Source organism: Melospiza melodia, chromosome 3 (genome assembly GCF_035770615.1).
Source record: "Melospiza melodia melodia isolate bMelMel2 chromosome 3, bMelMel2.pri, whole genome shotgun sequence".
Taxonomy (NCBI): Eukaryota; Metazoa; Chordata; class Aves; order Passeriformes; family Passerellidae; genus Melospiza; species Melospiza melodia.
Window position 1 is genome coordinate 91,162,936 of NC_086196.1, and position 70,697 is coordinate 91,233,632.

The following is a 70,697-nucleotide window of genomic DNA, read 5'->3' on the forward strand; positions in this document are numbered from 1 at the left end:
TGGCACCAGTGCCAAGTCGGGCTGGTTTGATAGTACCAAGTGGCTCCTGCAATCTGCCATCCAGAAGCGGGGTAGCTTACTTTTGTTTGCCAGGGAAACGGGCCGAGGTTTGTGTCTCGGGGCCTATGGCTGGGAGTGACCGGCTGGCTCCTGAAAAGCTACGATAGGCAGGATGGTGACCAGACCCATGGTGGCACCAGTGCCAAGTTGGGCTGGTTTGATAGTACCAAGTGGCTCCTGCAATCTACCATCAAAAACTTGGCAGGCGAGTTTTGTTTTCCAGGAAATAGCCCTGTGGTTTTGTTTGGGGGCCTGTGGCTGGGAGCGACCGGCTGGCTCCTTAGAATCCACGATACGCAGGATGGTTCCCAGACCCAAGGTGGCACCAGTGCCAAGTTGGGCTGGTTTGATAGTACCAAGTGGTTCCTGCCATCTGCCATCCAGAAGCGGGGCAGCTTACTTTTGTTTTCCAGGGTAACGGGCCGAGGTTTTTGTCTGGGGGCCTATGGCTGGGAGTGACCGGCTGGCTCGTGAAAAGCTACGATAGGCAGGATGGTGACCAGACCCATGACGGCACCAGTGCCAAGTTGGGCTGGTTTGATAGTACCAAGTGGCTCCTGCAATCTGCCATCAAAAACTTGGCAGGCGAGTTTTGTTTTCCAGGGAAAAGCGCCGTTGTTTGTGTTTGGGGGCCTGTGGCTGGGAGTGGCCGGCTGGCTCCTTAGAATCCACGATACTCAGCATGGTTCCCAGATCAGAGGTGGCACCAGTGCCAAGTTGGGCTGGTTTGATAGTACCAAGTGCGTCCGGGAATCTGCCATCCAGAAGCGGGGCAGCTTACTTTTGTTTGCCAGGGAAACGGGCCGAGGTATTTGTCTGGGGGCCTATGGCTGGGAGTGACCGGCTGGCTCCTGAAAAGCTACGATAGGCAGGATGGTGACCAGACCCATGGTGGCACCAGTGCCAAGTTGGGCTGGTTTGATAGTACCAAGTGGCTCCTGCAATCTGCCATCAAAAACTTGGCAGGCGAGTTTTGTTTTCCAGGGAAAAGCGCCGTTGTTTGTGTTTGGGTGCCTGTGGCTGGGATTGGCCGGCTGGCTCCTTAGAATCCACGATACGCAGGATGGTTCCCAGACCAGAGGTGGCAACAGTGACAAGTCGGGCCAGTTTGATGGTGCAAAGTGGCTCCTGCAATCTGCCATCCAGAAGCAGGGCTGCTTACTTTTGTTTGCCAGGGAAAGGAGCCGAGGTTTTTGTCTGGGGGCCTATGGCTGGGAGTGACCAGCTGGCTCCTGAAAAGGTACGATAGGCAGGATGGTTACCAGACCCATGGTGGCACCAGTGCCAAGTTCGGCTGATTTGATAGTACCAAGTGGCTCCTGCAATCTGCCATCAAAATGTTGGTAGGCGAGTTTTGTTTTCCAGGGAAAAGCGCCGTTGTTTGTGTTTGGGGGCCTGTGGCTGGGAGTGGCCGGCTGGCTCCTTAGAATCCACGATACGCAGGATGTTTCCCAGACCCAAGTTGGCACCAGTACCAAGTAGGGCTGGTTTGATACTACCAAGTGGCTCCTGCAATCTGCCATCCAGAAGCGGGGCAGCTTACTTTTGTTTGCCAGGGAAACGGGCCGAGGTTTGGGTCTGAGGGCCTATGGCTGGGAGTGACCGGCTGGCTCCTGAAAAGCTACGATAGGCAGGATGTTGACCAGACCCATGGTGGCACCAGTGCCAAGTTGGGCTGATTTGATAGTACCAAGTGGCTCCTGCAATCTGCCATCAAAAAGTTGGCAGGCGAATTTTGTTTTCCAGGGAAAAGCGCCGTTGTTTGTGTTTGGGGGCCTGTGGCAGGGAGTGGCCGGCTGGCTCCTGAAAAGCTACGATAGGCAGGATGGTGACCAGACCCATGGTGGCACCAGTGCCAAGTTGGGCTGGTTTGATAGTACCAAGTGGCTCCGGCAATCTGCCATCAAAAAGATGGCAGACGAGTTTTGTTTTCCAGGGAAAAGCGCCGTTGTTTGTGTTTGGGGGCCTGTGCCTGGGAGTGGACGGATGGCTAATTAGAATCTACGATACGCAGGATGGTTCCCAGACCAGAGGTGGCACCAGTGCCAAGTCGGGTGGTTTGATAGTAGCAAGTGGCTCCTGCAATCTGCCATCCAGAAGCGGGGCAGCTTACTTTTGTTTGTCAGGGAAACGGGCCGAGTTTTGTGTCTGTGGGCCTACGGCTGGGAGTGACCGGCTGGCTCCTGAAAAGCTACGATAGGCAGGATGGTGACCAGACCCATGGTGGCACCAGTGCCAAATTGGGCTGGTTTGATAGTACCAAGTGGCTCCTGCAATCTGCCATCCAGAAGCGGGGCAGCTGAGTTTTGTTTGCCAGAGAAAAGGCCCGTGGGTTGTGTTTGGGGGCATATGGCTGGGAGTGGCCACCTGGCTCCTTAAAATGCACGATACGCCGCATGGTAACCAGACGCAAGGTGGCACCAGTGCCAAGTCAGGCTGTTTTTGTAGTACCCAGTGGCTCCTGCAATTTGCCATCCAGAAGCGGGGCAGTTGAATTTTGTTTGCTAGAGAAAAGGGCTGTGGTTTGTGTTTGGGGGCCTATGGCTGAGAGTGGCCGGCTGGCCCCTGAAAATCAACGATAGGCAGGATGGTTCCCAGATCCAAGGTGGCACCAGTGCCAAGTAAGGCTGGTTGTAGGGTTCAAAGTGACTCCTGCAATCTGCCATCCAGAAGCGGGACAGCTGAGTTTTTTTTGCCAGAGAAAATGTCCATGGTTTCTTTTTGGGGCATACGGCTGGGAATTGCCGGCTGGCTCCTTAAAATGCTCGATACGCAGGATGGTTCCCAGAGCCAAGGTGGCACCACTGCCAAGTCGGGCTCTTTTTGTAGTACCAAGTGCGTCCTGCAATTTGCCATCCAGAAGAGGGGCAGTTGAGTTTTGTTTGCCAGAGAAAAGGGCCGAGGTTTGTGTTTGGGGGCATATGGCTGGGAATGACCGGCTGGCCCCTGAAAATCCACGATACGCCGGATGGTTCCCAGATCCAAGGTGGTACCATTACCAAGTCGGGCTGGTTTGATAGTCCCAAGTGGCTCCTGCAAACTGCCATCCAGAAGCGGGGCAGCTGAGTTTTGTTTTCCAGGGAAATGGGCCTTTGTTTGTGTTTGGGGGCCTGTGGCTGGGAGTGTTCGGCTGGTTCCTGAATATGTACGATACGTAGGATTGTTCCGAGATCCAAGTTGGCAGCAGTGCCATGTTGTGCTGGTGTGATAGTCCCAAGTGGCTCCTGCAATCTGCCATCCAGAAGTGGGGCAGTTGATTTTTGTTTGCCAGAGAAAAGGTCCGGGGTTTGTTTTTGGGGGCATATGGCTGAGAGTGGCTGGCTGGCCCCTGAAAATCCACGATACACAGGATGGTTCCCAGATCCAAGGTGGCACCTGTGCCAAGTCGGGCTGATTTGATAGTACTAAGTAGCTCCTGCAATCTGCCATCCAGAAGCGGGGCAGCTTACTTTTGTTTGCCAGGGAAACGGGCCGAGTTTTGTGTCTCGGGGCCTATGGCTGAGAGTGACCGGCTGGCTCATGAAAAGCTACAATAGGCAGGATGGTGACCAGACCCATGGTGGCACCAGTGCCAAGTTGGGCTGGTTTGATAGTACCAAGTGGTTCCTGCAATCTGCCATCCAGAAGCAGGGCAGCTGAGTTTTGTTTTCCAGGGAAAAGCGCCGTTGTTTGTGTCTGCGGGCCTGTGGCTGGAGTGGCCGGCTGGCTCCTTTCAACACACGATACGCCGGATGGTTCCCAGACCCAAGGTGGCACCAGTGCCAGGTTGGGCTGGTTTGATAGTACCAAGTGCTTCCTGCAATCTGCCATCAAAATGTTGGCAGGCGAGTTTTGTTTTCCAGGGAAAAGCGCCGTTCTTTGTGTTTGGGGGCCTGTGGCTGGGAGTGGCCGTCTTGCTAATTGGAATCCACGATACGCAGGATGGTTCCCAGACCTGAGGTGGCACCAGTGACAAGTCGGGCCAGTTTGATGGTGCAAAGTGGCTCCTGCAATCTGCCATCCAGAAGCGGGGCAGCTTACTTTTGTTTTCCAGGGAAACGGGCCGAGGTTTGTGTCTGGGGGCCTATGGCTGGGAGTGACCGGCTGGCTCCTGAAAAGCTACGATAGGCAGGATGGTGACCAGACCCATGGTGGCACCAGTGCCAAGTTGGGCTGATTTGATATTACCAAGTGGCTCCTGCAATCTGCCATCAAAAATTTGGCAGGCGAGTTTTGATTTCCAGGGAAAAGCGCCGTTGTTTGTGTTTGGGGGCCTGTGGCTGAGAGTGGCCGGCTTGCTAATTGGAATCCACGATACGCAGGATGGTTCCCAGACCTGACGTGGCACCAGTGCCAAGTCGGGCTAGTTTGATGCTGCAAAGTGGCTCCTGCAATCTGCCAAGCAGAAGCGGGGTAGCTTACTTTTGTTTGCCAGGGAAAATGGCCGAGGTTTTTGTCTGGGGGCCTATGGCTGGGAGTGACCGGCTGGCTCGTGAAAAGCTACGATAGGCAGGATGGTGACCAGACCCATGGTGGCACCAGTGCCAAGTTGGGCTGATTTGATAGTAGCAAGTTGCTCCTGCAATCTGCCATCAAAAAGTTGGCAGGCGAGTTTTATTTTCCAGGGAAAAGCGCCGTTGTTTGTGTTTGGGGGCCTGTGGCTGGGAGTGGCCGGCTGGCTCCTTAGAATCCACGATACGCAGCATGGTATCCAGACCCAAGGTGGCACCAGTGCCAAGTTGGGCTGGTTTGATAATACCAAGTGGTTCCTGCAATCTGCCATCCAGAAGCGGGGCAGCTTACTTTTGTTTGCCAGGGAAACGGGCCGAGGTTTGTGTCTGGGGGCCTATGGCTGGGAGTGACCGGATGGCTCCTGAAAAGCTACCATAGGCAGGATGGTGACCAGACCCATGGTGGCACCAGTGCCAAGTTGGGCTGGTTTGATAGTACCAAGTGGCTCCTGCAATCTGCCATCAAAATTTGGCAGGCGAGTTTTGTTTTCCAGGGAAAAGCGCCGTGTTTTGGGTTTGAGGGCCTGCGGCTGGGAGTGGCCGGCTGGCTCCTTAGAATCCACGATACGCAGGATGGTTCCCAGACCAGAGGTGGCACCAGTGCCAAGTCGGGCTGGTTTGATTATACCAAGTGGCTCCTGCAATCTGCCATCCAGAAGCGGGGCAGCTTACTTTTGTTTGCCACGGAAACGGGTCGAGCTTTGTGTCTGGGGGCCTATGGCTGGGAATGACCGGCTGGTTCCTGAAGAGCTACGATGTGCAGGATGGTGACCAGACCCATGGTGGCACCAGTGCCAAGTTGGGCTGGTTTGATACCACCAAGTGGCTCCTGCAACCTGTCATCAAAATTTGGCAGGCGAGTTTTGTTTTCCAGGGAAAAGCGTCGTTGTTTGTGTTTGGGGGCCTGTGGCTGGGAGTGGCCGGATGGCTAATTAGAATCCACGATACGCAGGATGGTTCCCAGACCCAAGGTGGCACCAGTGCCACATTGGGCTGGTTTGATAGTACCAAGTGCGTCCGGCAATCTGCCATCCAGAAGCGGGGCAGCTTTCTTTTTTTTGCCAGGGAAACGGGCCGAGCTTTGTGTCTTGGGGCCTATGGCTGGGAGTGACCGGCTGGCTCCTGGAAAGCTACGATAGGCAGGATGGTGACCAGACCCATGGTGGCACCAGTGCCAAGTTGGGCTGGTTTGATAGTACCAAGTGGCTCCTGCAATCTGCCATCAAAATGTTGGCAGGCGAGTTTTGTTTTCCAGGGAAAAGCGTCGTTGTTTGTGTTTGAGGGCCTGTGGCTGGGAGTGGCCGGCTGGCTCCTTAGAATCCACGATACGCAGGATGGTTCCCAGACTTGACGTGGCACCAGTGCCAAGTCGGGCTGGTTTGATAGTACCAAGTGCGTCCTGCAATCTGCCATCCAGAAGTGGAGCAGCTTACTTTTGTTTTCCAGGGAAACGGGCCGAGGTATTTGTCTGGGGGCCTATGGCTGGGAGTGACCGGCTGGCTCCTGAAAAGCTACGATAGGCAGGATGGTGACCAGACCCATGGTGGCACCAGTGCCAAGTTGGGCTGGTTTGATAGTACCAAGTGGCTCCTGCAATCTGCCATCAAAAAGTTGTCAGGCGAGTTTTGTTTTCCAGGGAAAAGCGCCGTTGTTTGTGTTTGAGGGCCTGTGGCTGGGAGTGGCCGGCTGGCTCCTTAGAATCCACGATACGCAGCATGGTATCCAGACCCAAGGTGGCACCAGTGCCAAGTTGGGCTGGTTTGATAATACCAAGTGGTTCCTGCAATCTGCCATCCAGAAGCGGGGCAGCTTACTTTTGTTTGCCAGGGAAACGGGCCGAGGTTTGTGTCTGGGGGCCTATGGCTGGGAGTGACCGGATGGCTCCTGAAAAGCTACCATAGGCAGGATGGTGACCAGACCCATGGTGGCACCAGTGCCAAGTTGGGCTGGTTTGATAGTACCAAGTGGCTCCTGCAATCTGCCATCAAAATTTGGCAGGCGAGTTTTGTTTTCCAGGGAAAAGCGCCGTGTTTTGGGTTTGAGGGCCTGCGGCTGGGAGTGGCCGGCTGGCTCCTTAGAATCCACGATACGCAGGATGGTTCCCAGACCAGAGGTGGCACCAGTGCCAAGTCGGGCTGGTTTGATTATACCAAGTGGCTCCTGCAATCTGCCATCCAGAAGCGGGGCAGCTTACTTTTGTTTGCCACGGAAACGGGTCGAGCTTTGTGTCTGGGGGCCTATGGCTGGGAATGACCGGCTGGTTCCTGAAGAGCTACGATGTGCAGGATGGTGACCAGACCCATGGTGGCACCAGTGCCATGTTGGGCTGGTTTGATAGCACCAAGTGGCTCCTGCAATCTGTCATCAAAATTTGGCAGGCGAGTTTTGTTTTCCAGGGAAAAGCGTCGTTGTTTGTGTTTGGGGGCCTGTGGCTGGGAGTGGCCGGATGGCTAATTAGAATCCACGATACGCAGGATGGTTCCCAGACCAGAGGTGGCACCAGTGCCACATTGGGCTGGTTTGATAGTACCAAGTGCGTCCGGCAATCTGCCATCCAGAAGCGGGGCAGCTTTCTTTTTTTTGCCAGGGAAACGGGCCGAGCTTTGTGTCTTGGGGCCTATGGCTGGGAGTGACCGGCTGGCTCCTGGAAAGCTACGATAGGCAGGATGGTGACCAGACCCATGGTGGCACCAGTGCCAAGTTGGGCTGGTTTGATAGTACCAAGTGGCTCCTGCAATCTGCCATCAAAAAGTTGGCAGGCGAGTTTTGTTTTCCAGGGAAAAGCGTCGTTGTTTGTGTTTGAGGGCCTGTGGCTGGGAGTGGCCGGCTGGCTCCTTAGAATCCACGATACGCAGGATGGTTCCCAGACTTGACGTGGCACCAGTGCCAAGTTGGGCTGGTTTGATAGTACCAAGTGCGTCCTGCAATCTGCCATCCAGAAGTGGGGCAGCTTACTTTTGTTTTCCAGGGAAACGGGCCGAGGTATTTGTCTGGGGGCCTATGGCTGGGAGTGACCGGCTGGCTCCTGAAAAGCTACGATAGGCAGGATGGTGACCAGACCCATGGTGGCACCAGTGCCAAGTTGGGCTGGTTTGATAGTACCAAGTGGCTCCTGCAATCTGCCATCAAAAAGTTGTCAGGCGAGTTTTGTTATCCAGGGAAAAGCGCCGTTGTTTGTGTTTGAGGGCCTGTGGCTGGGAGTGGCCGGCTGGCTCCTTAGAATCCACGATACGCAGGATGGTTCCCAGACCTGAGGTGGCACCAGTGCCAAGTCCGGCTAGTTTGATGGTGCAAAGTGGCTCCTGCAATCTGCCATCCAGAAGCGGGGCAGCTTACTTTTGTTTGCCAGGGAAACGGGCCGAGCTTTGTGTCTGGGGTCTATGGCTGTGAGTGACCGGCTGGCTCCTGAAAAGCTACGATAGGCAGGATGGTGACCAGACCCATGGTGGCACCAGTGCCAAGTTGGGCTGGTTTGATAGTACCAAGTGGCTCCTGTAATCTGCCATCAAAATTTGGCAGGCGAGTTTTGTTTTCTAGGGAAAAGCGCCGTTGTTTGTGTTTGGGGGCCTGTGGCTGGGAGTGGCCGGCTGGCTCCTTAGAATCCACAATACGCAGGATGGTTCCCAGACCTGAGGTGGCACCAGTGCCAAGTTGGGCTGGTTTGATAGTACCAAGTGCGTCCTGCAATCTGCCATCCAGAAGCGGGGCAGCTTACTTTTGTTTGCCAGGGAAACGGGCCGAGCTTTGTGTCTGGGGGCCTATGGCTGGGAGTGACCGGCTGGCTCGTGAAAAGCTACGATAGGCAGGATGGTGACCAGACCCATGGTGGCACCAGAGCCATGTTCGGCTGATTTCAAAGTACAAAGTGGCTCCTGCAATCTTCCATCAAAAAGTCAGCAGGCGAGTTTTGTTTTCCAGGGAAAAGCGCCGTTGTTTTTGTCTGCGGGCCTGTGGCTGGAGTGGCCGGCTGGCTCCTTTCAACACACGATACGCCGGATGGTTCCCAGACCCAAGGTGGCACCAGTGCCAAGTTGGGCTGGTTTGATAGTACCAAGTGGTTCCTGCAATCTGCCATCAAAATGTTGGCAGGCGAGTTTTGTTTTCCAGGGAAAAGCGCCGTTGTTTGTGTTTGGGGGCCTGTGGCTGGGAGTGGCCGGCTGGCTCCTTAGAATCCACGATACGCAGGATGGTTCCCAGACCAGAGGTGGCACCAGTACCAAGTCGGGCTGGTTTGAAAATAACAAGTGGATCCTGCAATCTGCCATCCAGAAGCGGGGCAGCTTAATTTTGTTTGCCAGGGAAACGGGCCGAGCTTTGTGTCTGGGGGCCTATGGCTGGGAGTGACCGGCTGGCTCCTGAAAAGCTACGATAGGCAGGATGGTGACCAGACCCATGGTGGCACCAGTGCCAAGTTGGGCTGGTTTGATAGTACCAAGTGGCTCCTGCAATCTGCCATCAAAAAGTTGGCAGGCGAGTTTTGTTTTCCAGGGAAAAGCGCCGTTCTTTGTGTTTGGGGGCCTGTGGCTGGGAGTGGTCGTCTTGCTAATTGGAATCCACGATACTCAGGATGGTTCCCAGACCTGAGGTGGCACCAGTGACAAGTCGGGCCAGTTTGATGGTGCAAAGTGGCTCCTGCAATCTGCCATCCAGAAGCGGGGCAGCTTACTTTTGTTTGCCAGGGAAACGGGCCGAGGTTTGTGTCTGGGGGCCTATGGCTGGGAGTGACCGGCTGGCTCCTGAAAAGCTACGATAGGCAGGATGGTGACCAGACCCATGGTGGCACCAGTGCCAAGTTGGGCTGATTTGATAGTACCAAGTGGCTCCTGCAATCTGTCATCAAAAAGTTGGCAGGCGAGTTTTGTTTTCCAGGGAAAAGCGCTGTGGTTTGTATTTGGGGGCCTGTGGCTGGGAGTGACCGGCTGGCTCCTTAGAATCCACGATACGCAGGATGGTTCCCAGACCCAAGGTGGCACCATTTCCAAGTTGGGCTGGTTTGATAGTACCAATTGCGTCCTGCAATCTGCCATCCAGAAGCGGGGCAGCTTACTTTTGTTTGCCAGGGAAACGGGCCGAGGTTTTTGTCTGGGGGCCTATGGCTGGGAGTGACCGGCTGGCTCCTGAAAAGCTACGATAGGCAGGATGGTGACCCGACCAGCGGTGGCACCAGTGCCAAGTTGGGCTGGTTTGATAGTACCAAGTAGCTCCTGCAATCTGCCATCAAAAAGTTGGCAGGCGAGTTTTGTTTTCCAGGGAAAAGCGCCGTTGTTTGTGTTTGGGGGCCTGTGGCTGGGAGTGGCCAGCTGGCTCCTTAGAATCCACGATACGCAGGATGGTTCCCAGACCAGTGGTGGCACCAGTGCCAAGTTGGGCTGGTTTGATTATAACAAGTGGATCCTGCAATCTGCCATCCAGAAGCGGGGCAGCTTACTTTTGTTTGCCAGGGAAATGGGCCGAGCTTTTTGTCTGGGGGCCTATGGCTGGGAGTGACCTGCTAGGTCCTGAAAAGCTACGATAGGCAGGATGGTGACCAGACCCATGGTGGCACCAGTGCCAAGTTGGGCTGGTTTGATAGTACCAAGTGGCTCCTGCAATCTGCCATCAAAAAGTTGGCAGGCGAGTTTTGTTTTCCAGGAAAAAGCGCCGTTGTTTGTGTTTGGGGGCCTGTGGCTGGGAGTGGCCGGCTGGCTCCTTAGAATCCACGATACGCAGCATTGTTCCCAGACCAGAGGTGGCACCAGTGCCAAGTCGGGCTAGTTTGATGGTGCAAAGTAGCTCCTGCAATCTGCCATCCAGTAGCGGGGTAGCTTCCTTTTTTTTGCCAGGGAAACGGGCCGAGGTTTTTGTCTAGAGGCCTATGGCTGGGAGTGACCGGCTGGCTCGTGAAAAGCTACGATAGGCAGGATGGTGACCAGACCCATGGTGGCACCAGTGCCAAGTTGGGCTGATTTGATAGTACCAAGTGGCTCCTGCAATCTGCCATCAAAACGTTGGCAGGCGAGTTTTGTTTTCCAGGGAAAAGCGCCGTTGTTTGTGTTTGCGGGCCTGTGGCTGGGAGTGGCCGGCTGGCTCCTTAGAATCCACGATACGCAGGATGGTTCCCAGACCCAAGATGGCACCAGTGCCAAGTCGGGCTGGTTTGATAGTACCAAGTGGTTCCTGCAATCTGCCATCCAGAAGCGGGGTAGCTTACTTTTGTTTTCCAGGGAAACGGGCCGAGGTTTGTGTTTGGGGGCCTGTGGCTGGCAGTGGCCAGTTGGCTCCTGAAAATCCATGATACGCAGCATGGTTCCCAGACCCAAGATGGCACCAGTGCCAAGTGGGGCTGGTTTGACAGTGTCAAGTGCCTCATGCAGTCTCCCATCCAGAAACGGGGCAGCTGAGTTCTTTTGCCTGTGAACCGGCCGTTGTTTTTGATTGGGGTCTGTGGCCGAGAATGGTCGACTGGCTACTGACAATCCACAATACGCAGGATGGTTCCCAGACTCAAGGTGGCACCAGGGCCAAGTCGGGCTCGTTTGATAGTACCAAGTGGCTCCTGCAATCTGCCATCCTGACGGGGGGCAGCGGATCTTTGTTTGCCAGAGTAAAGTTCCGTGGTTTGTTTTTGGGGGCATATGGCTGGGAGTGGCCGGCTGGCTCCTTAAGAAGCTCGATACGCAGGATGGTTCCCAGATCCATGGTGGCACCATTGCCTAGTTTGGCTGTTTTTGTAGTACCAAGTGCGTCCTGCAATTTTCCATCCAGAAGAAGGGCAGTTGAGTTTTGTTTTCCAGGGAAAAGCGCCGTTGTTTTTGATTGGAGGCCTGTGGCTGGGAGTGGCCGGCTGGCTCCTTTCAACACACGATACGCCGGATGGTTCCCAGACCCAAGGTGGCAACAGTGCAAAGTCGGGCTGGTTTGATACTACCAAGTGGTTCCTGCAATCTGCCATCCAGAAGCGGGGCAGCTTACTTTTGTTTGCCAGGGAAACGGGCCGAGGTTTGTGTCTCAGGGCCTATGGCTGGGAGTGACCGGCTGGCTCCTGAAAAGCTACGATAGGCAGGATGGTGACCAGACCCATGGTGGCACCAGTGCCAAGTAGGGCTGGTTTGATAGTACCAAGTGGCTCCTGCAATCTACCATGAAATAGTTGGCAGGCGAGTTTTGTTTTCCAGGGAAAAGTGCCGTTGTTTGTGTTTGGGGGCCTGTGGCTGGGAGTGGCCGGCTGGCTCCTTAGAATCCACGATACGCAGCATGGTATCCAGACCCAAGGTGGCACCAGTGCCAAGTTGGGCTGGTTTGATAATACCAAGTGGTTCCTGCAATCTGCCATCCAGAAGCGGGGCAGCTTACTTTTGTTTGCCAGGGAAACGTGCCGAGGTTTGTGTCTGGGGGCCTAAGGCTGCGAGTGACCGGCTGGCTCCTGAAAAGCTACGATAGGCAGGATGGTGACCAGACCCATGGTGGCACCAGTGCCAAGTTGGGCTGGTTTGATAGTACCAAGTGGCTCCTGCAATCTGCCATCAAAAAGTTGGCAGGCGAGTTTTGTTTTCCAGGGAAAAGCGCCGTTGTTTGTGTTTGGGGGCCTGTGGCTGGGAGTGGCCGGCTGGCTCCTTAGAACCCACGATACGGAGGATGGTTCCCAGACTTGAGGTGGCACCAGTGCCAAGTTGGGCTGGTTTGATGGTGCAAAGTGGCTCCTGCAATCTGCCATCCAGAAGCGGGGTAGCTTACTTGTGTTTGCCAGGGAAACGGGCCGAAATATTTGTCTACGGGCCTCTGGCTGGGGGTGGCTGGCTGGCACCTGCAAAGCTACGATAGGCAGGATGGTGACCAGACCCATGGTGGCACCAGTGCCAAGTTGGGCTGGTTTGATAGTACCAAGTGGCTCCTGCAATCTGCCATCAAATGTTTGGCAGGCGAGTTTTGTTTTCCAGGGAAAAGCACCGTTGTGTGTGTTTTGGGGCCTGTGGCTGGGACTGGCCAGCTGGCTCCTTAGAATCCACGATACGCAGGATGGTTCCCAGACCCAAGGTGGCACCAGTGCCAAGTCGGGCTGGTTTGTTAGTACCAAGTGGTTCCTGCAATCTGCCATCCAGAAGCGGGGCAGCTGAATTTTGTTTGCCAGAGAAAAAGGCTGTTGTTTGTGTTTCGGGGCCTGTGGCTGGCAGTGGCCGACTGGCTCCTGAAAATCCATGATACGCAGCATGGTTCCCAGACCCAAGGTGGCACCAGTGCCAAGTAGGGCTGGTTTCATAGTACCCAGTGGCTCCTGCAATCTGCCATCCAGAAGAGGGGCAGTTGAGTTTTGTTTTCCAGAGAAAAGGGCCGTGGTTTGTGTTTGGGGCCTATGGCTGAGAGTGACCGGCTGGCCCCTGAAAATCCACGATAGGACGGATGGTTCCCAGATCCAAGGTGGCAGCAGTGCCATGTTGTGCTGGTGTGATAGTCCCAAGTGGCTCCTGCAATCTGCCATCCAGAAGCGGGGCAGCTGAATTTTGTTTGCCAGAGAAAAAGGCTGTGGTTTGTGTTTGGGGGCCTGTGGCTGGGAGTGGCCGGCTGGCTCCTGAAAATCCATGATACGCAGCATGGTTCCCAGACCCAAGGTGGCACCAGTGCCAAGTGGGGCTGGTTTCACAGTGTCAAGTGCCTCCTGCAATCTCCCATCCAGAAGCGGGGCAGCTGAGTTTTGTTTGCCTGTGAAACGGGCCGTTGTTTTTGATTGGGGTCTGTGGCCGAGAGTGTTCGGCTGGCTCCTGACAACCCACAATACGCAGGATGGTTCCCAGACCCAAGGTGGCACCAGTGCCAAGTCGGGCTGGTTTGTTAGTACCAAGTGGTTCCTGCAATCTGCCATCCAGAAGCGGGGCAGCTGAATTTTGTTTGCCAGAGAAAAAGGCTGTTGTTTGTGTTTCGGGGCCTGTGGCTGGCAGTGGCCGGCTGGCTCCTGAAAATCCATGATACGCAGCATGGTTCCCAGACCCAAGGTGGCACCAGTGCCAAGTAGGGCTGGTTTCATAGTACCCAGTGGCTCCTGCAATCTGCCATCCAGAAGAGGGGCAGTTGAGTTTTGTTTTCCAGAGAAAAGGGCCGTGGTTTGTGTTTGGGGCCTATGGCTGAGAGTGACCGGCTGGCCCCTGAAAATCCACGATAGGACGGATGGTTCCCAGATCCAAGGTGGCAGCAGTGCCATGTTGTGCTGGTGTGATAGTCCCAAGTGGCTCCTGCAATCTGCCATCCAGAAGCGGGGCAGCTGAATTTTGTTTGCCAGAGAAAAAGGCTGTGGTTTGTGTTTGGGGGCCTGTGGCTGGGAGTGGCCGGCTGGCTCCTGAAAATCCATGATACGCAGCATGGTTCCCAGACCCAAGGTGGCACCAGTGCCAAGTGGGGCTGGTTTCACAGTGTCAAGTGCCTCCTGCAATCTCCCATCCAGAAGCGGGGCAGCTGAGTTTTGTTTGCCTGTGAAACGGGCCGTTGTTTTTGATTGGGGTCTGTGGCCGAGAGTGTTCGGCTGGCTCCTGACAACCCACAATACGCAGGATGGTTCCCAGACCCAAGGTGGCACCAGTGCCAAGTCGGGCTGGTTTGATAGTACCAAGTGGCTCCTGCAATCTGCCATCCAGAAGCGGTGCAGTTGAGTTTTGTTTGCCAGAGAAAAGGGCCGTGGGTTGTGTTTGGGGGCATATGGCTGGGAGTGACCGGCTGTCTCATTAAAAAGATCGGTACGCAGGATGGTTCCCAGACCCAAGGTGGCACCAGTGCCAAGTCGGGTTGTTTTTATAGTACCAAGTGCGTCCTGCAATTTGCCATCCAGAAGAGGGGCAGTGGAGTTTTGTTTGCCAGAGAATAGCGCCGTTGTTTGTGTTTGGGGGCTTGTGGCTGGGAGTGGCCGACTGGCGCCTTAGAATCTGCGTTACGCAGCATGGTTCCCAGACCAGAGGTGGCACCAGTGCCAAGTTTGGCTGGTTTGATAGTACCAAGGGGCTCCTGCAATCTGCCATCCAGAAGCGGGGCAGCTTACTTTTGTTTGCCAGGGAAACGGGCCGAGGTTTGTGACTGGGGACCTATGGCTGGGAGTGACCGGCTGGCTCCTGGAAAGCTACAATAGGCAGGATGGTGACCAGACCCATGGTGGCACCAGTGCCAAGTTGGGCTGGTTTGATAGTACCAAGTGGCTCCTGCAATCTGCCATGAAAAAGTTGGCAGGCGAGTTTTGTTTTCCAGGGAAAAGCGCCGTTGTTTCTATTTGGGGGCCTGTGGCTGGGAGTGGCCGGCTGGCTCCTTTGAACCCACGATACGCATGATGGTTCCCAGACCCAAGGTGGCACCAGTGCCAAGTCGGGCTGGTTTGATAGTACCAAGTGCGTCCTGCAATCTGCCATCCAGAAGCGGGGCAGCTTAATTTTGTTTGCCAGGGAAACGGGCCGTGGGTTTTGTTTGGGGGCCTATGGCTGAGAGTGGCCGGCTGGCTCCTGAAAATCCACGCTAGGCAGCATGGTTCCCAGATGCAAGGTGGCACCAGTGCCAAGTCCGGCTGGTTTGATGGTGCAAAGTTGCTCCTGCAATCTGCCATCCAGAAGCGGGGCAGCTGATTTTGTTTGCCAGAGAAAAATTCCGTGGATTGTTTTTGGGGGCATATTGCTGGGAGTGGCCGGCTGGCTCCTTAAAATGCTCGATACGCATGATGGTTCCCAGGCCCAAGGTGTCACCACTACCAAGTCGGCCTGCGGTTTTAGTATCAAGTTCATCCTGCAATTTGCCATCCAGAAGAGGGGCAGTTGAGTTTTGTTTGCCAGAGAAACGGGCCGAGGTTTCTGTTTGGGGACATATGGCTGAGAGTGGCCGGCTGGCCCCTGAATATCCACGATACAGAGCATGGTTCCCAGATCCAAGGTGGCACCAGTGCCAAGTTGGGCTGGTTTGATAGTACCAAGTGTCTCCTGCAATCTGCCATCCAGAAGCGGGGCAGCTTACTTTTGTTTGCCAGAGAAATAGGCCTAGGTTTTTGTTTGGGGGCCTGTGGCTAGGAGTGGCCGGCTGGCTCCTAAGAATCCACGATACGCAGGATGTTTCCCAGACCCAAGGTGGCACCAGTGCCAAGTCGGGCTGGTTTGATAGTACCAAGTGGCTCCTGCAATCTGCCATCCAGAAGCGGGGTAGCTTACTTTTGCTTGCCAGGGAAACGGGCCGAGGTTTGTGTCTCGGGGCCTATGGCTGGGAGTGACCGGCTGGCTCCTGAAAAGCTACGATAGGCAGGATGGTGACCAGACCCATGGTGGCACCAGTGCCAAGTTGGGCTGGTTTGATAGTACCAAGTGGCTCCTGCAATCTACCATCAAAAACTTGGCAGGCGAGTTTTGTTTTCCAGGAAATAGCCCTGTGGTTTTGTTTGGGGGCCTGTGGCTGGGAGCGACCGGCTGGCTCCTTAGAATCCACGATACGCAGGATGGTTCCCAGACCAGTGGTGGCACCAGTGCCAAGTTGGGCTGGTTTGATAGTACCAAGTGGTTCCTGCCATCTGCCATCCAGAAGCGGGGCAGCTTACTTTTGTTTTCCAGGGAAACGGGCCGAGGTATTTGTCTGGGGGCCTATGGCTGGGAGTGACCGGCTGGCTCGTGAAAAGCTACGATGGGCAGGATGGTGACCAGACCCATGACGGCACCAGTGCCAAGTTGGGCTGGTTTGATAGTACCAAGTGGCTCCTGCAATCTGCCATCAAAAACTTGGCAGGCGAGTTTTGTTTTCCAGGGAAAAGCGCCGTTGTTTGTGTTTGGGGGCCTGTGGCTGGGAGTGGCCGGCTGGCTCCTTAGAATCCACGATACTCAGCATGGTTCCCAGATTAGAGGTGGCACCAGTGCCAAGTTGGGCTGGTTTGATAGTACCAAGTGCGTCCGGGAATCTGCCATCCAGAAGCGGGGCAGCTTACTTTTGTTTGCCAGGGAAACGGGCCGAGGTTTTTGTCTGGGGGCCTATGGCTGGGAGTGACCGGCTGGCTCCTGAAAAGTTACGATAGGCAGGATGGTGACCAGACCCATGGTGGCACCAGTGCCAAGTTGGGCTGGTTTGATAGTACCAAGTGGCTCCTGCAATCTGCCATCAAAAAGTTGGCAGGCGAGTTTGTTTTCCAGGGAAAGGCGCCGTTGTTTGTGTTTGGGGGCCTGTGGCAGGGAGTGGCCGGCTGGCTCCTTAGAATCCACGATACGCAGGATGGTTCCCAGACCCAAGGTGGCACCAGTGCCAAGTTGGGCTGGTTTGATAGTAACAAGTGCGTCCTACTATCTGCCATCCAGAAGCGGGGCAGCTTACTTTTGTTTGCCAGGGAAACGGGCCGAGCTTTGTGTCTGGGGGCCTATGGCTGGGAGTGACCGGCTGGCTCCTGAAAAGCTACGATAGTCAGGATGGTGACCAGACCCATGGTGGCACCAGTGCCAAGTTGGGCTGGTTTGATAGTACCAAGTGGCTCCTGCAATCTGCCATCAAAAAGTTGTCAGGCGAGTTTTGTTTTCCAGGGAAAAGCGCCGTTGTTTTGTTTGGGGGCCTGTGCCTGGGAGTGGACGGATGGCTAATTAGAATCTACGATACGCAGGATGGTTCCCAGACCAGAGGTGGCACCAGTGCCAAGTCGGGTGGTTTGATAGTAGCAAGTGGCTCCTGCAATCTGCCATCCAGAAGCGGGACAGCTTACTTTTGTTTGTCAGGGAAACGGGCCGAGTTTTGTGTCTGTGGGCCTATGGCTGGGAGTGACCGGCTGGCTCCTGGAAAGCTACGATAGGCAGGATGGTGACCAGACCCATGGTGGCACCAGTGCCAAGTTGGGCTGGTTTGATAGTACCAAGTGGCTCCTGCAATCTGCCATCCAGAAGCGGGGCAGCTGAGTTTTGTTTGCCAGAGAAAAGGCCCGTGGGTTGTGTTTGGGGGCATATGGCTGGGAGTGGCCACCTGGCTCCTTAAAATGCACGATACGCCGCATGGTAACCAGACGCAAGGTGGCACCAGTGCCAAGTCAGGCTGTTTTTGTAGTACCCAGTGGCTCCTGCAATTTGCCATCCAGAAGCGGGGCAGTTGAATTTTGTTTGCTAGAGAAAAGGGCTGTGGTTTGTGTTTGGGGGCCTATGGCTGAGAGTGGCCGGCTGGCCCCTGAAAATCAACGATAGGCAGGATGGTTCCCAGATCCAAGGTGGCACCAGTGCCAAGTAAGGCTGGTTGTAGGGTTCAAAGTGACTCCTGCAATCTGCCATCCAGAAGCGGGACAGCTGAGTTTTTTTTGCCAGAGAAAATGTCCATGGTTTCTTTTTGGGGCATACGGCTGGGAATTGCCGGCTGGCTCCTTAAAATGCTCGATACGCAGGATGGTTCCCAGAGCCAAGGTGGCACCACTGCCAAGTCGGGCTCTTTTTGTAGTACCAAGTGCGTCCTGCAATTTGCCATCCAGAAGAGGGGCAGTTGAGTTTTGTTTGCCAGAGAAAAGGGCCGAGGTTTGTGTTTGGGGGCATATGGCTGGGAATGACCGGCTGGCCCCTGAAAATCCACGATACGCCGGATGGTTCCCAGATCCAAGGTGGTACCATTACCAAGTCGGGCTGGTTTGATAGTCCCAAGTGGCTCCTGCAAACTGCCATCCAGAAGCGGGGCAGCTGAGTTTTGTTTGCCAGGGAAATGGGCCTTTGTTTGTGTTTGGGGGCCTGTGGCTGGGAGTGTTCGGCTGGTTCCTGAATATGTACGATACGTAGGATTGTTCCGAGATCCAAGTTGGCAGCAGTGCCATGTTGTGCTGGTGTGATAGTCCCAAGTGGCTCCTGCAATCTGCCATCCAGAAGTGGGGCAGTTGATTTTTGTTTGCCAGAGAAAAGGTCCGTGGTTTGTTTTTGGGGGCATATGGCTGAGAGTGGCTGGCTGGCCCCTGAAAATCCACGATACACAGGATGGTTCCCAGATCCAAGGTGGCACCTGTGCCAAGTCGGGCTGATTTGATAGTACTAAGTAGCTCCTGCAATCTGCCATCCAGAAGCGGGGCAGCTTACTTTTGTTTGCCAGGGAAACGGGCCGAGTTTTGTGTCTCGGGGCCTATGGCTGAGAGTGACCGGCTGGCTCATGAAAAGCTACAATAGGCAGGATGGTGACCAGACCCATGGTGGCACCAGTGCCAAGTTGGGCTGATTTGATATTACCAAGTGGCTCCTGCAATCTGCCATCAAAAATTTGGCAGGCGAGTTTTGATTTCCAGGGAAAAGCGCCGTTGTTTGTGTTTGGGGGCCTGTGGCTGAGAGTGGCCGGCTTGCTAATTGGAATCCACGATACGCAGGATGGTTCCCAGACCTGACGTGGCACCAGTGCCAAGTCGGGCTAGTTTGATGCTGCAAAGTTGCTCCTGCAATCTGCCATCCAGAAGCGGGGCAGCTTACTTTTGTTTGCCAGGGAAAATGGCCGAGGTTTTTGTCTGGGGGCCTATGGCTGGGAGTGACCGGCTGGCTCCTGAAAAGCTACGATAGGCAGGATGGTGACCAGACCCATGGTGGCACCAGTGCCAAGTTGGGCTGATTTGATAGTAGCAAGTTGCTCCTGCAATCTGCCATCAAAAAGTTGACAGGCGAGTTTTATTTTCCAGGGAAAAGCGCCGTTGTTTGTGTTTGGGGGCCTGTGGCTGGGAGTGGCCGGCTGGCTCCTTAGAATCCACGATACGCAGCATGGTATCCAGACCCAAGGTGGCACCAGTGCCAAGTCGGGCTGGTTTGATAATACCAAGTGGTTCCTGCAATCTGCCATCCAGAAGCGGGGCAGCTTACTTTTGTTTGCCAGGGAAACGGGCCGAGGTTTGTGTCTGGGGGCCTATGGCTGGGAGTGACCGGATGGCTCCTGAAAAGCTACCATAGGCAGGATGGTGACCAGACCCATGGTGGCACCAGTGCCAAGTTGGGCTGGTTTGATAGTACCAAGTGGCTCCTGCAATCTGCCATCAAAATTTGGCAGGCGAGTTTTGTTTTCCAGGGAAAAGCGCCGTGTTTTGGGTTTGAGGGCCTGCGGCTGGGAGTGGCCGGCTGGCTCCTTAGAATCCACGATACGCAGGATGGTTCCCAGACCAGAGGTGGCACCAGTGCCAAGTCGGGCTGCTTTGATTATACCAAGTGGCTCCTGCAATCTGCCATCCAGAAGCGGGGCAGCTTACTTTTGTTTGCCACGGAAACGGGTCGAGCTTTGTGTCTCGGGGCCTATGGCTGGGAATGACCGGCTGGTTCCTGAAGAGCTACGATGTGCAGGATGGTGACCAGACCCATGGTGGCACCAGTGCCAAGTTGGGCTGGTTTGATAGCACCAAGTGGCTCCTGCAATCTGTCATCAAAATTTGGCAGGCGAGTTTTGTTTTCCAGGGAAAAGCGTCGTTGTTTGTGTTTGGGGGCCTGTGGCTGGGAGTGGCCGGATGGCTAATTAGAATCCACGATACGCAGGATGGTTCCCAGACCAGAGGTGGCACCAGTGCCACATTGGGCTGGTTTGATAGTACCAAGTGCGTCCGGCAATCTGCCATCCAGAAGCGGGGCAGCTTTCTTTTTTTTGCCAGGGAAACGGGCCGAGCTTTGTGTCTTGGGGCCTATGGCTGGGAGTGACCGGCTGGCTCCTGGAAAGCTACGATAGGCAGGATGGTGACCAGACCCATGGTGGCACCAGTGCCAAGTTGGGCTGGTTTGATAGTACCAAGTGGCTCCTGCAATCTGCCATCAAAAAGTTGGCAGGCGAGTTTTGTTTTCCAGGGAAAAGCGTCGTTGTTTGTGTTTGAGGGCCTGTGGCTGGGAGTGGCCGGCTGGCTCCTTAGAATCCACGATACGCAGGATGGTTCCCAGACTTGACGTGGCACCAGTGCCAAGTCGGGCTGGTTTGATAGTACCAAGTGCGTCCTGCAATCTGCCATCCAGAAGTGGGGCAGCTTACTTTTGTTTTCCAGGGAAACGGGCCGAGGCATTTGTCTGGGGGCCTATGGCTGGGAGTGACCGGCTGGCTCCTGAAAAGCTACGATAGGCAGGATGGTGACCAGACCCATGGTGGCACCAGTGCCAAGTTGGGCTGGTTTGATAGTACCAAGTGGCTCCTGCAATCTGCCATCAAAAAGTTGTCAGGCGAGTTTTGTTTTCCAGGGAAAAGCGCCGTTGTTTGTGTTTGAGGGCCTGTGGCTGGGAGTGGCCGGCTGGCTCCTTAGAATCCACGATACGCAGCATGGTATCCAGACCCAAGGTGGCACCAGTGCCAAGTTGGGCTGGTTTGATAATACCAAGTGGTTCCTGCAATCTGCCATCCAGAAGCGGGGCAGCTTACTTTTGTTTGCCAGGGAAACGGGCCGAGGTTTGTGTCTGGGGGCCTATGGCTGGGAGTGACCGGATGGCTCCTGAAAAGCTACCATAGGCAGGATGGTGACCAGACCCATGGTGGCACCAGTGCCAAGTTGGGCTGGTTTGATAGTACCAAGTGGCTCCTGCAATCTGCCATCAAAATTTGGCAGGCGAGTTTTGTTTTCCAGGGAAAAGCGCCGTGTTTTGGGTTTGAGGGCCTGCGGCTGGGAGTGGCCGGCTGGCTCCTTAGAATCCACGATACGCAGGATGGTTCCCAGACCAGAGGTGGCACCAGTGCCAAGTCGGGCTGGTTTGATTATACCAAGTGGCTCCTGCAATCTGCCATCCAGAAGCGGGGCAGCTTACTTTTGTTTGCCACGGAAACGGGTCGAGCTTTGTGTCTGGGGGCCTATGGCTGGGAATGACCAGCTGGTTCCTGAAGAGCTACGATGTGCAGGATGGTGACCAGACCCATGGTGGCACCAGTGCCAAGTTGGGCTGGTTTGATAGCACCAAGTGGCTCCTGCAATCTGTCATCAAAATTTGGCAGGCGAGTTTTGTTTTCCAGGGAAAAGCGTCGTTGTTTGTGTTTGAGGGCCTGTGGCTGGGAGTGGCCGGATGGCTAATTAGAATCCACGATACGCAGGATGGTTCCCAGACCAGAGGTGGCACCAGTGCCACATTGGGCTGGTTTGATAGTACCAAGTGCGTCCGGCAATCTGCCATCCAGAAGCGGGGCAGCTTTCTTTTTTTTGCCAGGGAAACGGGCCGAGCTTTGTGTCTTGGGGCCTATGGCTGGGAGTGACCGGCTGGCTCCTGGAAAGCTACGATAGGCAGGATGGTGACCAGACCCATGGTGGCACCAGTGCCAAGTTGGGCTGGTTTGATAGTACCAAGTGGCTCCTGCAATCTGCCATCAAAAAGTTGGCAGGCGAGTTTTGTTTTCCAGGGAAAAGCGTCGTTGTTTGTGTTTGAGGGCCTGTGGCTGGGAGTGGCCGGCTGGCTCCTTAGAATCCACGATACGCAGGATGGTTCCCAGACTTGACGTGGCACCAGTGCCAAGTCGGGCTGGTTTGATAGTACCAAGTGCGTCCTGCAATCTGCCATCCAGAAGTGGGGCAGCTTACTTTTGTTTTCCAGGGAAACGGGCCGAGGTATTTGTCTGGGGGCCTATGGCTGGGAGTGACCGGCTGGCTCCTGAAAAGCTACGATAGGCAGGATGGTGACCAGACCCATGGTGGCACCAGTGCCAAGTTGGGCTGGTTTGATAGTACCAAGTGGCTCCTGCAATCTGCCATCAAAAAGTTGTCAGGCGAGTTTTGTTTTCCAGGGAAAAGCGCCGTTGTTTGTGTTTGAGGGCCTGTGGCTGGGAGTGGCCGGCTGGCTCCTTAGAATCCACGATACGCAGGATGGTTCCCAGACCTGAGGTGGCACCAGTGCCAAGTCCGGCTAGTTTGATGGTGCAAAGTGGCTCCTGCAATCTGCCATCCAGAAGCGGGGCAGCTTACTTTTGTTTGCCAGGGAAACGGGCCGAGCTTTGTGTCTGGGGTCTATGGCTGGGAGTGACCGGCTGGCTCCTGAAAAGCTACGATAGGCAGGATGGTGACCAGACCCATGGTGGCACCAGTGCCAAGTTGGGCTGGTTTGATAGTACCAAGTGGCTCCTGTAATCTGCCATCAAAATTTGGCAGGCGAGTTTTGTTTTCTAGGGAAAAGCGCCGTTGTTTGTGTTTGGGGGCCTGTGGCAGGGAGTGGCCGGCTGGCTCCTTAGAATCCACAATACGCAGGATGGTTCCCAGACCTGAGGTGGCACCAGTGCCAAGTTGGGCTGGTTTGATAGTACCAAGTGCGTCCTGCAATCTGCCATCCAGAAGCGGGGCAGCTTACTTTTGTTTGCCAGGGAAACGGGCCGAGGTTTGTGTCTGGGGGCCTATGGCTGGGAGTGACCGGCTGGCTCGTGAAAAGCTACGATAGGCAGGATGGTGACCAGACCCATGGTGGCACCAGAGCCATGTTCGGCTGATTTCAAAGTACAAAGTGGCTCCTGCAATCTTCCATCAAAAAGTCAGCAGGCGAGTTTTGTTTTCCAGGGGAAAGCGCCGTTGTTTTTGTCTGCGGGCCTGTGGCTGGAGTGGCCGGCTGGCTCCTTTCAACACACGATACGCCGGATGGTTCCCAGACCCAAGGTGGCACCAGTGCCAAGTTGGGCTGGTTTGATAGTACCAAGTGGTTCCTGCAATCTGCCATCAAAATGTTGGCAGGCGAGTTTTGTTTTCCAGGGAAAAGCGCCGTTGTTTGTGTTTGGGGGCCTGTGGCTGGGAGTGGCCGGCTGGCTCCTTAGAATCCACGATACGCAGCATTGTTCCCAGACCAGAGGTGGCACCAGTGCCAAGTCGGGCTAGTTTGATGGTGCAAAGTGGCTCCTGCAATCTGCCATCCAGTAGCGGGGTAGCTTACTTTTTTTTGCCAGGGAAACGGGCCGAGGTTTTTGTCTAGAGGCCTATGGCTGGGAGTGACCGGCTGGCTCGTGAAAAGCTACGATAGGCAGGATGGTGACCAGACCCATGGTGGCACCAGTGCCAAGTTGGGCTGATTTGATAGTACCAAGTGGCTCCTGCAATCTGCCATCAAAACGTTGGCAGGCGAGTTTTGTTTTCCAGGGAAAAGCGCCGTTGTTTGTGTTTGCGGTCCTGTGGCTGGGAGTGGCCGGCTGGCTCCTTAGAATCCACGATACGCAGGATGGTTCCCAGACCCAAGATGGCACCAGTGCCAAGTCGGGCTGGTTTGATAGTACCAAGTGGTTCCTGCAATCTGCCATCCAGAAGCGGGGTAGCTTACTTTTGTTTTCCAGGGAAACGGGCCGAGGTTTGTGTTTGGGGGCCTGTGGCTGGCAGTGGCCAGTTGGCTCCTGAAAATCCATGATACGCAGCATGGTTCCCAGACCCAAGATGGCACCAGTGCCAAGTGGGGCTGGTTTGACAGTGTCAAGTGCCTCATGCAGTCTCCCATCCAGAAACGGGGCAGCTGAGTTCTTTTGCCTGTGAACCGGCCGTTGTTTTTGATTGGGGTCTGTGGCCGAGAATGGTCGACTGGCTACTGACAATCCACAATACGCAGGATGGTTCCCAGACTCAAGGTGGCACCAGGGCCAAGTCGGGCTCGTTTGATAGTACCAAGTGGCTCCTGCAATCTGCCATCCTGACGGGGGGCAGCGGATCTTTGTTTGCCAGAGTAAAGTTCCGTGGTTTGTTTTTGGGGGCATATGGCTGGGAGTGGCCGGCTGGCTCCTTAAGAAGCTCGATACGCAGGATGGTTCCCAGATCCATGGTGGCACCATTGCCTAGTTTGGCTGTTTTTGTAGTACCAAGTGCGTCCTGCAATTTTCCATCCAGAAGAAGGGCAGTTGAGTTTTGTTTTCCAGGGAAAAGCGCCGTTGTTTTTGATTGGAGGCCTGTGGCTGGGAGTGGCCGGCTGGCTCCTTTCAACACACGATACGCCGGATGGTTCCCAGACCCAAGGTGGCAACAGTGCAAAGTCGGGCTGGTTTGATACTACCAAGTGGTTCCTGCAATCTGCCATCCAGAAGCGGGGCTGCTTACTTTTGTTTGCCAGGGAAACGGGCCGAGGTTTGTGTCTCAGGGCCTATGGCTGGGAGTGACCGGCTGGCTCCTGAAAAGCTACGATAGGCAGGATGGTGACCAGACCCATGGTGGCACCAGTGCCAAGTAGGGCTGGTTTGATAGTACCAAGTGGCTCCTGCAATCTACCATGAAATAGTTGGCAGGCGAGTTTTGTTTTCCAGGGAAAAGTGCCGTTGTTTGTGTTTGGGGGCCTGTGGCTGGGAGTGGCCGGCTGGCTCCTTAGAATCCACGATACGCAGCATGGTATCCAGACCCAAGGTGGCACCAGTGCCAAGTTGGGCTGGTTTGATAATACCAAGTGGTTCCTGCAATCTGCCATCCAGAAGCGGGGCAGCTTACTTTTGTTTGCCAGGGAAACGGGCCGAGGTTTGTGTCTGGGGGCCTATGGCTGCGAGTGACCGGCTGGCTCCTGAAAAGCTACGATAGGCATGATGGTGACCAGACCCATGACGGCACCAGTGCCAAGTTGGGCTGGTTTGATAGTACCAAGTGGCTCCTGCAATCTGCCATCAAAAACTTGGCAGGCGAGTTTTGTTTTCCAGGGAAAAGCGCCGTTGTTTGTGTTTGGGGGCCTGTGGCTGGGAGTGGCCGGCTGGCTCCTTAGAACCCACGATACGGAGGATGGTTCCCAGACTTGAGGTGGCACCAGTGCCAAGTTGGGCTGGTTTGATGGTGCAAAGTGGCTCCTGCAATCTGCCATCCAGAAGCGGGGTAGCTTACTTGTGTTTGCCAGGGAAACGGGCCGAAATATTTGTCTACGGGCCTCTGGCTGGGGGTGGCTGGCTGGCACCTGCAAAGCTACGATAGGCAGGATGGTGACCAGACCCATGGTGGCACCAGTGCCAAGTTGGGCTGGTTTGATAGTACCAAGTGGCTCCTGCAATCTGCCATCAAATGTTTGGCAGGCGAGTTTTGTTTTCCAGGGAAAAGCACCGTTGTGTGTGTTTTGGGGCCTGTGGCTGGGACTGGCCAGCTGGCTCCTTAGAATCCACGATACGCAGGATGGTTCCCAGACCCAAGGTGGCACCAGTGCCAAGTCGGGCTGGTTTGTTAGTACCAAGTGGTTCCTGCAATCTGCCATCCAGAAGCGGGGCAGCTGAATTTTGTTTGCCAGAGAAAAAGGCTGTTGTTTGTGTTTCGGGGCCTGTGGCTGGCAGTGGCCGACTGGCTCCTGAAAATCCATGATACGCAGCATGGTTCCCAGACCCAAGGTGGCACCAGTGCCAAGTAGGGCTGGTTTCATAGTACCCAGTGGCTCCTGCAATCTGCCATCCAGAAGAGGGGCAGTTGAGTTTTGTTTTCCAGAGAAAAGGGCCGTGGTTTGTGTTTGGGGCCTATGGCTGAGAGTGACCGGCTGGCCCCTGAAAATCCACGATAGGACGGATGGTTCCCAGATCCAAGGTGGCAGCAGTGCCATGTTGTGCTGGTGTGATAGTCCCAAGTGGCTCCTGCAATCTGCCATCCAGAAGCGGGGCAGCTGAATTTTGTTTGCCAGAGAAAAAGGCTGTGGTTTGTGTTTGGGGGCCTGTGGCTGGGAGTGGCCGGCTGGCTCCTGAAAATCCATGATACGCAGCATGGTTCCCAGACCCAAGGTGGCACCAGTGCCAAGTGGGGCTGGTTTCACAGTGTCAAGTGCCTCCTGCAATCTCCCATCCAGAAGCGGGGCAGCTGAGTTTTGTTTGCCTGTGAAACGGGCCGTTGTTTTTGATTGGGGTCTGTGGCCGAGAGTGTTCGGCTGGCTCCTGACAACCCACAATACGCAGGATGGTTCCCAGACCCAAGGTGGCACCAGTGCCAAGTCGGGCTGGTTTGTTAGTACCAAGTGGTTCCTGCAATCTGCCATCCAGAAGCGGGGCAGCTGAATTTTGTTTGCCAGAGAAAAAGGCTGTTGTTTGTGTTTCGGGGCCTGTGGCTGGCAGTGGCCGGCTGGCTCCTGAAAATCCATGATACGCAGCATGGTTCCCAGACCCAAGGTGGCACCAGTGCCAAGTAGGGCTGGTTTCATAGTACCCAGTGGCTCCTGCAATCTGCCATCCAGAAGAGGGGCAGTTGAGTTTTGTTTTCCAGAGAAAAGGGCCGTGGTTTGTGTTTGGGGCCTATGGCTGAGAGTGACCGGCTGGCCCCTGAAAATCCACGATAGGACGGATGGTTCCCAGATCCAAGGTGGCAGCAGTGCCATGTTGTGCTGGTGTGATAGTCCCAAGTGGCTCCTGCAATCTGCCATCCAGAAGCGGGGCAGCTGAATTTTGTTTGCCAGAGAAAAAGGCTGTGGTTTGTGTTTGGGGGCCTGTGGCTGGGAGTGGCCGGCTGGCTCCTGAAAATCCATGATACGCAGCATGGTTCCCAGACCCAAGGTGGCACCAGTGCCAAGTGGGGCTGGTTTCACAGTGTCAAGTGCCTCCTGCAATCTCCCATCCAGAAGCGGGGCAGCTGAGTTTTGTTTGCCTGTGAAACGGGCCGTTGTTTTTGATTGGGGTCTGTGGCCGAGAGTTTTCGGCTGGCTCCTGACAACCCACAATACGCAGGATGGTTCCCAGACCCAAGGTGGCACCAGTGCCAAGTCGGGCTGGTTTGATAGTACCAAGTGGCTCCTGCAATCTGCCATCCAGAAGCGGTGCAGTTGAGTTTTGTTTGCCAGAGAAAAGGGCCGTGGGTTGTGTTTGGGGGCATATGGCTGGGAGTGACCGGCTGTCTCATTAAAAAGATCGGTACGCAGGATGGTTCCCAGACCCAAGGTGGCACCAGTGCCAAGTCGGGCTGTTTTTATAGTACCAAGTGCGTCCTGCAATTTGCCATCCAGAAGAGGGGCAGTGGAGTTTTGTTTGCCAGAGAATAGCGCCGTTGTTTGTGTTTGGGGGCTTGTGGCTGGGAGTGGCCGACTGGCGCCTTAGAATCTGCGTTACGCAGCATGGTTCCCAGACCAGAGGTGGCACCAGTGCCAAGTTTGGCTGGTTTGATAGTACCAAGGGGCTCCTGCAATCTGCCATCCAGAAGCGGGGCAGCTTACTTTTGTTTGCCAGGGAAACGGGCCGAGGTTTGTGACTGGGGACCTATGGCTGGGAGTGACCGGCTGGCTCCTGGAAAGCTACAATAGGCAGGATGGTGACCAGACCCATGGTGGCACCAGTGCCAAGTTGGGCTGGTTTGATAGTACCAAGTGGCTCCTGCAATCTGCCATGAAAAAGTTGGCAGGCGAGATTTGTTTTCCAGGGAAAAGCGCCGTTGTTTGTATTTGGGGGCCTGTGGCTGGGAGTGGCCGGCTGGCTCCTTTGAACCCACGATACGCATGATGGTTCCCAGACCCAAGGTGGCACCAGTGCCAAGTCGGGCTGGTTTGATACTACCAAGTGCGTCCTGCAATCTGCCATCCAGAAGCGGGGCAGCTTAATTTTGTTTGCCAGGGAAACGGGCCGTGGGTTTTGTTTGGGGGCCTATGGCTGAGAGTGGCCGGCTGGCTCCTGAAAATCCACGCTAGGCAGCATGGTTCCCAGATGCAAGGTGGCACCAGTGCCAAGTCGGGCTGGTTTGATGGTGCAAAGTGGCTCCTGCAATCTGCCATCCAGAAGCGGGGCAGCTGATTTTGTTTGCCAGAGAAAAATTCCGTGGATTGTTTTTGGGGGCATATTGCTGGGAGTGGCTGGCTGGCTCCTTAAAATGCTCGATACGCATGATGGTTCCCAGGCCCAAGGTGTCACCACTACCAAGTCGGCCTGCGGTTTTAGTATCAAGTTCATCCTGCAATTTGCCATCCAGAAGAGGGGCAGTTGAGTTTTGTTTGCCAGAGAAACGGGCCGAGGTTTCTGTTTGGGGACATATGGCTGAGAGTGGCCGGCTGGCCCCTGAATATCCACGATACACAGCATGGTTCCCAGATCCAAGGTGGCACCAGTGCCAAGTTGGGCTGGTTTGATAGTACCAAGTGGCTCCTGCAATCTGCCATCCAGAAGCGGGGTAGCTTACTTTTGTTTGCCAGGGAAACGGGCCGAGGTTTGTGACTGGGGACCTATGGCTGGGAGTGACCGGCTGGCTCCTGGAAAGCTACAATAGGCAGGATGGTTACCAGACCCATGGTGGCACCAGTGCCAAGTTGGGCTGGTTTGATAGTACCAAGTGGCTCCTGCAATCTGCCATCAAAAAGTTGGCAGGCGAGTTTTGTTTTCCAGGGAAAAGCGACATTGTTTGTATTTGGGGGCCTGTGGCTGGGAGTGACCGGCTGGCTCCTTTGAACCCACGATACGCAGGATGGTTCCCAGACCCAAGGTGGCACCAGTGCCAAGTTTTGCTGGTTTGATACTACCAAGTGCGTCCTGCAATCTGCCATCCAGAAGCGGGGCAGCTTAATTTTGTTTGCCAGGGAAACGGGCCGTGGGTTTTGTTTGGGGGTATATAGCTGAGAGTGGCCGGCTGGCTCCTGAAAATCCACGCTAGGCAGCATGGTTCCCAGATGCAATGTGGCACCAGTGCCAAGTCGGGCTGGTTTGATGGTGCAAAGTGGCTCCTGCAATCTGCCATCCAGAAGCGAGGCAGCTGATTTTTGTTTGCCAGAGGAAAATTCTGTGGATTGTTTTTGGGGGCATATTGCTGGGAGTGGCCGGCTGGCTCCTTAAAATGCTCGATACGCATGATGGTTCCCAGGCCCAAGGTGTCACCACTACCAAGTCGGCCTGCGGTTTTAGTATCAAGTTCATCCTGCAATTTGCCATCCAGAAGAGGGGCAGTTGAGTTTTGTTTGCCAGAGAAACGGGCCGAGGTTTCTGTTTGGGGACATATGGCTGAGAGTGGCTGGCTGGCCCCTGAATATCCACGATACAGAGCATGGTTCCCAGATCCAAGGTGGCACCAGTGCCAAGTCGGGCTGGTTTGATAGTACCAAGTGTCTCCTGCAATCTGCCATCCAGAAGCAGGGCAGCTTACTTTTGTTTGCCAGAGAAATAGGCCTAGGTTTTGGTTTGGGGGCCTATGGCTGAGAGTGGCCGGCTGGCCCCTGAAAATCAACGATAGGCAGGATGGTTCCCAGATCCAAGGTGGCACCAGTGCCAAGTAAGGCTGGTTGTATGGTTCAAAGTAACTCCTGCAATCTGCCATCCAGAAGCGGGACAGCTGAGTTTTTTTTGCCAGAGAAAAGGTCCATGGTTTCTTTTTGGGGCATACGGCTGGGAATTGCCGGCTGGCTCCTTAAAATGCTCGATACGCAGGATGGTTCCCAGAGCCAAGGTGGCACCAGTGCCAAGTCGGGCTCTTTTTGTAGTACCAAGTGCGTCCTGCAATTTGCCATCCAGAAGAGGGGCAGTTGAGTTTTGTTTGCCAGAGAAAAGGGCCGTTGTTTGTGTTTGGGGGCCTGTGGCTGGGAGTGTTCGGCTGGTTCCTGAATATGTACAATACGCAGGATTGTTCCCAGATCCAAGGTGGCAGCAGTGCCATGTTGTGCTGGTGTGATAGTCCCAAGTGGCTCCTGCAATCTGCCATCCAGAAGTGGGGCAGCTGATTTTTGTTTGCCAGAGAAAAGGTCCGTGGTTTGTTTTTGGGGGCATGTGGCTGAGAGTGGCCGGCTGGCCCCTGAAAATCCACGATACACAGGATGGTTCCCAGATCCAAGGTGGCACCTGTGCCAAGTCGGGCTGATTTGATAGTACTAAGTAGCTCCTGCAATCTGCCATGCAGAAGCGGGGCAGCTTACTTTTGTTTGCCAGGGAAACGGGCCGAGGTTTGTGTTTGGGGGCCTATGGCTGAGAGTGACCGGCTGGCTCCTGAAAAGCTACGATAGGCAGGATGGTGACCAGACCCATGGTGGCACCAGTGCCAAGTTGGGCTGGTTTGATAGTACCAAGTGGTTCCTGCAATCTGCCATCCAGAAGCAGGGCAGCTGAGTTTTGTTTTCCAGGAAATAGCCCTGTGGTTTTGTTTGGGGGCCTGTGGCTGGGAGCGACCGGCTGGCTCCTTAGAATCCACGATACGCAGGATGGTTCCCAGACCAGTGGTGGCACCAGTGCCAAGTTGGGCTGGTTTGATAGTACCAAGTGGTTCCTGCCATCTGCCATCCAGAAGCGGGGCAGCTTACTTTTGTTTTCCAGGGAAACGGGCCGAGGTATTTGTCTGGGGGCCTATGGCTGGGAGTGACCGGCTGGCTCGTGAAAAGCTACGATGGGCAGGATGGTGACCAGACCCATGACGGCACCAGTGCCAAGTTGGGCTGGTTTGATAGTACCAAGTGGCTCCTGCAATCTGCCATCAAAAACTTGGCAGGCGAGTTTTGTTTTCCAGGGAAAAGCGCCGTTGTTTGTGTTTGGGGGCCTGTGGCTGGGAGTGGCCGGCTGGCTCCTTAGAATCCACGATACTCAGCATGGTTCCCAGATTAGAGGTGGCACCAGTGCCAAGTTGGGCTGGTTTGATAGTACCAAGTGCGTCCGGGAATCTGCCATCCAGAAGCGGGGCAGCTTACTTTTGTTTGCCAGGGAAACGGGCCGAGGTTTTTGTCTGGGGGCCTATGGCTGGGAGTGACCGGCTGGCTCCTGAAAAGTTACGATAGGCAGGATGGTGACCAGACCCATGGTGGCACCAGTGCCAAGTTGGGCTGGTTTGATAGTACCAAGTGGCTCCTGCAATCTGCCATCAAAAAGTTGGCAGGCGAGTTTGTTTTCCAGGGAAAGGCGCCGTTGTTTGTGTTTGGGGGCCTGTGGCAGGGAGTGGCCGGCTGGCTCCTTAGAATCCACGATACGCAGGATGGTTCCCAGACCCAAGGTGGCACCAGTGCCAAGTTGGGCTGGTTTGATAGTAACAAGTGCGTCCTACTATCTGCCATCCAGAAGCGGGGCAGCTTACTTTTGTTTGCCAGGGAAACGGGCCGAGCTTTGTGTCTGGGGGCCTATGGCTGGGAGTGACCGGCTGGCTCCTGAAAAGCTACGATAGTCAGGATGGTGACCAGACCCATGGTGGCACCAGTGCCAAGTTGGGCTGGTTTGATAGTACCAAGTGGCTCCTGCAATCTGCCATCAAAAAGTTGTCAGGCGAGTTTTGTTTTCCAGGGAAAAGCGCCGTTGTTTTGTTTGGGGGCCTGTGCCTGGGAGTGGACGGATGGCTAATTAGAATCTACGATACGCAGGATGGTTCCCAGACCAGAGGTGGCACCAGTGCCAAGTCGGGTGGTTTGATAGTAGCAAGTGGCTCCTGCAATCTGCCATCCAGAAGCGGGACAGCTTACTTTTGTTTGTCAGGGAAACGGGCCGAGTTTTGTGTCTGTGGGCCTATGGCTGGGAGTGACCGGCTGGCTCCTGGAAAGCTACGATAGGCAGGATGGTGACCAGACCCATGGTGGCACCAGTGCCAAGTTGGGCTGGTTTGATAGTACCAAGTGGCTCCTGCAATCTGCCATCCAGAAGCGGGGCAGCTGAGTTTTGTTTGCCAGAGAAAAGGCCCGTGGGTTGTGTTTGGGGGCATATGGCTGGGAGTGGCCACCTGGCTCCTTAAAATGCACGATACGCCGCATGGTAACCAGACGCAAGGTGGCACCAGTGCCAAGTCAGGCTGTTTTTGTAGTACCCAGTGGCTCCTGCAATTTGCCATCCAGAAGCGGGGCAGTTGAATTTTGTTTGCTAGAGAAAAGGGCTGTGGTTTGTGTTTGGGGGCCTATGGCTGAGAGTGGCCGGCTGGCCCCTGAAAATCAACGATAGGCAGGATGGTTCCCAGATCCAAGGTGGCACCAGTGCCAAGTAAGGCTGGTTGTAGGGTTCAAAGTGACTCCTGCAATCTGCCATCCAGAAGCGGGACAGCTGAGTTTTTTTTGCCAGAGAAAATGTCCATGGTTTCTTTTTGGGGCATACGGCTGGGAATTGCCGGCTGGCTCCTTAAAATGCTCGATACGCAGGATGGTTCCCAGAGCCAAGGTGGCACCACTGCCAAGTCGGGCTCTTTTTGTAGTACCAAGTGCGTCCTGCAATTTGCCATCCAGAAGAGGGGCAGTTGAGTTTTGTTTGCCAGAGAAAAGGGCCGAGGTTTGTGTTTGGGGGCATATGGCTGGGAATGACCGGCTGGCCCCTGAAAATCCACGATACGCCGGATGGTTCCCAGATCCAAGGTGGTACCATTACCAAGTCGGGCTGGTTTGATAGTCCCAAGTGGCTCCTGCAAACTGCCATCCAGAAGCGGGGCAGCTGAGTTTTGTTTGCCAGGGAAATGGGCCTTTGTTTGTGTTTGGGGGCCTGTGGCTGGGAGTGTTCGGCTGGTTCCTGAATATGTACGATACGTAGGATTGTTCCGAGATCCAAGTTGGCAGCAGTGCCATGTTGTGCTGGTGTGATAGTCCCAAGTGGCTCCTGCAATCTGCCATCCAGAAGTGGGGCAGTTGATTTTTGTTTGCCAGAGAAAAGGTCCGTGGTTTGTTTTTGGGGGCATATGGCTGAGAGTGGCTGGCTGGCCCCTGAAAATCCACGATACACAGGATGGTTCCCAGATCCAAGGTGGCACCTGTGCCAAGTCGGGCTGATTTGATAGTACTAAGTAGCTCCTGCAATCTGCCATCCAGAAGCGGGGCAGCTTACTTTTGTTTGCCAGGGAAACGGGCCGAGTTTTGTGTCTCGGGGCCTATGGCTGAGAGTGACCGGCTGGCTCATGAAAAGCTACAATAGGCAGGATGGTGACCAGACCCATGGTGGCACCAGTGCCAAGTTGGGCTGATTTGATATTACCAAGTGGCTCCTGCAATCTGCCATCAAAAATTTGGCAGGCGAGTTTTGATTTCCAGGGAAAAGCGCCGTTGTTTGTGTTTGGGGGCCTGTGGCTGAGAGTGGCCGGCTTGCTAATTGGAATCCACGATACGCAGGATGGTTCCCAGACCTGACGTGGCACCAGTGCCAAGTCGGGCTAGTTTGATGCTGCAAAGTTGCTCCTGCAATCTGCCATCCAGAAGCGGGGCAGCTTACTTTTGTTTGCCAGGGAAAATGGCCGAGGTTTTTGTCTGGGGGCCTATGGCTGGGAGTGACCGGCTGGCTCCTGAAAAGCTACGATAGGCAGGATGGTGACCAGACCCATGGTGGCACCAGTGCCAAGTTGGGCTGATTTGATAGTAGCAAGTTGCTCCTGCAATCTGCCATCAAAAAGTTGACAGGCGAGTTTTATTTTCCAGGGAAAAGCGCCGTTGTTTGTGTTTGGGGGCCTGTGGCTGGGAGTGGCCGGCTGGCTCCTTAGAATCCACGATACGCAGCATGGTATCCAGACCCAAGGTGGCACCAGTGCCAAGTCGGGCTGGTTTGATAATACCAAGTGGTTCCTGCAATCTGCCATCCAGAAGCGGGGCAGCTTACTTTTGTTTGCCAGGGAAACGGGCCGAGGTTTGTGTCTGGGGGCCTATGGCTGGGAGTGACCGGATGGCTCCTGAAAAGCTACCATAGGCAGGATGGTGACCAGACCCATGGTGGCACCAGTGCCAAGTTGGGCTGGTTTGATAGTACCAAGTGGCTCCTGCAATCTGCCATCAAAATTTGGCAGGCGAGTTTTGTTTTCCAGGGAAAAGCGCCGTGTTTTGGGTTTGAGGGCCTGCGGCTGGGAGTGGCCGGCTGGCTCCTTAGAATCCACGATACGCAGGATGGTTCCCAGACCAGAGGTGGCACCAGTGCCAAGTCGGGCTGCTTTGATTATACCAAGTGGCTCCTGCAATCTGCCATCCAGAAGCGGGGCAGCTTACTTTTGTTTGCCACGGAAACGGGTCGAGCTTTGTGTCTCGGGGCCTATGGCTGGGAATGACCGGCTGGTTCCTGAAGAGCTACGATGTGCAGGATGGTGACCAGACCCATGGTGGCACCAGTGCCAAGTTGGGCTGGTTTGATAGCACCAAGTGGCTCCTGCAATCTGTCATCAAAATTTGGCAGGCGAGTTTTGTTTTCCAGGGAAAAGCGTCGTTGTTTGTGTTTGGGGGCCTGTGGCTGGGAGTGGCCGGATGGCTAATTAGAATCCACGATACGCAGGATGGTTCCCAGACCAGAGGTGGCACCAGTGCCACATTGGGCTGGTTTGATAGTACCAAGTGCGTCCGGCAATCTGCCATCCAGAAGCGGGGCAGCTTTCTTTTTTTTGCCAGGGAAACGGGCCGAGCTTTGTGTCTTGGGGCCTATGGCTGGGAGTGACCGGCTGGCTCCTGGAAAGCTACGATAGGCAGGATGGTGACCAGACCCATGGTGGCACCAGTGCCAAGTTGGGCTGGTTTGATAGTACCAAGTGGCTCCTGCAATCTGCCATCAAAAAGTTGGCAGGCGAGTTTTGTTTTCCAGGGAAAAGCGTCGTTGTTTGTGTTTGAGGGCCTGTGGCTGGGAGTGGCCGGCTGGCTCCTTAGAATCCACGATACGCAGGATGGTTCCCAGACTTGACGTGGCACCAGTGCCAAGTCGGGCTGGTTTGATAGTACCAAGTGCGTCCTGCAATCTGCCATCCAGAAGTGGGGCAGCTTACTTTTGTTTTCCAGGGAAACGGGCCGAGGCATTTGTCTGGGGGCCTATGGCTGGGAGTGACCGGCTGGCTCCTGAAAAGCTACGATAGGCAGGATGGTGACCAGACCCATGGTGGCACCAGTGCCAAGTTGGGCTGGTTTGATAGTACCAAGTGGCTCCTGCAATCTGCCATCAAAAAGTTGTCAGGCGAGTTTTGTTTTCCAGGGAAAAGCGCCGTTGTTTGTGTTTGAGGGCCTGTGGCTGGGAGTGGCCGGCTGGCTCCTTAGAATCCACGATACGCAGCATGGTATCCAGACCCAAGGTGGCACCAGTGCCAAGTTGGGCTGGTTTGATAATACCAAGTGGTTCCTGCAATCTGCCATCCAGAAGCGGGGCAGCTTACTTTTGTTTGCCAGGGAAACGGGCCGAGGTTTGTGTCTGGGGGCCTATGGCTGGGAGTGACCGGATGGCTCCTGAAAAGCTACCATAGGCAGGATGGTGACCAGACCCATGGTGGCACCAGTGCCAAGTTGGGCTGGTTTGATAGTACCAAGTGGCTCCTGCAATCTGCCATCAAAATTTGGCAGGCGAGTTTTGTTTTCCAGGGAAAAGCGCCGTGTTTTGGGTTTGAGGGCCTGCGGCTGGGAGTGGCCGGCTGGCTCCTTAGAATCCACGATACGCAGGATGGTTCCCAGACCAGAGGTGGCACCAGTGCCAAGTCGGGCTGGTTTGATTATACCAAGTGGCTCCTGCAATCTGCCATCCAGAAGCGGGGCAGCTTACTTTTGTTTGCCACGGAAACGGGTCGAGCTTTGTGTCTGGGGGCCTATGGCTGGGAATGACCAGCTGGTTCCTGAAGAGCTACGATGTGCAGGATGGTGACCAGACCCATGGTGGCACCAGTGCCAAGTTGGGCTGGTTTGATAGCACCAAGTGGCTCCTGCAATCTGTCATCAAAATTTGGCAGGCGAGTTTTGTTTTCCAGGGAAAAGCGTCGTTGTTTGTGTTTGAGGGCCTGTGGCTGGGAGTGGCCGGATGGCTAATTAGAATCCACGATACGCAGGATGGTTCCCAGACCAGAGGTGGCACCAGTGCCACATTGGGCTGGTTTGATAGTACCAAGTGCGTCCGGCAATCTGCCATCCAGAAGCGGGGCAGCTTTCTTTTTTTTGCCAGGGAAACGGGCCGAGCTTTGTGTCTTGGGGCCTATGGCTGGGAGTGACCGGCTGGCTCCTGGAAAGCTACGATAGGCAGGATGGTGACCAGACCCATGGTGGCACCAGTGCCAAGTTGGGCTGGTTTGATAGTACCAAGTGGCTCCTGCAATCTGCCATCAAAAAGTTGGCAGGCGAGTTTTGTTTTCCAGGGAAAAGCGTCGTTGTTTGTGTTTGAGGGCCTGTGGCTGGGAGTGGCCGGCTGGCTCCTTAGAATCCACGATACGCAGGATGGTTCCCAGACTTGACGTGGCACCAGTGCCAAGTCGGGCTGGTTTGATAGTACCAAGTGCGTCCTGCAATCTGCCATCCAGAAGTGGGGCAGCTTACTTTTGTTTTCCAGGGAAACGGGCCGAGGTATTTGTCTGGGGGCCTATGGCTGGGAGTGACCGGCTGGCTCCTGAAAAGCTACGATAGGCAGGATGGTGACCAGACCCATGGTGGCACCAGTGCCAAGTTGGGCTGGTTTGATAGTACCAAGTGGCTCCTGCAATCTGCCATCAAAAAGTTGTCAGGCGAGTTTTGTTTTCCAGGGAAAAGCGCCGTTGTTTGTGTTTGAGGGCCTGTGGCTGGGAGTGGCCGGCTGGCTCCTTAGAATCCACGATACGCAGGATGGTTCCCAGACCTGAGGTGGCACCAGTGCCAAGTCCGGCTAGTTTGATGGTGCAAAGTGGCTCCTGCAATCTGCCATCCAGAAGCGGGGCAGCTTACTTTTGTTTGCCAGGGAAACGGGCCGAGCTTTGTGTCTGGGGTCTATGGCTGGGAGTGACCGGCTGGCTCCTGAAAAGCTACGATAGGCAGGATGGTGACCAGACCCATGGTGGCACCAGTGCCAAGTTGGGCTGGTTTGATAGTACCAAGTGGCTCCTGTAATCTGCCATCAAAATTTGGCAGGCGAGTTTTGTTTTCTAGGGAAAAGCGCCGTTGTTTGTGTTTGGGGGCCTGTGGCAGGGAGTGGCCGGCTGGCTCCTTAGAATCCACAATACGCAGGATGGTTCCCAGACCTGAGGTGGCACCAGTGCCAAGTTGGGCTGGTTTGATAGTACCAAGTGCGTCCTGCAATCTGCCATCCAGAAGCGGGGCAGCTTACTTTTGTTTGCCAGGGAAACGGGCCGAGGTTTGTGTCTGGGGGCCTATGGCTGGGAGTGACCGGCTGGCTCGTGAAAAGCTACGATAGGCAGGATGGTGACCAGACCCATGGTGGCACCAGAGCCATGTTCGGCTGATTTCAAAGTACAAAGTGGCTCCTGCAATCTTCCATCAAAAAGTCAGCAGGCGAGTTTTGTTTTCCAGGGGAAAGCGCCGTTGTTTTTGTCTGCGGGCCTGTGGCTGGAGTGGCCGGCTGGCTCCTTTCAACACACGATACGCCGGATGGTTCCCAGACCCAAGGTGGCACCAGTGCCAAGTTGGGCTGGTTTGATAGTACCAAGTGGTTCCTGCAATCTGCCATCAAAATGTTGGCAGGCGAGTTTTGTTTTCCAGGGAAAAGCGCCGTTGTTTGTGTTTGGGGGCCTGTGGCTGGGAGTGGCCGGCTGGCTCCTTAGAATCCACGATACGCAGCATTGTTCCCAGACCAGAGGTGGCACCAGTGCCAAGTCGGGCTAGTTTGATGGTGCAAAGTGGCTCCTGCAATCTGCCATCCAGTAGCGGGGTAGCTTACTTTTTTTTGCCAGGGAAACGGGCCGAGGTTTTTGTCTAGAGGCCTATGGCTGGGAGTGACCGGCTGGCTCGTGAAAAGCTACGATAGGCAGGATGGTGACCAGACCCATGGTGGCACCAGTGCCAAGTTGGGCTGATTTGATAGTACCAAGTGGCTCCTGCAATCTGCCATCAAAACGTTGGCAGGCGAGTTTTGTTTTCCAGGGAAAAGCGCCGTTGTTTGTGTTTGCGGTCCTGTGGCTGGGAGTGGCCGGCTGGCTCCTTAGAATCCACGATACGCAGGATGGTTCCCAGACCCAAGATGGCACCAGTGCCAAGTCGGGCTGGTTTGATAGTACCAAGTGGTTCCTGCAATCTGCCATCCAGAAGCGGGGTAGCTTACTTTTGTTTTCCAGGGAAACGGGCCGAGGTTTGTGTTTGGGGGCCTGTGGCTGGCAGTGGCCAGTTGGCTCCTGAAAATCCATGATACGCAGCATGGTTCCCAGACCCAAGATGGCACCAGTGCCAAGTGGGGCTGGTTTGACAGTGTCAAGTGCCTCATGCAGTCTCCCATCCAGAAACGGGGCAGCTGAGTTCTTTTGCCTGTGAACCGGCCGTTGTTTTTGATTGGGGTCTGTGGCCGAGAATGGTCGACTGGCTACTGACAATCCACAATACGCAGGATGGTTCCCAGACTCAAGGTGGCACCAGGGCCAAGTCGGGCTCGTTTGATAGTACCAAGTGGCTCCTGCAATCTGCCATCCTGACGGGGGGCAGCGGATCTTTGTTTGCCAGAGTAAAGTTCCGTGGTTTGTTTTTGGGGGCATATGGCTGGGAGTGGCCGGCTGGCTCCTTAAGAAGCTCGATACGCAGGATGGTTCCCAGATCCATGGTGGCACCATTGCCTAGTTTGGCTGTTTTTGTAGTACCAAGTGCGTCCTGCAATTTTCCATCCAGAAGAAGGGCAGTTGAGTTTTGTTTTCCAGGGAAAAGCGCCGTTGTTTTTGATTGGAGGCCTGTGGCTGGGAGTGGCCGGCTGGCTCCTTTCAACACACGATACGCCGGATGGTTCCCAGACCCAAGGTGGCAACAGTGCAAAGTCGGGCTGGTTTGATACTACCAAGTGGTTCCTGCAATCTGCCATCCAGAAGCGGGGCTGCTTACTTTTGTTTGCCAGGGAAACGGGCCGAGGTTTGTGTCTCAGGGCCTATGGCTGGGAGTGACCGGCTGGCTCCTGAAAAGCTACGATAGGCAGGATGGTGACCAGACCCATGGTGGCACCAGTGCCAAGTAGGGCTGGTTTGATAGTACCAAGTGGCTCCTGCAATCTACCATGAAATAGTTGGCAGGCGAGTTTTGTTTTCCAGGGAAAAGTGCCGTTGTTTGTGTTTGGGGGCCTGTGGCTGGGAGTGGCCGGCTGGCTCCTTAGAATCCACGATACGCAGCATGGTATCCAGACCCAAGGTGGCACCAGTGCCAAGTTGGGCTGGTTTGATAATACCAAGTGGTTCCTGCAATCTGCCATCCAGAAGCGGGGCAGCTTACTTTTGTTTGCCAGGGAAACGGGCCGAGGTTTGTGTCTGGGGGCCTATGGCTGCGAGTGACCGGCTGGCTCCTGAAAAGCTACGATAGGCATGATGGTGACCAGACCCATGACGGCACCAGTGCCAAGTTGGGCTGGTTTGATAGTACCAAGTGGCTCCTGCAATCTGCCATCAAAAACTTGGCAGGCGAGTTTTGTTTTCCAGGGAAAAGCGCCGTTGTTTGTGTTTGGGGGCCTGTGGCTGGGAGTGGCCGGCTGGCTCCTTAGAACCCACGATACGGAGGATGGTTCCCAGACTTGAGGTGGCACCAGTGCCAAGTTGGGCTGGTTTGATGGTGCAAAGTGGCTCCTGCAATCTGCCATCCAGAAGCGGGGTAGCTTACTTGTGTTTGCCAGGGAAACGGGCCGAAATATTTGTCTACGGGCCTCTGGCTGGGGGTGGCTGGCTGGCACCTGCAAAGCTACGATAGGCAGGATGGTGACCAGACCCATGGTGGCACCAGTGCCAAGTTGGGCTGGTTTGATAGTACCAAGTGGCTCCTGCAATCTGCCATCAAATGTTTGGCAGGCGAGTTTTGTTTTCCAGGGAAAAGCACCGTTGTGTGTGTTTTGGGGCCTGTGGCTGGGACTGGCCAGCTGGCTCCTTAGAATCCACGATACGCAGGATGGTTCCCAGACCCAAGGTGGCACCAGTGCCAAGTCGGGCTGGTTTGTTAGTACCAAGTGGTTCCTGCAATCTGCCATCCAGAAGCGGGGCAGCTGAATTTTGTTTGCCAGAGAAAAAGGCTGTTGTTTGTGTTTCGGGGCCTGTGGCTGGCAGTGGCCGACTGGCTCCTGAAAATCCATGATACGCAGCATGGTTCCCAGACCCAAGGTGGCACCAGTGCCAAGTAGGGCTGGTTTCATAGTACCCAGTGGCTCCTGCAATCTGCCATCCAGAAGAGGGGCAGTTGAGTTTTGTTTTCCAGAGAAAAGGGCCGTGGTTTGTGTTTGGGGCCTATGGCTGAGAGTGACCGGCTGGCCCCTGAAAATCCACGATAGGACGGATGGTTCCCAGATCCAAGGTGGCAGCAGTGCCATGTTGTGCTGGTGTGATAGTCCCAAGTGGCTCCTGCAATCTGCCATCCAGAAGCGGGGCAGCTGAATTTTGTTTGCCAGAGAAAAAGGCTGTGGTTTGTGTTTGGGGGCCTGTGGCTGGGAGTGGCCGGCTGGCTCCTGAAAATCCATGATACGCAGCATGGTTCCCAGACCCAAGGTGGCACCAGTGCCAAGTGGGGCTGGTTTCACAGTGTCAAGTGCCTCCTGCAATCTCCCATCCAGAAGCGGGGCAGCTGAGTTTTGTTTGCCTGTGAAACGGGCCGTTGTTTTTGATTGGGGTCTGTGGCCGAGAGTGTTCGGCTGGCTCCTGACAACCCACAATACGCAGGATGGTTCCCAGACCCAAGGTGGCACCAGTGCCAAGTCGGGCTGGTTTGTTAGTACCAAGTGGTTCCTGCAATCTGCCATCCAGAAGCGGGGCAGCTGAATTTTGTTTGCCAGAGAAAAAGGCTGTTGTTTGTGTTTCGGGGCCTGTGGCTGGCAGTGGCCGGCTGGCTCCTGAAAATCCATGATACGCAGCATGGTTCCCAGACCCAAGGTGGCACCAGTGCCAAGTAGGGCTGGTTTCATAGTACCCAGTGGCTCCTGCAATCTGCCATCCAGAAGAGGGGCAGTTGAGTTTTGTTTTCCAGAGAAAAGGGCCGTGGTTTGTGTTTGGGGCCTATGGCTGAGAGTGACCGGCTGGCCCCTGAAAATCCACGATAGGACGGATGGTTCCCAGATCCAAGGTGGCAGCAGTGCCATGTTGTGCTGGTGTGATAGTCCCAAGTGGCTCCTGCAATCTGCCATCCAGAAGCGGGGCAGCTGAATTTTGTTTGCCAGAGAAAAAGGCTGTGGTTTGTGTTTGGGGGCCTGTGGCTGGGAGTGGCCGGCTGGCTCCTGAAAATCCATGATACGCAGCATGGTTCCCAGACCCAAGGTGGCACCAGTGCCAAGTGGGGCTGGTTTCACAGTGTCAAGTGCCTCCTGCAATCTCCCATCCAGAAGCGGGGCAGCTGAGTTTTGTTTGCCTGTGAAACGGGCCGTTGTTTTTGATTGGGGTCTGTGGCCGAGAGTGTTCGGCTGGCTCCTGACAACCCACAATACGCAGGATGGTTCCCAGACCCAAGGTGGCACCAGTGCCAAGTCGGGCTGGTTTGATAGTACCAAGTGGCTCCTGCAATCTGCCATCCAGAAGCGGTGCAGTTGAGTTTTGTTTGCCAGAGAAAAGGGCCGTGGGTTGTGTTTGGGGGCATATGGCTGGGAGTGACCGGCTGTCTCATTAAAAAGATCGGTACGCAGGATGGTTCCCAGACCCAAGGTGGCACCAGTGCCAAGTCGGGCTGTTTTTATAGTACCAAGTGCGTCCTGCAATTTGCCATCCAGAAGAGGGGCAGTGGAGTTTTGTTTGCCAGAGAATAGCGCCGTTGTTTGTGTTTGGGGGCTTGTGGCTGGGAGTGGCCGACTGGCGCCTTAGAATCTGCGTTACGCAGCATGGTTCCCAGACCAGAGGTGGCACCAGTGCCAAGTTTGGCTGGTTTGATAGTACCAAGGGGCTCCTGCAATCTGCCATCCAGAAGCGGGGCAGCTTACTTTTGTTTGCCAGGGAAACGGGCCGAGGTTTGTGACTGGGGACCTATGGCTGGGAGTGACCGGCTGGCTCCTGGAAAGCTACAATAGGCAGGATGGTGACCAGACCCATGGTGGCACCAGTGCCAAGTTGGGCTGGTTTGATAGTACCAAGTGGCTCCTGCAATCTGCCATGAAAAAGTTGGCAGGCGAGATTTGTTTTCCAGGGAAAAGCGCCGTTGTTTGTATTTGGGGGCCTGTGGCTGGGAGTGGCCGGCTGGCTCCTTTGAACCCACGATACGCATGATGGTTCCCAGACCCAAGGTGGCACCAGTGCCAAGTCGGGCTGGTTTGATACTACCAAGTGCGTCCTGCAATCTGCCATCCAGAAGCGGGGCAGCTTAATTTTGTTTGCCAGGGAAACGGGCCGTGGGTTTTGTTTGGGGGCCTATGGCTGAGAGTGGCCGGCTGGCTCCTGAAAATCCACGCTAGGCAGCATGGTTCCCAGATGCAAGGTGGCACCAGTGCCAAGTCGGGCTGGTTTGATGGTGCAAAGTGGCTCCTGCAATCTGCCATCCAGAAGCGGGGCAGCTGATTTTGTTTGCCAGAGAAAAATTCCGTGGATTGTTTTTGGGGGCATATTGCTGGGAGTGGCTGGCTGGCTCCTTAAAATGCTCGATACGCATGATGGTTCCCAGGCCCAAGGTGTCACCACTACCAAGTCGGCCTGCGGTTTTAGTATCAAGTTCATCCTGCAATTTGCCATCCAGAAGAGGGGCAGTTGAGTTTTGTTTGCCAGAGAAACGGGCCGAGGTTTCTGTTTGGGGACATATGGCTGAGAGTGGCCGGCTGGCCCCTGAATATCCACGATACACAGCATGGTTCCCAGATCCAAGGTGGCACCAGTGCCAAGTTGGGCTGGTTTGATAGTACCAAGTGGCTCCTGCAATCTGCCATCCAGAAGCGGGGTAGCTTACTTTTGTTTGCCAGGGAAACGGGCCGAGGTTTGTGACTGGGGACCTATGGCTGGGAGTGACCGGCTGGCTCCTGGAAAGCTACAATAGGCAGGATGGTTACCAGACCCATGGTGGCACCAGTGCCAAGTTGGGCTGGTTTGATAGTACCAAGTGGCTCCTGCAATCTGCCATCAAAAAGTTGGCAGGCGAGTTTTGTTTTCCAGGGAAAAGCGACATTGTTTGTATTTGGGGGCCTGTGGCTGGGAGTGACCGGCTGGCTCCTTTGAACCCACGATACGCAGGATGGTTCCCAGACCCAAGGTGGCACCAGTGCCAAGTTTTGCTGGTTTGATACTACCAAGTGCGTCCTGCAATCTGCCATCCAGAAGCGGGGCAGCTTAATTTTGTTTGCCAGGGAAACGGGCCGTGGGTTTTGTTTGGGGGTATATAGCTGAGAGTGGCCGGCTGGCTCCTGAAAATCCACGCTAGGCAGCATGGTTCCCAGATGCAATGTGGCACCAGTGCCAAGTCGGGCTGGTTTGATGGTGCAAAGTGGCTCCTGCAATCTGCCATCCAGAAGCGAGGCAGCTGATTTTTGTTTGCCAGAGGAAAATTCTGTGGATTGTTTTTGGGGGCATATTGCTGGGAGTGGCCGGCTGGCTCCTTAAAATGCTCGATACGCATGATGGTTCCCAGGCCCAAGGTGTCACCACTACCAAGTCGGCCTGCGGTTTTAGTATCAAGTTCATCCTGCAATTTGCCATCCAGAAGAGGGGCAGTTGAGTTTTGTTTGCCAGAGAAACGGGCCGAGGTTTCTGTTTGGGGACATATGGCTGAGAGTGGCTGGCTGGCCCCTGAATATCCACGATACAGAGCATGGTTCCCAGATCCAAGGTGGCACCAGTGCCAAGTCGGGCTGGTTTGATAGTACCAAGTGTCTCCTGCAATCTGCCATCCAGAAGCAGGGCAGCTTACTTTTGTTTGCCAGAGAAATAGGCCTAGGTTTTGGTTTGGGGGCCTATGGCTGAGAGTGGCCGGCTGGCCCCTGAAAATCAACGATAGGCAGGATGGTTCCCAGATCCAAGGTGGCACCAGTGCCAAGTAAGGCTGGTTGTATGGTTCAAAGTAACTCCTGCAATCTGCCATCCAGAAGCGGGACAGCTGAGTTTTTTTTGCCAGAGAAAAGGTCCATGGTTTCTTTTTGGGGCATACGGCTGGGAATTGCCGGCTGGCTCCTTAAAATGCTCGATACGCAGGATGGTTCCCAGAGCCAAGGTGGCACCAGTGCCAAGTCGGGCTCTTTTTGTAGTACCAAGTGCGTCCTGCAATTTGCCATCCAGAAGAGGGGCAGTTGAGTTTTGTTTGCCAGAGAAAAGGGCCGTTGTTTGTGTTTGGGGGCCTGTGGCTGGGAGTGTTCGGCTGGTTCCTGAATATGTACAATACGCAGGATTGTTCCCAGATCCAAGGTGGCAGCAGTGCCATGTTGTGCTGGTGTGATAGTCCCAAGTGGCTCCTGCAATCTGCCATCCAGAAGTGGGGCAGCTGATTTTTGTTTGCCAGAGAAAAGGTCCGTGGTTTGTTTTTGGGGGCATGTGGCTGAGAGTGGCCGGCTGGCCCCTGAAAATCCACGATACACAGGATGGTTCCCAGATCCAAGGTGGCACCTGTGCCAAGTCGGGCTGATTTGATAGTACTAAGTAGCTCCTGCAATCTGCCATGCAGAAGCGGGGCAGCTTACTTTTGTTTGCCAGGGAAACGGGCCGAGGTTTGTGTTTGGGGGCCTATGGCTGAGAGTGACCGGCTGGCTCCTGAAAAGCTACAATAGGCAGGATGGTGACCAGACCCATGGTGGCACCAGTGCCAAGTTGGGCTGGTTTGATAGTACCAAGTGGTTCCTGCAATCTGCCATCCAGAAGCAGGGCAGCTGAGTTTTGTTTGCCAGAGAAAAGGGCCTTGGTTTGTGTTTGGGGGCATATGGCTGGGTGTGGCCAGCTGGCTCCTTAAAATGCACGATATGCAACATGGCTCCCAGACCCAAGGTGGCACAAGTGCCAAGTTGGGCTGGTTTGATAGTACCAAGTGGCTCCTGCAATCTTCCATGATCACGTGGAGAAATACTTTCTGGTTTCAGCCTCATGCTCTTTCTTCTCTCCCTCAACTTCTCTATCACCTCTCATCTGGTTCACATGCGCTGTCTTCAAGGTCCACAGGCTACTTTTCACAGAATCTTCTGGCCTGATGAAGTAAGGATGATGAATAGAACAGAGCTGGGATCTATTTTCCAGTTTGGATAAAATGCATTCTGCACACAAATCCAAGGAGAACGGGCTGCCCCGATGCCCAGAAAATCTTTCACTCCTGCTAGTGTTCTACGTCAACCGCAACTTAGTCTGAAAGAAAAGCTTTTTCTCTGAGAGCATCTGAGAGGTTTGCATGAAGCACTGATATCTGACATATGCAATTTTGAATAGGAGAGGAAAAAGAAAATGGCAAGGAGTTTTTAATTTTAGTGGTTTCAATTTTAATTTCCGTGCACTTTTTCAAAACTTGTCAGCTCAAATGCCCATCAACATCTTTTAGTCATCTGTAAGTCAGTATTCATATAAAATGTGCTTCAAATCCAAAGAATTTCAAATTTGCACTCCAAGCTTCTATGCCTAGATTTATGATTTCCTACACATATTAGATGAAAGGAAGGCCTTTTTTACTGTGGGAGTGCTGGAACACTGGAACAGGTTGCCCAGAGAAGTTGTGGGTGTCCCATCCCTGAAAGTATTCAAGGTCACCTTGGACGGGGCTTGGAGCAGCAACAAAGGAGAAGCTTGATGGTAGAGAAACAAAGTTGGACTATAGAAGAAACTCGGATTGAAGTATAGGATCAAGTTTTCTCTCAGCTCTTGGGGTAAATTCAAAGTTGTACAAAATGACATTTATCTGTGCTATTCACTACTGTAACAGAAAGTTTCATGAAAACTGTACAGAAGATAGTAAATTTTAAAAGAGATAAGAATTACAGCATAAAATCCATGGGATAGGTTACAACATGAGACACTCTCTAAGAGAAAATCTCTGTGTTTCAGCACTTCATCGGGGTAAGATTTCATGAAGTGCCAAAGAAGGCGGCAAAATATCATTCGGGACATTATTTACTGGAATTCAGCCTGGCCATTAGTAGGAACTGCCTTTGAACATATCATGTAGATATACCACACACACTTTCCCTTCACTGAAAAATTACTGTTTACAACAAATAAGCAATTGACGATCAAAATTGATTGAAAGCATCTTAAACATGTCAAGTATTTCATTGTAGATGATCTGTGATCCAAATGCTTCTTCCACCTTCGAGAGGGACAGAAGAATTCTTCCATATCATGATGGTTTAAAATTGTATCAACCAATGTTTTCTGCTGAAAAGATATCATCTATTTTTTTCTATTTTTGGAAGAAAATATTCCTAGACATACAACAGGTGAGAACTAAGTAATTTTAAAGAAACAAATGAAATGAAAATATTCTGTAAATAGAATGAAATGAAAAGCTGTGTTTTAAATAGGAGCTAAATATTAAACAGAATTTTTGTACCAGGCATTTGAATTACTGCACCAGCTCTTTTGCCCATCAAGAGAGGCATTTAGCATTTCAGTCTTTTCCAAGGTGTTCATGATCTGCTATGCTGATCTCTGTGTGTGCCTAGGTGTGTGTGGAGGGGGGGCATATGAAGGGGAGTGTGTATGTTTGCTTTACAATTGTTGTGGCAGATTCATGCCTCAGCTCCACATTTTGTTTTAAAAAGGTCACACCGAGTGGATATGAAGTTTACTATCAACAAGAGATCGATTCCCAAATCATCCATTTGACTCTCCCTTATAAATCATGTGCTTTGTTGCATATTTTATCAAATATACTTTCAAGCCAGATGGAGGAAGGAGGATGTGGGAATCCCTCCACCATCTTGCAACTTTTATGTAAGTAGGTTTTCAAGAAAATCATCATTTCTCTTTTAAATATGTCTGGAACAGGCATGATGGTAGTGTCAACCTGTTGGAGTTTTTGTTGCTGGAAGAAGTTGTACAAAAGGATTGGTTTTTACATTGACCAGTTACTGAATCAAGCGCAGGAATACATTGGAAATTTAGCTGGGGGTTCCTTTTCCCAGCAGACTACTTCTAGAACGAGCTTGTACACTGAAGCTGACTCTTTTGCTCTCTTTTTGTTTCTTTCCTATTTTCTTGGCTTCTTTGCCACTATCTAGACAATTTTGGAACTTTGTTCCCAACTAAAATGGTTTCAATAGTCTGATTGTGATCATACATTTTTACAAGGAATTTTTAAAATCTTTCCTCGAGTCCAGAAAGTCAAGGACTTAGATCTTTTTCTTCCCTTATCAATATTGCCATGAAATTGATAAATAAAGACCAACTCTTTATTTTTGTTTTTAACCCACGTAGATAATTCCCATCCATTAATCCATTTTGTGGACCAATAGCTGCCATTCTGATGGAAGCTGTCACTTCTTAACAATAGGCATTCTGTGACTATGTTGACAGCACTTTGGGTGAAGATCCTAACTGGTCTTAGATATACATAGGGAGAAATTTGCTCAGCCAGTGTCAGTCTTAAGCATGCGTATCAGAAGATCTTTCTAGAGCTGGGAATTTTCCCATGAAAGGGATTCAGTTAGGGAAGAGACACTTGTGCCAGAGTTTTACATTCTTCTTGAACACTGCTTAAGGAACTTAGATGCCATGTCCATTTGGATCTCTGTCTGCACAGAACTTTGTCATGCCAGTGCTTTGAAATGCATCTTGAAGAGAATTCACTAGCACAGAATGAAAGAGAGTGGAAGGGGTTGGTGGGGCTAACCAGGCCCAACCCCCCTGCCTAAACCAGGATACCTAGAGCCTCTTGCCCAGGATTCTATCTGGGTGTACTTTTAATGTCTTCAAAGATCCAGGCTCCACAATCTTTCTGGGCAGTCTGTGCCGTGGTTCAGTCACCCTGACAGTAAAGAAACATTTACTGATGTTCAAAGGCAATCTCCTGTATTTCAGTGTGTGCCCACTGCCTCTTGTCTTTTCCCTCAGCATCACTGAAAAGACACTGATTCCCTCCCCTTTGCACTATTGCTTCCATATGTATGTGTGATGCCATGTAGAGGTACGTCAAAAACCTCCCTGAAGCCCAGGCAGATAATATTCCCTTCATCTACCAGTCAAGTTGATTCATCAGAGGAGTTTAAAGTGATGTTCAGCATGAAATTCCCCTGAAAAATCATGCTAACTACATTATTTGGTCATCTGTCATGTGCCTGGCAAGGATTTCCAGGAAGAGCTGCTTCATCAACTTCCTGGGGATAAAAAAGAGGCTGGCTGGTTTGTACTATGGCGAGTCCTCTTAATTGCCTTTTTTGAAGATGGGTGTCATTTGCTAACATCCACTCTTTAGCCTCTCTTGTCGTCTACATCTTAGCAAAACGCTTTTCCACTATGTCTGGCTAGGAAAAACTGTGCCAGCACAGAAAACATCTCCCATCGTGTTCTAGAAGTTGCACGGATGTCTGCCAAGTGTTTGGCAGGAAGAAAAGAAAAGTTGTCCAAAACAGCTTCCAATCGAATGTTCCTGTGATTGGAAAAGTCAGGAGAGTGCAAAGGTACTGTTTTCTATCAGTTGGCAAGGTGCGCACACAATCCCAGTGTTGTACAGCTTGCTTCTTCACCTTCCCGAAGCTGCCGCTCTCGCCGGCTGCCGGAGCCCAAGAAGCGGCTTCTTCGCGCAAAGACGATTGTGCCGCTCACAGGGCTCTCCTTAGCGCGGCTTCTGCCGAAAGACGCCCGGCAGCGGCTCTTACCTCCGGAGAGCATCCTACCTTCGTCTTTAGCTCCTCTTCTCATCTACACCTAGGCAAAAAGCTTCTCCACTATGTCTGGCTAGGAAAAACTGTGCCAGCACAGAAAACATCTCCCATCGTGTTCTAGAAGTTGCACGGATGTCTGCCAAGTGTTTGGCAGGAAGAAAAGAAAAGTTGTCCAAAACAGCTTCCAATCGAATGTTCCTGTGATTGGAAAAGTCAGGAGAGTGCAAAGGTACTGTTTTCTATCAGTTGGCAAGGTGCGCACACAATCCCAGTGTTGTACAGCTTGCTTCTTCACCTTCCCGAAGCTGCCGCTCTCGCCGGCTGCCGGAGCCCAAGAAGCGGCTTCTTCGCGCAAAGACGATTGTGCCGCTCACAGTGCTCTCCTTAGCGCGGCTTCTGCCGAAAGACGCCCGGCAGCGGCTCTTACCTCCGGAGAGCATCCTACCTTCGTCTTTCGCGTCTTTTGTAGTCTACATCTTAGCAAAACGCTTTTCCACTATGTCTGGCTAGGAAAAACTGTGCCAGCACAGAAAACATCTCCCATCGTGTTCTAGAAGTTGCACGGATGTCTGCCAAGTGTTTGGCAGGAAGAAAAGAAAAGTTGTCCAAAACAGCTTCCAATCGAATGTTCCTGTGATTGGAAAAGTCAGGAGAGTGCAAAGGTACTGTTTTCTATCAGTTGGCAAGGTGCGCACACAATCTCAGTGTTGTACAGCTTGCTTCTTCACCTTCCCGAAGCTGCCGCTCTCGCCGGCTGCCGGAGCCCAAGAGGCGGCTTCTTCGCGCAAAGACGATTGTGCCGCTCACAGGGCTCTCCTTAGCGCGGCTTCTGCCGAAAGACGCCCGGCAGCGGCTCTTACCTCCGGAGAGCATCCTACCTTCGTCTTTAGCTCCTCTTCTCATCTACACCTCGGCAAAAAGCTTTTCCACTATGTCTGGCTAGGAAAAACTGTGCCAGCACAGAAAACATCTCCCATCGTGTTCTAGAAGTTGCACGGATGTCTGCCAAGTGTTTGGCAGGAAGAAAAGAAAAGTTGTCCAAAACAGCTTCCAATCGAATGTTCCTGTGATTGGAAAAGTCAGGAGAGTGCAAAGGTACTGTTTTCTATCAGTTGGCAAGGTGCGCACACAATCCCAGTGTTGTACAGCTTGCTTCTTCACCTTCCCGAAGCTGCCGCTCTCGCCGGCTGCCGGAGCCCAAGAAGCGGCTTCTTCGCGCAAAGACGATTGTGCCGCTCACAGTGCTCTCCTTAGCGCGGCTTCTGCCGAAAGACGCCCGGCAGCGGCTCTTACCTCCGGAGAGCATCCTACCTTCGTCTTTCGCGTCTTTTGTAGTCTACATCTTAGCAAAACGCTTTTCCACTATGTCTGGCTAGGAAAAACTGTGCCAGCACAGAAAACATCTCCCATCGTGTTCTAGAAGTTGCACGGATGTCTGCCAAGTGTTTGGCAGGAAGAAAAGAAAAGTTGTCCAAAACAGCTTCCAATCGAATGTTCCTGTGATTGGAAAAGTCAGGAGAGTGCAAAGGTACTGTTTTCTATCAGTTGGCAAGGTGCGCACACAATCCCAGTGTTGTACAGCTTGCTTCTTCACCTTCCCGAAGCTGCCGCTCTCGCCGGCTGCCGGAGCCCAAGAAGCGGCTTCTTCGCGCAAAGACGATTGTGCCGCTCACAGGGCTCTCCTTAGCGCGGCTTCTGCCGAAAGACGCCCGGCAGCGGCTCTTACCTCCGGAGAGCATCCTACCTTCGTCTTTCGCGTCTTTTGTAGTCTACATCTTAGCAAAACGCTTTTCCACTATGTCTGGCTAGGAAAACCCGTGCCAGCACAGAAAACATCTCCCATCGTGTTCTAGAAGTTGCACGGATGTCTGCCAAGTGTTTGGGAGGAAGAAAAGAAAAGTTGTCCAAAACAGCTTCCAATCGAATGTTCCTGTGATTGGAAAAGTCAGGAGAGTGCAAAGGTACTGTTTTCTATCAGTTGGCAAGGTGCGCACACAATCCCAGTGTTGTACAGCTTGCTTCTTCACCTTCCCGAAGCTGCCACTCTCAGGAGGTAAGAGCCGCTGCCGGGCGTCTTTCGGCAGAAGCTGCGCTAAGGAGAGCACTGTGAGCGGCACAATCGTCTTTGCGCGAAGAAGCCGCTTCTTGGGCTCCGGCAGCCGGCGAAAGCGGCTGCTTCGGGAAGGTGAAGAAGCAAGCTGTACAACACTGGGATTGTGTGCGCACCTTGCCAACTGATAGAAAACAGTACCTTTGCACTCTCCTGACTTTTCCAATCACAGGAACATTCGATTGGAAGCTGTTTTGGACAACTTTTCTTTTCTTCCTGCCAAACACTTGGCAGACATCCGTGCAACTTCTAGAACACGATGGGAGATGTTTTCTGTGCTGGCACAGTTTTTCCTAGCCAGACATAGTGGAAAAGCGTTTTGCTAAGATGTAGACTACAAAAGACGCGAAAGACGAAGGTAGGATGCTCTCCGGAGGTAAGAGCCGCTGCCGGGCGTCTTTCGGCAGAAGCCGCGCTAAGGAGAGCCCTGTGAGCGGCACAATCGTCTTTGCGCGAAGAAGCCGCTTCTTGGGCTCCGGCAGCCGGCGAGAGCGGCAGCTTCGGGAAGGTGAAGAAGCAAGCTGTACAACACTGGGATTGTGTGCGCACCTTGCCAACTGATAGAAAACAGTACCTTTGCACTCTCCTGACTTTTCCAATCACAGGAACATTCGATTGGAAGCTGTTTTGGACAACTTTTCTTTTCTTCCTGCCAAACACTTGGCAGACATCCGTGCAACTTCTAGAACACGATGGGAGATGTTTTCTGTGCTGGCACAGTTTTTCCTAGCCAGACATAGTGGAAAAGCGTTTTGCTAAGATGTAGACTACAAAAGACGCGAAAGACGAAGGTAGGATGCTCTCCGGAGGTAAGAGCCGCTGCCGGGCGTCTTTCGGCAGAAGCCGCGCTAAGGAGAGCACTGTGAGCGGCACAATCGTCTTTGCGCGAAGAAGCCGCTTCTTGGGCTCCGGCAGCCGGCGAGAGCGGCAGCTTCGGGAAGGTGAAGAAGCAAGCTGTACAACACTGGGATTGTGTGCGCACCTTGCCAACTGATAGAAAACAGTACCTTTGCACTCTCCTGACTTTTCCAATCACAGGAACATTCGATTGGAAGCTGTTTTGGACAACTTTTCTTTTCTTCCTGCCAAACACTTGGCAGACATCCGTGCAACTTCTAGAACACGATGGGAGATGTTTTCTGTGCTGGCACAGTTTTTCCTAGCCAGACATAGTGGAAAAGCGTTTTGCTAAGATGTAGACTACAAAAGACGCGAAAGACGAAGGTAGGATGCTCTCCGGAGGTAAGAGCCGCTGCCGGGCGTCTTTCGGCAGAAGCCGCGCTAAGGAGAGCACTGTGAGCGGCACAATCGTCTTTGCGCGAAGAAGCCGCTTCTTGGGCTCCGGCAGCCGGCGAGAGCGGCAGCTTCGGGAAGGTGAAGAAGCAAGCTGTACAACACTGGGATTGTGTGCGCACCTTGCCAACTGATAGAAAACAGTACCTTTGCACTCTGCTGACTTTTCCAATCACAGGAACATTCGATTGGAAGCTGTTTTGGACAACTTTTCTTTTCTTCCTGCCAAACACTTGGCAGACATCCGTGCAACTTCTAGAACACGATGGGAGATGTTTTCTGTGCTGGCACAGTTTTTCCTAGCCAGACATAGTGGAGAAGCTTTTTGCCGAGGTGTAGATGAGAAGAGGAGCTAAAGACGAAGGTAGGGTGCTCTCCGGAGGTAAGAGCCGCTGCCGGGCGTCTTTCGGCAGAAGCCGCGCTAAGGAGAGCACTGTGAGCGGCACAATCGTCTTTGCGCGAAGAAGCCGCTTCTTGGGCTCCGGCAGCCGGCGAGAGCGGCAGCTTCGGGAAGGTGAAGAAGCAAGCTGTACAACACTGGGATTGTGTGCGCACCTTGCCAACTGATAGAAAACAGTACCTTTGCACTCTCCTGACTTTTCCAATCACAGGAACATTCGATTGGAAGCTGTTTTGGACAACTTTTCTTTTCTTCCTGCCAAACACTTGGCAGACATCCGTGCAACTTCTAGAACACGATGGGAGATGTTTTCTGTGCTGGCACAGTTTTTCCTAGCCAGACATAGTGGAAAAGCGTTTTGCTAAGATGTAGACGACAAGAGAGGCTAAAGAGTGGATGTTAGCAAATGACACCCATCTTCAAAAAAGGCAATTAAGAGGACTCGCCATAGTACAAACCAGCCAGCCTCTTTTTTATCCCCAGGAAGTTGATGAAGCAGCTCTTCCTGGAAATCCTTGCCAGGCACATGACAGATGACCAAATAATGTAGTTAGCATGATTTTTCAGGGGAATTTCATGCTGAACATCACTTTAAACTCCTCTGATGAATCAACTTGACTGGTAGATGAAGGGAATATTATCTGCCTGGGCTTCAGGGAGGTTTTTGACGTACCTCTACATGGCATCACACATACATATGGAAGCAATAGTGCAAAGGGGAGGGAATCAGTGTCTTTTCAGTGATGCTGAGGGAAAAGACAAGAGGCAGTGGGCACACACTGAAATACAGGAGATTGCCTTTGAACATCAGTAAATGTTTCTTTACTGTCAGGGTGACTGAACCACGGCACAGACTGCCCAGAAAGATTGTGGAGCCTGGATCTTTGAAGACATTAAAAGTACACCCAGATAGAATCCTGGGCAAGAGGCTCTAGGTATCCTGGTTTAGGCAGGGGGGTTGGGCCTGGTTAGCCCCACCAACCCCTTCCACTCTCTTTCATTCTGTGCTAGTGAATTCTCTTCAAGATGCATTTCAAAGCACTGGCATGACAAAGTTCTGTGCAGACAGAGATCCAAATGGACATGGCATCTAAGTTCCTTAAGCAGTGTTCAAGAAGAATGTAAAACTCTGGCACAAGTGTCTCTTCCCTAACTGAATCCCTTTCATGGGAAAATTCCCAGCTCTAGAAAGATCTTCTGATACGCATGCTTAAGACTGACACTGGCTGAGCAAATTTCTCCCTATGTATATCTAAGACCAGTTAGGATCTTCACCCAAAGTGCTGTCAACATAGTCACAGAATGCCTATTGTTAAGAAGTGACAGCTTCCATCAGAATGGCAGCTATTGGTCCACAAAATGGATTAATGGATGGGAATTATCTACGTGGGTTAAAAACAAAAATAAAGAGTTGGTCTTTATTTATCAATTTCATGGCAATATTGATAAGGGAAGAAAAAGATCTAAGTCCTTGACTTTCTGGACTCGAGGAAAGATTTTAAAAATTCCTTGTAAAAATGTATGATCACAATCAGACTATTGAAACCATTTTAGTTGGGAACAAAGTTCCAAAATTGTCTAGATAGTGGCAAAGAAGCCAAGAAAATAGGAAAGAAACAAAAAGAGAGCAAAAGAGTCAGCTTCAGTGTACAAGCTCGTTCTAGAAGTAGTCTGCTGGGAAAAGGAACCCCCAGCTAAATTTCCAATGTATTCCTGCGCTTGATTCAGTAACTGGTCAATGTAAAAACCAATCCTTTTGTACAACTTCTTCCAGCAACAAAAACTCCAACAGGTTGACACTACCATCATGCCTGTTCCAGACATATTTAAAAGAGAAATGATGATTTTCTTGAAAACCTACTTACATAAAAGTTGCAAGATGGTGGAGGGATTCCCACATCCTCCTTCCTCCATCTGGCTTGAAAGTATATTTGATAAAATATGCAACAAAGCACATGATTTATAAGGGAGAGTCAAATGGATGATTTGGGAATCGATCTCTTGTTGATAGTAAACTTCATATCCACTCGGTGTGACCTTTTTAAAACAAAATGTGGAGCTGAGGCATGAATCTGCCACAACAATTGTAAAGCAAACATACACACTCCCCTTCATATGCCCCCCCCTCCACACACACCTAGGCACACACAGAGATCAGCATAGCAGATCATGAACACCTTGGAAAAGACTGAAATGCTAAATGCCTCTCTTGATGGGCAAAAGAGCTGGTGCAGTAATTCAAATGCCTGGTACAAAAATTCTGTTTAATATTTAGCTCCTATTTAAAACACAGCTTTTCATTTCATTCTATTTACAGAATATTTTCATTTCATTTGTTTCTTTAAAATTACTTAGTTCTCACCTGTTGTATGTCTAGGAATATTTTCTTCCAAAAATAGAAAAAAATAGATGATATCTTTTCAGCAGAAAACATTGGTTGATACAATTTTAAACCATCATGATATGGAAGAATTCTTCTGTCCCTCTCGAAGGTGGAAGAAGCATTTGGATCACAGATCATCTACAATGAAATACTTGACATGTTTAAGATGCTTTCAATCAATTTTGATCGTCAATTGCTTATTTGTTGTAAACAGTAATTTTTCAGTGAAGGGAAAGTGTGTGTGGTATATCTACATGATATGTTCAAAGGCAGTTCCTACTAATGGCCAGGCTGAATTCCAGTAAATAATGTCCCGAATGATATTTTGCCGCCTTCTTTGGCACTTCATGAAATCTTACCCCGATGAAGTGCTGAAACACAGAGATTTTCTCTTAGAGAGTGTCTCATGTTGTAACCTATCCCATGGATTTTATGCTGTAATTCTTATCTCTTTTAAAATTTACTATCTTCTGTACAGTTTTCATGAAACTTTCTGTTACAGTAGTGAATAGCACAGATAAATGTCATTTTGTACAACTTTGAATTTACCCCAAGAGCTGAGAGAAAACTTGATCCTATACTTCAATCCGAGTTTCTTCTATAGTCCAACTTTGTTTCTCTACCATCAAGCTTCTCCTTTGTTGCTGCTCCAAGCCCCGTCCAAGGTGACCTTGAATACTTTCAGGGATGGGACACCCACAACTTCTCTGGGCAACCTGTTCCAGTGTTCCAGCACTCCCACAGTAAAAAAGGCCTTCCTTTCATCTAATATGTGTAGGAAATCATAAATCTAGGCATAGAAGCTTGGAGTGCAAATTTGAAATTCTTTGGATTTGAAGCACATTTTATATGAATACTGACTTACAGATGACTAAAAGATGTTGATGGGCATTTGAGCTGACAAGTTTTGAAAAAGTGCACGGAAATTAAAATTGAAACCACTAAAATTAAAAACTCCTTGCCATTTTCTTTTTCCTCTCCTATTCAAAATTGCATATGTCAGATATCAGTGCTTCATGCAAACCTCTCAGATGCTCTCAGAGAAAAAGCTTTTCTTTCAGACTAAGTTGCGGTTGACGTAGAACACTAGCAGGAGTGAAAGATTTTCTGGGCATCGGGGCAGCCCGTTCTCCTTGGATTTGTGTGCAGAATGCATTTTATCCAAACTGGAAAATAGATCCCAGCTCTGTTCTATTCATCATCCTTACTTCATCAGGCCAGAAGATTCTGTGAAAAGTAGCCTGTGGACCTTGAAGACAGCGCATGTGAACCAGATGAGAGGTGATAGAGAAGTTGAGGGAGAGAAGAAAGAGCATGAGGCTGAAACCAGAAAGTATTTCTCCACGTGATCATGGAAGATTGCAGGAGCCACTTGGTACTATCAAACCAGCCCAACTTGGCACTTGTGCCACCTTGGGTCTGGGAGCCATGTTGCATATCGTGCATTTTAAGGAGCCAGCTGGCCACACCCAGCCATATGCCCCCAAACACAAACCAAGGCCCTTTTCTCTGGCAAACAAAACTCAGCTGCCCTGCTTCTGGATGGCAGATTGCAGGAACCACTTGGTACTATCAAACCAGCCCAACTTGGCACTGGTGCCACCATGGGTCTGGTCACCATCCTGCCTATTGTAGCTTTTCAGGAGCCAGCCGGTCACTCTCAGCCATAGGCCCCGAGACACAAAACTCGGCCCGTTTCCCTGGCAAACAAAAGTAAGCTGCCCCGCTTCTGGATGGCAGATTGCAGGAGCTACTTAGTACTATCAAATCAGCCCGACTTGGCACAGGTGCCACCTTGGATCTGGGAACCATCCTGTGTATCGTGGATTTTCAGGGGCCAGCCAGCCACTCTCAGCCATATGCCCCCAAAAACAAACCACGGACCTGTTCTCTGGCAAACAAAAATCAACTGCCCCACTTCTGGATGGCAGATTGCAGGAGCCACTTGGGACTATCACACCAGCACAACATGGCACTGCTGCCAACTTGGATCTCGGAACAATCCTACGTATCGTACATATTCAGGAACCAGCCGAACACTCCCAGCCACAGGCCCCCAAACACAAACAAAGGCCCATTTCCCTGGAAAACAAAACTCAGCTGCCCCGCTTCTGGATGGCAGTTTGCAGGAGCCACTTGGTACTATCAAACCAGCCCAACTTGGCACTGGTGCCACCTTGGGTCTGGGAACCATCCTGCGTATCGTGGATTTTAAGGAGCCAGCCGGCTACTCCCAGCCACAGGCCCCCAACAAAAACCACGGCCCTTTTTTCTCGCAAACAAAACTTAGCTGCCTCACTTCTGGATGGCAGATTGCAGGAGCCACTTGGTGTAATCAAACCAGCCCGACTTGGCACTGGTGCCACCTTGGGTCTGGGAACCATCCTGCGTATCGTGGATTCTAAGGAGCCAGCCGGCCACTGCCAGCCACAGGCCCCCAAACAAAATCAACGGCGCTGTTCCCTGGAAAACAAAACACGCCTGCCAACTTTTTGATGGAGTTTGCAGGAGCCACTTGGTACTATCAAACCAGCCCGACTTGGCACTGGTGCCACCTTGGGTCTGGGAAACATCCTGCGTATCGTGGATTCTTAGGAGCCAGCCGGCCACTCCTAGCCACAGGCCCCCAAACAAAAACCTAGGCCTATTTCTCTGGCAAACAAAAGTAAGCTGCCCCGCTTCTGGATGGCAGATTGCAGGAGACACTTGGTACTATCAAACCAGCCCAACTTGGCACTGGTGCCACCTTGGATCTGGGAACCATGCTGTGTATCGTGGATATTCAGGGGCCAGCCGGCCACTCTCAGCCATATGTCCCCAAACAGAAACCTCGGCCCGTTTCTCTGGCAAACAAAACTCAACTGCCCCTCTTCTGGATGGCAAATTGCAGGATGAACTTGATACTAAAACCGCAGGCCGACTTGGTAGTGGTGACACCTTGGGCCTGGGAACCATCATGCGTATCGAGCATTTTAAGGAGCCAGCCGGCCACTCCCAGCAATATGCCCCCAAAAACAATCCACGGAATTTTTCTCTGGCAAACAAAATCAGCTGCCCCGCTTCTGGATGGCAGATTGCAGGAGCCACTTTGCACCATCAAACCAGCCCGACTTGGCACTGGTGCCACCTTGCATCTGGGAACCATGCTGCCTAGCGTGGATTTTCAGGAGCCAGCCGGCCACTCTCAGCCATAGGCTCCCAAACAAAACCCACGGCCCGTTTCCCTGGCAAACAAAATTAAGCTGCCCCGCTTCTGGATGGCAGATTGCAGGACGCACTTGGTAGTATCAAACCAGCCCGACTTGGCACTGGTGCCACCTTGGGTCTGGGAACCATCATGCGTATCGTGGGTTCAAAGGAGCCAGCCGGCCACTCCCAGCCACAGGCCCCCAAATACAAACAACGGCGCTTTTCCCTGGAAAACAAATCTCGCCTGCCAACTTTTTCATGGCAGATTGCAGGAGCCACTTGGTACTATCAAACCAGCCCAACTTGGCACTGGTGCCACCATGGGTCTGGTCACCATCCTGCCTATTGTAGCTTTCCAGGAGCCAGCCGGTCACTCCCAGCCATAGACCCCCAGTCACAAACCTCGGCCCGTTTCCCTGGCAAACAAAAGTAAGCTGCCCCGCTTCTGGATGGCAGATTGCAGGAGCCCCTTGGTACTATCAAACCAGCCAAACTTGGCACTGGTGCCACCTCTGGTCTGGGAACCATGCTGCGTAACGCAGATTCTAAGGCGCCAGTCGGCCACTCCCAGCCACAAGCCCCCAAACACAAACAACGGCGCTATTCTCTGGCAAACAAAACTCCACTGCCCCTCTTCTGGATGGCAAATTGCAGGACGCACTTGGTACTATAAAAACAGCCCGACTTGGCACTGGTGCCACCTTGGGTCTGGGAACCATCCTGCGTACCGATCTTTTTAATGAGACAGCCGGTCACTCCCAGCCATATGCCCCCAAACACAACCCACGGCCCTTTTCTCTGGCAAACAAAACTCAACTGCACCGCTTCTGGATGGCAGATTGCAGGAGCCACTTGGTACTATCAAACCAGCCCGACTTGGCACTGGTGCCACCTTGGGTCTGGGAACCATCCTGCGTATTGTGGGTTGTCAGGAGCCAGCCGAACACTCTCGGCCACAGACCCCAATCAAAAACAACGGCCCGTTTCACAGGCAAACAAAACTCAGCTGCCCCGCTTCTGGATGGGAGATTGCAGGAGGCACTTGACACTGTGAAACCAGCCCCACTTGGCACTGGTGCCACCTTGGGTCTGGGAACCATGCTGCGTATCATGGATTTTCAGGAGCCAGCCGGCCACTCCCAGCCACAGGCCCCCAAACACAAACCACAGCCTTTTTCTCTGGCAAACAAAATTCAGCTGCCCCGCTTCTGGATGGCAGATTGCAGGAGCCACTTGGGACTATCACACCAGCACAACATGGCACTGCTGCCACCTTGGATCTGGGAACCATCCGTCCTATCGTGGATTTTCAGGGGCCAGCCGGTCACTCTCAGCCATAGGCCCCAAACACAAACCACGGCCCTTTTCTCTGGAAAACAAAACTCAACTGCCCCTCTTCTGGATGGCAGATTGCAGGAGCCACTGGTTACTATGAAACCAGCCCTACTTGGCACTGGTGCCACCTTGGGTCTGGGAACCATGCTGCGTATCATGGATTTTCAGGAGCCAGCCGGCCACTGCCAGCCACAGGCCCCGAAACACAAACAACAGCCTTTTTCTCTGGCAAACAAAATTCAGCTGCCCCGCTTCTGGATGGCAGATTGCAGGAACCACTTGGTACTAACAAACCAGCCCGACTTGGCACTGGTGCCACCTTGGGTCTGGGAACCATCCTGCGTATTGTGGGTTGTCAGGAGCCAGCCGAACACTCTCGGCCACAGACCCCAATCAAAAACAACGGCCCGTTTCACAGGCAAACAAAACTCAGCTGCCCCGCTTCTGGATGGGAGATTGCAGGAGGCACTTGACACTGTGAAACCAGCCCCACTTGGCACTGGTGCCACCTTGGGTCTGGGAACCATGCTGCGTATCATGGATTTTCAGGAGCCAGCCGGCCACTCCCAGCCACAGGCCCCCAAACACAAACCACAGCCTTTTTCTCTGGCAAACAAAATTCAGCTGCCCCGCTTCTGGATGGCAGATTGCAGGAGCCACTTGGGACTATCACACCAGCACAACATGGCACTGCTGCCACCTTGGATCTGGGAACCATCCTGCCTATCGTGGATTTTCAGGGGCCAGCCGGTCACTCTCAGCCATAGGCCCCAAACACAAACCACGGCCCTTTTCTCTGGAAAACAAAACTCAACTGCCCCTCTTCTGGATGGCAGATTGCAGGAGCCACTGGGTACTATGAAACCAGCCCTACTTGGCACTGGTGCCACCTTGGGTCTGGGAACCATGCTGCGTATCATGGATTTTCAGGAGCCAGTCGGCCACTGCCAGCCACAGGCCCCGAAACACAAACAACAGCCTTTTTCTCTGGCAAACAAAATTCAGCTGCCCCGCTTCTGGATGGCAGATTGCAGGACGCACTTGGTACTAACAAACCAGCCCGACTTGGCACTGGTGCCACCTTGGGTCTGGGAACCATCCTGCGTATCGTGGATTCTAAGGAGCCAGCTGGCCAGTCCCAGCCACAGGCCCCAAAACACACACAACGGTGCTTTTCCCTGGAAAACAAAACTCGCCTGCCAAACATTTGATGGCAGATTGCAGGAGCCACTTGGTACTATCAAACCAGCCCAACTTGGCACTGGTGCCACCATGGGTCTGGTCACCATCCTGCCTATCGTAGCTTTTCAGGAGCCAGCCGGTCACTCCCAGCCATAGGCCCTGAGACACAAACCTCGGCCCGTTTCCCTGGCAAACAAAAGTAAGCTGCCCCGCTTCTGGATGGCAGATTGCAGGAACCACTTGGTAGTATCAAACCAGCCCGACTTTGCACTGTTGCCACCTTGGGTCTGGGAACCATCCGGCGTATCGTGTGTTGAAAGGAGCCAGCCGGCCACTCCCAGCCACAGGCCTCCAATCAAAAACAACGGCGCTTTTCCCTGGAAAACAAAACTCAACTGCCCTTCTTCTGGATGGAAAATTGCAGGACGCACTTGGTACTACAAAAACAGCCAAACTAGGCAATGGTGCCACCATGGATCTGGGAACCATCCTGCGTATCGAGCTTCTTAAGGAGCCAGCCGGCCACTCCCAACCATATGCCCCCAAAAACAAACCACGGAACTTTACTCTGGCAAACAAAGATCCGCTGCCCCCCGTCAGGATGGCAGATTGCAGGAGCCACTTGGTACTATCAAACGAGCCCGACTTGGCCCTGGTGCCACCTTGAGTCTGGGAACCATCCTGCGTATTGTGGATTGTCAGTAGCCAGTCGACCATTCTCGGCCACAGACCCCAATCAAAAACAACGGCCGGTTCACAGGCAAAAGAACTCAGCTGCCCCGTTTCTGGATGGGAGACTGCATGAGGCACTTGACACTGTCAAACCAGCCCCACTTGGCACTGGTGCCATCTTGGGTCTGGGAACCATGCTGCGTATCATGGATTTTCAGGAGCCAACTGGCCACTGCCAGCCACAGGCCCCCAAACACAAACCTCGGCCCGTTTCCCTGGAAAACAAAAGTAAGCTACCCCGCTTCTGGATGGCAGATTGCAGGAACCACTTGGTACTATCAAACCAGCCCGACTTGGCACTGGTGCCATCTTGGGTCTGGGAACCATCCTGCGTATCGTGGATTCTAAGGAGCCAGCCGGCCACTCCCAGCCACAGGCCCGCAAACACAAACAACGGCGCTTTTCCCTGGAAAACAAAACTCGCCTGCCAACGTTTTGATGGCAGATTGCAGGAGCCACTTGGTACTATCAAATCAGCCCAACTTGGCACTGGTGCCACCATGGGTCTGGTCACCATCCTGCCTATCGTAGCTTTTCACGAGCCAGCCGGTCACTCCCAGCCATAGGCCTCTAGACAAAAACCTCGGCCCGTTTCCCTGGCAAAAAAAAGTAAGCTACCCCGCTACTGGATGGCAGATTGCAGGAGCCACTTTGCACCATCAAACTAGCCCGACTTGGCACTGGTGCCACCTCTGGTCTGGGAACAATGCTGCGTATCGTGGATTCTAAGGAGCCAGCCGGCCACTCCCAGCCACAGGCCCCCAAACACAAACAACGGCGCTTTTTCCTGGAAAACAAAACTCGCCTGCCAACTTTTTGATGGCAGATTGCAGGAGCCACTTGGTACTATCAAACCAGCCCAACTTGGCACTGGTGCCACCATGGGTCTGGTCACCATCCTGCCTATCGTAGCTTTTCAGGACCTAGCAGGTCACTCCCAGCCATAGGCCCCCAGACAAAAAGCTCGGCCCATTTCCCTGGCAAACAAAAGTAAGCTGCCCCGCTTCTGGATGGCAGATTGCAGGATCCACTTGTTATAATCAAACCAGCCCAACTTGGCACTGGTGCCACCTTGGGTCTGGGAACCATCCTGCGTATCGTGGATTCTAAGGAGCCAGCTGGCCACTCCCTGCCACAGGCCCCCAAACACAAACAACGGCGCTTTTCCCTGGAAAACAAAACTCGCCTGCCAACTTTTTGATGGCAGATTGCAGGAGCTACTTGGTACTATCAAACCAGCCCAACTTGGCACTGGTGCCACCTCTGGTCGGGTCACCATCCTGCCTATCGTAGCTTTTCAGGAGCCAGCCGGTCACTCCCAGCCATAGGCCCCCAGACAAAAACCTCGGCCCGTTTCCCTGGCAAACAAAAGTAAGCTGCCCCGCTTCTGGATGGCAGATTGCAGGACGCAATTGGTACTATCAAACCAGCCCAACTTGGAAATGGTGCCACCTTGGGTCTGGGAACCATCCTGCGTATCGTGGATTCTAAGGAGCCAGCCGGTCACTCCCAGCCACAGGCCCCCAAATACAAACCACAGCGCTTTTCCCTGGAAAACAAAACTCGCCTGCCAACTTTTTGATGACAGATTGCAGGAGCCACTTGGTACTATCAAATCAGCCCAACTTGGCACTGGTGCCACCATGGGTCTGGTCACCATCCTGCCTATCGTAGCTTTTCAGGAGCCAGCCGGTCACTCCCAGCCATAGGCCCCCAGACACAAACCTCGGCCCGTTTCCCTGGCAAACAAAAGTAAGATGCCCCGCTTCTGGATGGCTGATTGCAGGAGCCACTTTGCACCATCAAACTGGCCCGACTTGTCACTGGTGCCACCTCAGGTCTGGGAACCATCCTGAGTATCGTGGATTCCAATTAGCAAGAAGACCACTCCCAGCCACAGGCCCCCAAACACAAAGAACGGCGCTTTTCCCTGGAAAACAAAACTCGCCTGCCAACTTTTTGATGGCAGATTGCAGGAGCCACTTGGTACTATCAAACCAGCCCAACTTGGCACTGGTGCCACCATGGGTCTGGTCACCATCCTGCCTATCGTAGCTTTTCAGGAGCCAGCCGGTCACTCCCAGCCATAGGCCCCCAGACACAAAGCTCGGCCCGTTTCCCTGGCAAACAAAAGTAAGCTGCCCCGCTTCTGGATGGCAGATTGCAGGATCCACTTGTTATTATCAAACCAGCCCGACTTGGTACTGGTGCCACCTCTGGTCTGGGAACCATCCTGCGTATCGTGGATTCTAAGGAGCCAGCCGGCCACTCCCAGCCACAGGCCCCCAAAAAAAAACAACGGCGCTTTTCCCTGGAAAACAAAACTCGCCTGCCAACATTTTGATGGCAGATTGCAGGAACCACTTGGTACTATCAAACCAGCCCAACTTGGCACTGGTGCCACCTTGGGTCTGGGAACCATCCGGCGTATCGTGTGTTGAAAGGAGCCAGCCGGCCACTCCAGCCACAGGCCCGCAGACAAAAACAACGGCGCTTTTCCCTGGAAAACAAAACTCGCCTGCTGACTTTTTGATGGAAGATTGCAGGAGCCACTTTGTACTTTGAAATCAGCCGAACATGGCTCTGGTGCCACCATGGGTCTGGTCACCATCCTGCCTATCGTAGCTTTTCAGGAGCCAGCCGGTCACTCCCAGCCATAGGCCCCCAGACACAAAGCTCGGCCCGTTTCCCTGGCAAACAAAAGTAAGCTGCCCCGCTTCTGGATGGCAGATTGCAGGACGCACTTGGTACTATCAAACCAGCCCAACTTGGCACTGGTGCCACCTCAGGTCTGGGAACCATCCTGCGTATTGTGGATTCTAAGGAGCCAGCCGGCCACTCCCAGCCACAGGCCCCCAAACACAAACAACGGCGCTTTTCCCTAGAAAACAAAACTCGCCTGCCAAATTTTGATGGCAGATTACAGGAGCCACTTGGTACTATCAAACCAGCCCAACTTGGCACTGGTGCCACCATGGGTCTGGTCACCATCCTGCCTATCGTAGCTTTTCAGGAGCCAGCCGGTCACTCCCAGCCATAGACCCCAGACACAAAGCTCGGCCCGTTTCCCTGGCAAACAAAAGTAAGCTGCCCCGCTACTGGATGGCAGATTGCAGGAGCCACTTTGCACCATCAAACTAGCCGGACTTGGCACTGGTGCCACCTCAGGTCTGGGAACCATCCTGCGTATCGTGGATTCTAAGGAGCCAGCCGGCCACTCCCAGCCACAGGCCCTCAAACACAAACAACGGCGCTTTTCCCTGGAAAACAAAACTCGCCTGACAACTTTTTGATGGCAGATTGCAGGAGCCACTTGGTACTATCAAACCAGCCCAACTTGGCACTGGTGCCACCATGGGTCTGGTCACCATCCTGCCTATCGTAGCTTTTCAGGAGCCAGCCGGTCACTCCCAGCCATAGGCCCCCAGACAAATACCTCGGCCCGTTTCCCTGGAAAACAAAAGTAAGCTGCCCCACTTCTGGATGGCAGATTGCAGGACGCACTTGGTACTATCAAACCAGCCCAACTTGGCACTGGTGCCACGTCAAGTCTGGGAACCATCCTGCGTATCGTGGATTCTAAGGAGCCAGCCGGCCACTCCCAGCCACAGGCCCTCAAACACAAACAACGACGCTTTTCCCTGGAAAAGAAAACTCGCCTGCCAACTTTTTGATGGCAGATTGCAGGAGCCACTTGGTACTATCAAACCAGCCCAACTTGGCACTGGTGCCACCATGGGTCTGGTCAACATCCTGCCTATCGTAGCTTTTCAGGAGCCAGCCGGTCACTCCCAGCCATAGGCCCCAAGACACAAAGCTCGGCCCGTTTCCCTGGCAAAAAAAAGAAAGCTGCCCCGCTTCTGGATGGCAGATTGCCGGACGCACTTGGTACTATCAAACCAGCCCAATGTGGCACTGGTGCCACCTCTGGTCTGGGAACCATCCTGCGTATCGTGGATTCTAATTAGCCATCCGGCCACTCCCAGCCACAGGCCCCCAAACACAAACAACGACGCTTTTCCCTGGAAAACAAAACTCGCCTGCCAAATTTTGATGACAGATTGCAGGAGCCACTTGGTGCTATCAAACCAGCCCAACTTGGCACTGGTGCCACCATGGGTCTGGTCACCATCCTGCACATCGTAGCTCTTCAGGAACCAGCCGGTCATTCCCAGCCATAGGCCCCCAGACACAAAGCTCGACCCGTTTCCGTGGCAAACAAAAGTAAGCTGCCCCGCTTCTGCATGGCAGATTGCAGGAGCCACTTGGTATAATCAAACCAGCCCGACTTGGCACTGGTGCCACCTCTGGTCTGGGAACCATCCTGCGTATCGTGGATTCTAAGGAGCCAGCCGGCCACTCCCAGCCGCAGGCCCTCAAACCCAAAACACGGCGCTTTTCCCTGGAAAACAAAACTCGCCTGCCAAATTTTGATGGCAGATTGCAGGAGCCACTTGGTACTATCAAACCAGCCCAACTTGGCACTGGTGCCACCATGGGTCTGGTCACCATCCTGCCTATGGTAGCTTTTCAGGAGCCATCCGGTCACTCCCAGCCATAGGCCCCCAGGCACAAACCTCGGCCCGTTTCCCTGGCAAACAAAAGTAAGCTGCCCCGCTTCTTGATGGCAGATTGCAGGAACCACTTGGTATTATCAAACCAGCCCAACTTGGCACTGGTGCCACCTTGGGTCTGGATACCATGCTGCGTATCGTGGATTCTAAGGAGCCAGCCGGCCACTCCCAGCCACAGGCCCCCAAACACAAACAACGGCGCTTTTCCCTGGAAAATAAAACTCGCCTGCCAACTTTTTGATGGCAGATTGCAGGAGCAACTTGCTACTATCAAATCAGCCCAACTTGGCACTGGTGCCACCATGGGTCTGGTCACCATCCTGCCTATCGTAGCTTTTCAGGAGCCAGCCGGTCACTCCCAGCCATAGGCCCCCAGACAAAAACCTCGGCCATTTTCCCTGGCAAACAAAAGTAAGCTACCCCGCTTCTGCTTGGCAGATTGCAGGAGCCACTTTGCAGCATCAAACTAGCCCGACTTGCCACTGGTGCCACGTCAGGTCTGGGAACCATCCTGCGTATCGTGGATTCCAATTAGCAAGCCGGCCACTCTCAGCCACAGGCCCCCAAACAAAATCAACGGCGCTTTTCCCTGGAAATCAAAACTCGCCTGCCAAATTTTTGATGGCAGATTGCAGGAGCCACTTGGTAATATCAAATCAGCCCAACTTGGCACTGGTGCCACCATGGGTCTGGTCACCATCCTGCCTATCGTAGCTTTTCAGGAGCCAGCCGGTCACTCCCAGCCATAGGCCCCCAGACACAAACCTCGGCCCGTTTCCCTGGAAAACAAAAGTAAGCTGCCCCGCTTCTGGATGGCAGATTGCAGGAGCCACTTTGCACCATCAAACTGGCCCGACTTGTCACTGGTGCCACCTCAGGTCTGGGAACCATCCTGCGTATCGTGGATTTTCAGGGGCCAGCCAGCCACTCTCAGCCATATGCCCCCAAAAACAAACCACGGACCTTTTCTCTGGCAAACAAAAATCAACTGCCCCACTTCTGGATGGCAGATTGCAGGAGCCACTTGGGACTATCACACCAGCACAACATGGCACTGCTGCCAACTTGGATCTCGGAACAATCCTACGTATCGTACATATTCAGGAACCAGCCGAACACTCCCAGCCACAGGCCCCCAAACACAAACAAAGGCCCATTTCCCTGGAAAACAAAACTCAGCTGCCCCGCTTCTGGATGGCAGTTTGCAGGAGCCACTTGGTACTATCAAACCAGCCCGACTTGGTAATGGTACCACCTTGGATCTGGGAACCATCCGGCGTATCGTGGATTTTCAGGGGCCAGCCGGTCATTCCCAGCCATATGCCCCCAAACACAAACCTCGGCCCTTTTCTCTGGCAAACAAAACTCAACTGCCCCTCTTCTGGATGGCAAATTGCAGGACGCACTTGGTACTACAAAAAGAGCCCGACTTGGCAGTGGTGCCACCTTGGCTCTGGGAACCATCCTGCGTATCGAGCATTTTAAGGAGCCAGCCGGCAATTCCCAGCCGTATGCCCCAAAAAGAAACCATGGACATTTTCTCTGGCAAAAAAAACTCAGCTGTCCCGCTTCTGGATGGCAGATTGCAGGAGTCACTTTGAACCCTACAACCAGCCTTACTTGGCACTGGTGCCACCTTGGATCTGGGAACCATCCTGCCTATCGTTGATTTTCAGGGGCCAGCCGGCCACTCTCAGCCATAGGCCCCCAAACACAAACCACAGCCCTTTTCTCTAGCAAACAAAATTCAACTGCCCCGCTTCTGGATGGCAAATTGCAGGAGCCACTGGGTACTACAAAAACAGCCTGACTTGGCACTGGTGCCACCTTGCGTCTGGTTACCATGCGGCGTATCGTGCATTTTAAGGAGCCAGGTGGCCACTCCCAGCCATATGCCCCCAAACACAACCCACGGGCCTTTTCTCTGGCAAACAAAACTCAGCTGCCCCGCTTCTGGATGGCAGATTGCAGGAGCCACTTGGTACTATCAAACCAGCCCAATTTGGCACTGGTGCCACCATGGGTCTGGTCACCATCCTGCCTATCGTAGCTTTTCAGGAGCCAGCCGGTCACTCCCAGCCGTAGGCCCACAGACACAAAACTCGGCCCGTTATCCTGACAAACAAAAGTAAGCTGTCCCGCTTCTGGATGGCAGATTGCAGGAGCCACTTGCTACTATCAAACCACCCGACTTGGCACTGGTGCCACCTCTGGTCTGGGAACCATCCTGCGTATCGTAGATTCTAATTAGCCATCCGTCCACTCCCAGGCACAGGCCCCCAAACACAAACAACGGCGCTTTTCCCTGGAAAACAAAACTCGTCTGCCATCTTTTTGATGGCAGATTGCTGGAGCCACTTGGTACTATCAAACCAGCCCAACTTGGCACTGGTGCCACCATGGGTCTGGTCACCATCCTGCCTATCGTAGCTTTTCAGGAGCCAGCCGGCCACTCCCTGCCACAGGCCCCCAAACACAAACAACGGCGCTTTTCCCTGGAAAACAAAATTCGCCTGCCAACTTTTTGATGGCAGATTGCAGGAGCCACTTGGTACTATCAAATCAGCCCAACTTGGCACTGGTGCCACCATGGGTCTGGTCAACATCCTGCCTATCGTAGCTTTTCAGGAGCCAGCCGGTCACTCCCAGCCATAGGCCCTCAGACCCAAATCTCGGCCCGTTTCCCTGGCAAACAAAAGTAAGCTGCCCCCCTTCTGGATGGCAGATTGCAGGAGCCACTTGGTAGTATCAAACCAGCCCTACTTGGTACTGGTGCCAACTTGGGTCTGGGAAACATCCTGCGTATCGTGGATTCTAAGGAGCCAGCCGGCCACTCCCAGCCACAGGCCCCCAAACACAAACAACGGCGCTTTTCCCTGGAAAACAAAACTCGCCTACCAACATTTTGATGGCAGATTGCAGGAGCCACTTGGTACTATCAAATCAGCCGAACTTGGCACTGGTGCCACCATGGGTCTGGTAACCATCCTGCCTATCGTACCTGTTCAGGAGCCAGCTGGTCACTCCCAGCCATAGGCCCCCAGACAAAACCTCGGCTCCTTTCCCTGGCAAACAAAAGTAAGCAGCCCTGCTTCTGGATGGCAGATTGCAGGAGCCACTTTGCACCATCCAACTGGCCCGACTTATCACTGTTGCCACCTCTGGTCTGGGAACCATCCTGCGTATCGTGGATTCTAATTAGCCAGCCGGCCACTCCCAGCCACAGGCCCCCAAACACAAACAACGGCGCTTTTCCCTGGAAAACAAAACTCGCCTGACAACTTTTTGATGGCAGATTGCAGGAGCCACTTGGTACTATCAAACCAGCCCAACTTGGCACTGGTGCCACCATGGGTCTGGTCACCATCCTGCCTATCGTAGCTTTTCAGGAGCCAGCCGGTCACTCCCAGCCATAGGCCCCCAGACACAAAGCTCGGCCCGTTTCCCTGGCAAACAAAAGTAAGCTGCCCCGCTTCTGGATGGCAGATAGTAGGACGCACTTGTTACTATCAAACCAGCCCGACTTGGCACTGGTGCCACCACTGGTCTGGGAACCATCCTGCGTATCGTGGATTCTAATTAGCCAGCCGGCCAATCCCAGCCACAGGCACCCAAACACAAACAACGGCGCCTTTCCCTGGAAAACAAAACTCGCCTGACAACTTTTTGATGGCAGATTGCAGGAGCCACTTGGTACTATCAAACCAGCCCAACTTGGCACTGGTGCCACCATGGGTCTGGTCACCATCCTGCCTATCGTAGCTTTTCAGGAGCCAGCCGGTCACTCCCAGCCATAGGCCCCCAGACAAATACCTCGGCCCGTTTCCCTGGAAAACAAAAGTAAGCTGCCCCGCTTCTGGATGGCAGATTCCAGGACGCACTTGGTAGTATCAAACCAGCCCAACTTGGCACTGGTGCCACCTTGGGTCTGGGAACCATCCTGCGTATCGTGGATTCTAAGGAGCCAGCCGGCCACTCCCTGCCACAGGCCCCCAAACACAAACAACGGCGCTTATCCCTGGAAAACAAACTCGCCTGCCAACTTTTTGATGGCAGATTGCAGGAGCCACTTGGTACTATCAAACCAGCCCAACTTGGCACTGGTGCCACCATGGGTCTGGTCACCATCCTGCCTATCGTAACTTTTCAGGAGCCAGCCGGTCACTCCCAGCCATAGGCCCCCAGACAAAAACCTCGGCCCGTTTCCCTGGCAAACAAAAGTAAGCTGCCCCGCTTCTGGATGGCAGATTCCCGGACGCACTTGGTACTATCAAACCAGCCCAACTTGGCACTGGTGCCACCTCTGATCTGGGAACCATGCTGAGTATCGTGGATTCTAAGGAGCCAGCCGGCCACTCCCAACCACAGGCCCCCAAACACAAACAACGGCGCTTTTCCCTGGAAAACAAAACTCGCCTGCCAAGTTTTTGATGGCAGATTGCAGGAGCCACTTGGTACTATCAAACCAGCCCAACTTGGCACTGGTGCCGTCATGGGTCTGGTCACCATCCTGCCTATCGTAGCTTTTCACGAGCCAGCTGGTCACTCCCAGCCATAGGCCCCCAGACAAAAACCTCGGCCCGTTTCCCTGGAAAACAAAAGTAAGCTGCCCCGCTTCTGGATGGCAGATGGCAGGAACCACTTGGTACTATCAAACCAGCCCAACTTGGCACTGGTGCCACCTTGGGTCTGGGAACCATCCTGCGTATCGTGGATTCTAAGGAGCCAGCCGGTCGCTCCC